Here is a 72,089-nt window from a genome sequence, read left to right on the forward strand (position 1 = left end):
TATTGGCTCAGAACAAAGTGTTGACTCAGCAAGTCAACATGATCTCTCAAAGTCTGAATGGATGGCAAAATGCATCCAACAGTACTAAAGAGGCAGCTTCTGAAGAAGCTTATGATCCTGAAAACCCTGCAATAGCAGAGGTAAATTACATGGGTGAACCTTATGGAAACACCTATAATTCATCTTGGAGAAATCATCCAAATTTCTCATGGAAGGATCAACAAAAGCCTCAACAAGGCTTTAACAATGGTGGACGCAATAGGCTGAGCAATAGCAAGCCTTTTCCATCATCTTCTCAGTAACAGACAGAGAATTCTGAACAAAACACTTCTAATTTAGCCAATCTAGTCTCTTATCTGTCAAAGGCCACTTTCAGTTTCATGAGTGAAACAAGATCCTCCATCAGAGATCTGGAGGCACAAGTGGGCCAGCTGAGTAAGAAAGTCATTGAAACTCCTCCCAGTATTCTCCCAAGCAATACAGAAGAGAATCCAAAAGGAGAGTGCAAGGCCATTGATGTAATCAATATGGCCGAACGCACAAGGGAGGAGGAGGACGAAAATCCTAGTGAGGAAGACTTCCTGGGACGTCCCTCAAGCAAGAGGGAGTTTCCTATTAAGGATCCAAAGGAATCTGAGGCTCATATAGAGACCATAGAGATTCCATTAAATCTCCTTCTGCCATTCATGAGCTCTGAAGACTATTCTTCCTCTGAGGAGGATGAAGATGTGACTGGAGAGCAAGTTGCTCAATATTTAGGAGCTATTATGAAGCTGAATGCCAAGTTATTTGGTAATGAGACTTGAGAAAATGAACCTCCCTTGCTCATTAATGAACTAGATACCTGGATTCAGCAAATTTTACCTCAAAAGAGACAAGAACCTGGCAAGTTCTTAATACCTTGTACCATAGGCACCATGACATTTGAAAAAGCTCTATGTGATCTGGGGTCAGGGATAAATCTTATGCCACTCTCTGTAATGGAGAAGCTGGGGATCATTGAGGTACAACCTGCCTTGTTCTCATTACAATTGGCAGACAACTCATTAAGACAAGCTTATGAAATAGTAGAGGACGTGTTAGTAAAGGTTGAAGGCCTTTACATCCCTGTTGATTTCATAATCTTAGACACTAGGAAGGAAGAGGATGAATGCATCATCCTTGGAAGACCTTTCCTAGCTACAGCAGAAGCTGTGATAGATGTCAACAGAGGTGAATTAGTCCTTCAATTGAATGGGGACTACCTTGTGTTTAAGGCACATGGCCATCCCTCTATGACAAAAGAGAGTAAGCATGAAGAGCTTCTCTCAATTCAGAGTCAAGAAGAGCCCCCACAGTCAAACACTAAGTTTGGTGTTAAGACCCCATATCCAAACTCTAAGTTTGGTGTTGGGACTATACAACATTGACCTGATCACCTGTGAGGCTCCATGAGAGCCCACTGTCAAGCTAATGACATTAAAAGAGCGCTTGTTGGGAGGCAACCCAATTTTATTTATCTAATTTTTATTTTATTTTATTTTATTGTTATTTTATGTTTTATTAGGTACATGATCATATGGAGTCATGAAAAAAAATATAAAAATTAAAAACAGAATCAAAAACAGCAGAAGAAAAATCACACCCTGGAGGAAGGACAGACTAGCGTTCAACGCCAGTAAGGAGCATCTGGCTGGCGTTCAACGTCAGAACAGAGCATGAATCTGGTGCTGAACGCTAGAAACAAGCAACATTCTGGCATTTGAACGCCAGGAATGTGCCTTGAGGAAAGCTGGCACTGAACGCCAGTAACAAGCATGGAACTGGCGTTCAACGCCAGAAACATGCTACACATGGGCGTTGAACGCCCAGAGTGTGCATCATCTCGGCGTTTAAACACCAGAATGGTGTGCAAAGGCATTCTACATGCTTAATTGGTGCAGAGATGTAAATCCTTGACACCTCAGGATCTGTGGACCCCACAGGATCATCTCAGGATCTGTGGACCCCACAGGATCCCCACCTACCTCCACTCATCTTCTTAACATTCTTTCCAATAAACACTCTTCCCTATTAACCCCCTTCACCACTCATATCCCTCTATCTCTTCCCCTCCCAATCCCACCCATATGGCCGACTTCTCCACATCTCTCCCTCTCCTCCATATCTTCTTCCTTTCTTTCTTCTTTTGCTCGAGGGCGAGCAACATTTTAAGTTTGGTGTGGTAAAAGCATAGCTTTTTTCTTTTCCATAACCATTGATGGCACCTAAGGCCAGAGAAACCTCAAAAAAAAAAAGAGAGAAAGAGAAGAGAAAAGGGAAGACAAAAGCTTCCACCTTTGAGTCATGGGAGATGGAAAGACTCATCTAAAGGATTTATAGCTCAGTGGTAGAACATTTGACTGCAAATCAAGAGATTCCTAAGATACCTCAGGGGATACATGTTCCTCCACATAATCATTGGAAGCAACTAAGGATAGGAACACCAAAATTACTAGGGATCATCCAACAGAAGCAAGGAAGAGACATAAAGGAGCTCAAAGAGCACCATTGGTTCTTCAAGAAGGCGCCACCCTCACTAAGGTGGACTCATTCCTTGTTCTTATTTCTCTATTTTTCGATTTTTATGCTTCATGTTTATCTATGTTTTGTGTTTCTACTTCATGATCATTATTGTTTAGTAACTATGTCTTAAAGTTATGAATAATTCCATGAATCCTTTACCTCTCTTAAATGAAAAATGTTTTTAAATCAAAAGAACAAGAAGTACATGAATTTCGAATTTATCCTTGAATTTAGTTTAATTATATTGATGTGGTGACAATACTTTTTGTTTTCTGAATGAATGCTTGAACAGTGCATATTTTTGATCTTGTTGTTTATGAATGTTAAAACTGTTGGCTCTTGAAAGAATGATGAACAAAGAGAAATGTTATTGACAATCTGAAAAATCATGAAAATTGATTCTTGAAGCAAGAAAAAGCAGCGAAAAAGCAAAAGCTTGTGAAAAAAAAGCCAATAACCCTTAAAACCAAAAGGCAAGGGTAAAAAGGATCCAAGGCTTTGAGCATCAATGGATAGGAGTGCCCAATGAAATAAAATCCAGGCCTAAGCGGCTAAACTAAGCTGTCCCTAACCATGTGCTTGTGTCATGCAGGTCCAAGTGAAAAGCTTGAGACTGAGTGGTTAAAGTCGTGATCCAAAGCAAAAGAGTGTGCTTAAGAGCTCTGGACACCTCTAACTGGGGACTCTAGCAAAGCTGAGTCACAATCTGAAAAGGTTCACCCAGTTATATGTCTGTGGCATTTATGTATCCGGTGGTAATACTGGAAAACAAAGTGCTTAGGGCCACGGCCAAGACTCATAAGTAACTGTGTTCAAGAATCAACATACTTAACTAGAAAAGTCAATAACACTATCCGAAATTCTAAGTTCCTAGAGAAGCCAATCGTTCTAAACTTAAAAGGAAAAAGTGAGATGCCAAAACTGTTCAGAAGCAAAAAGCTACAAGTCCCGCTCATCTAATTATAACTAATATTCTTTGATATTCTGGAATTTATAGTATATTCTCTTCTTTTTATCCTAATTTATTTCCAGTTGCTTGGGGACAAGCAACAATTTAAGTTTGGTATTGTGATGAGCGGATAATTTATACGCTTTTTGGCATTGTTTTTAGGTAGTTTTTAGTATGATCTAGTTACTTTTAGGAATATTTTCATTAGTTTTTATGTTAAATTCACATTTCTGGACTTTGCTATGAGTTTGTGTGTTTTTCTGTAATTTCAGGTAATTTCTGGCTGAAATTGAGGGACTTGAGCAAAACTCTGAAAAAGGCTGACAAAAGGACTGCTGATGTTGTTGGAATCTGACCTCGCTGCACTCAAAATGGATTTTCTGGAGCTACAGAACTCCAAATGGCGCGCTCTCAACGGCGTTGGAAAGTAGACATCCAGAGCTTTCCATCATATATAATAGTCCATACTTTATTCGGGAATTGACAATGTAAAGTGGCGCTCAACGCCAAGTACATGCTGCTGTCTGGAGTTGAACGCCAGAAACACGTCACGACCCGGAGTTGAACGCCAGAAACACGCTATAACTCGGCGTTCAACTCCAAAAAAAGCCTCAGCTCGTGGATAGATCAAGCTCAGCCCAAACACACACCAAGTGGGCCCCGGAAGTGAATTTATGCATCAATTACTTACCTCTGTAAATCCTAGTAGCTAGTTTAGTATAAATAAGACTTTTTACTAGTGTATTAGTCGTCTTTTGACCACGTTTCATCTTTGGTCTCAGTTTTGTTTTATTCTTCATCTTAAGAGGCCATTTATCATGTTTTGGGGGCTGACTATTCAGCCATGCCTGAACCTTTCACTTATGTATTTTCAACGGTGGAGTTTCTACACACTATAGATTAAGGGTGTGGAGCTCTGCTGTACCTCAAGTTTCAATACAATTACTATTGTTTCCTATTCAATTCTTTTTTATTCTTATTCCAAGATATACGTTGCACATCAACTTGATGAATGTGATGATCCGTGATACTCATCATCATTCTCACCTATGAACGCGCGTGACTGACAACCACTTCCGTTCTACCTAAGACCGGGCGCGTATCTCTTAGATTCCCCAACAGAATCTTCGTGGTATAAGCTAGATAGATGGCGGCATTCATGGGAATCCGAAAAGTCTAACCTTGTCTGTGGTATTCCAAGTAGGATTCCGGGAATCCGGAAAGTCTAACCTTGTTCGTGGTATTCTGAGTAGGATTCCGGTATTGAATGACTGTGACGAGCTTCAAACTCCTGAAGGCTGGGCGTTAGTGACAGACGCAAAAGAATCAATGGATTCTATTCCAACCTGATTGAGAACCGACAGATGATTAGCCGTGCTGTGACAGAGCATAGGACCATTTTCACTGAGAGGATGGGATGTAGCCATTGACAACGGTGATGCCCTACATACAGCTTGCCATGGAAAGGAGTAAGAAGAATTGGATGAATGTAATATGAAAGTAGAGATTCAAGAGGAGCACAGCTTCTCCATACGCCCATCTGAAATTCCCACTATTGATCTACATAAGTATTTCTATCCTATTTTATTTTTTGTTTGTTATTAATTTTCGAACTTATCCATAATCAATTATTATCCGCCTGACTGAGATTTACAAGGTGACCATAGCTTGCTTCATACCATCAATCTCTGTGGGATCGACCCTTACTCACGTAAGGTATTACTTGGATGACCCAGTACACTTGCTGGTTAAGTTGAACGGAGTTGAGACCACACATAGTTGTGAACCATGGTATTGGCATCATATTTTTGGCGCCATTGCCAGGGAAAGAAAAAGCAATGAATTTTACAAAATGCAATAACATATGAATCACAATTTCGTCCACCAACATTCCATGATCAAAATATTAGGAGGAAGAACTTCAAGATAGGTGATGAAGTACTTGTGTACAATTCAAGGTTGCGTTTGATGCCCGGTAAATTGAGAAGTAGGTGGGATGGGCTGTTTAGAGTGGTGGATGTCAAACCTTATGGAGTGGTGGAAGTGATTCACCCTACCCATGGAGTCAAGTTCAAGGTTAATGATCATAGAGTGAAGCTTTATCATGCTCAACCAAAACAAGCCAAGGAGTTAGAAATTTTCCTCTTTGGGGAAGTTTCTAAGTGACCAATGAAGCCATGCAATTCCAATTTAGGACTCTAAACCAAAGTGCTTGGTGGGAGACACCCCACCATGGTGACATTTTTCTAATTCTATCTCTTGTTTATAGCTTTTTGAACTATTTGTTTTCTTGTGACATAATGCTTAGCTTAGGTTTGTTTGATAATTTTGAGTTGTATAAGTTGAATTACTTGTGGACTATGATTTTGTGCTTGTTTGAATGATTTGAGATAGGTAGGTTGTTGTGCTAAGGTTGGGAACCTTAGTTTTGAAGAGAAAAGAAAATTCTGAAACAAGGCATCTGTGCGTACGCACCAAGCTGTGCGTGCGCACAACTCTATGTATTTAGCCATTTGTGCGACCACACGAGCCTGTGCGACCGCACACGCCTTAACATGCCCTCTGGTCACAGCGCCAGCACAGCCTATGCGTGCGCGCTTCCCCCTTTTCTCTAATCTGTGCGTCCGCACATCTGTGTGCGTCCGCACAAGTCCCGTTTTGCGCTTCATCTGTGCAGCTGCACAAACGTGTGCGTCTGCACAGACGTGTGTGTCCGCACACCTTTTGCAAGCCCCTCTAGTGGGGGTGAGGGAACAGCCTGTGCGTGTGAACAAGCTCCCCCATTCTCATCCTCTGTGTGTGCGCACGGACCTGTGTGCGCATGCACACCTGCTTTCGTCCACAAGTTAAAAAAAGAAGAGAGTCCCTATGTGCGCTCGCACACTTTTGTGCGCCCGCACGTCTTTTTGCAACCTCTCTAGTCGCAGCATTCGCACACTGTGTGCGTTCGCACCCTTCCAAGTTTTTGTCTCTGTGCATCCGTACAGCCCCCTGTGCATCCACACAAGTCGTGTTCTAGGCAATAACAGGATAGGTTGCCCTGTTGAGAGGCAGTCACCTCTTTTCTTCTCTTCTCCGTGGCTGCTCTCTCCCTCTCTTCTGTGACCAGCTCCGCCTGCCACCGCTGCCGTCAGCCCACCGCCGGCGATCACCATCTCTCTCTCTCTCTCTCTTGCTTCTCTTCTCTTTTCTTTCTTTCTTTCCCTCTCTTCTCTTTTCTCTTTTCACCACCGGTGAGTTCTCTCCTCCGATGTTCTTTCCGACAAACCGAACCGCCGTGATTTCGCAGTGGCTATAAGAAGTGCCATTGTTTCTCCCTAGTTCTTGTTCTCTTCAACCTCTATACCTAAGGTTTTTATCTTTTCTTTCTTTTCATGTTTATATTTTTGCAATTATTTTCTTTTCCTTTATGTTTGCTTAGATTAAATTTGTTGCTTTCTTAGTTGTTTCTTTGTATTGCAAAGTGTTGTTGCTTGATTATTGGGTTGATTGTAATTAATTTTGAGCTTAATTGTGATGCACTTCACATTGCATACCACATGTTCGATAAAATGCCTCGATGAACATCTTGTTTAATTCATATGACTTGGCCATTATATGCTTTCAATATATCTTTGGTTAGGCATATTGTATGAATTGTGCAACTTCATTTATGGGTTTTGATGTTAATCACAATGTTTTTCTAATGCATTTAATTATTGGTAAACTTTGATTTCAACCACCCATGTTTTCCAAGATTGTGTACCTTGTTAATGGGTGACTTTAATTGTAAATGCATTGTGTTGGTAGAATATGAGTTTCATTGTTCATCTTGAAAATTATAATGAGTAATCACTTGACAAATGTTCAACTTTTGATGATGTCTTGATCAAACATCTTTTGGCTTCCGATTAAGAGCATTGTATATGTGATTATGATGAGCGGATAATTTATACACTTTTTGGCACTATTTTTAGTATATTTTTATTACATTTTAGTTAGTTTTTATTATATTTTTGTTAGTTTTTATTTAAAATTCACTTTTCTTGACTTTACTATGAGTTTGTGTATTTTTCTGTGATTTCAGGTATTTTTTGGCTGAAATTGAGGGACCTGAGCAAAAATCTGATTCAGAGGCTGAAAAGGGCTGCAGATGCTGTTGGATTCTGACCTCCCTGCACTCGAAGTGGATTTTTTGGAGTACAGAAACCCAATTGGCGCGCTCTCAATTGAGTTGGAAAGTAGACATCCAGGGCTTTCCAGCAATATATAATAGTCCATACTTTGCCCAAGAATTGATGGCCCAAACCGGCGTTTCGAATCAGATTCAGAATTCCCAGCGTTTAACGCCGGAACTGGCACAAAAGTTGGAGTTAAACGCCCAAACTGGCACAAAAGCCGGCGTTTAACTCCAGGAAAATTCTCTACACATGAAAGCTTCAATGCTCAGCCCAAGCACACACCAAGTGGACCCTGAAAGTGGATTTTTACGTCATTTACTCATTCTTGTGAACCCTAGGTCACTAGTTCACTATAAATAAGACTTTTTGCTATTGTATCTGTACCTAATGACACAATAAACTTTTCATATTGTATCTTCTACGGCATGAGTCTCTAAACCCTATGGTTGGGGGTGCGGAGCTCTGCTGTGTTCTGATGGATTAATACAATTACTACTGTTTCTCATTCAATCACACTTGTTTCTATTCTAAGATATCACTTGTTCCTCAACTTGATGAATGTGATGATCCGTGACACTCATCATCATTCTCACCTATGAACGTGTGCCTAACAACCACCTCCGTTCTACCTTAGATTGAGTAGATATCTCTTGGATTCCTTGATCAGAATCTTCGTGGTATAAGCTAGAACAGATTGGCGGTCATTCTTGAGAATCCGGAAGGTCTAAACCTTGTCTGTGGTATTCTGAGTAGGATTCAGGGATTGAATGACTGTGACGAGCTTCAAACTCGCGATTGTGGGGCGTTAGTGACAGACGCAAAAGAATCACTGGATTCTATTCCGACATGATCGAGAACCGACAGATGAATAGCCGTGCTGTGACAGAGCGCGTTGAACATTTTCACTGAGAGGATCGGAGGTAGCCATTAACAACGGTGAAACCCAACATACAGCTTGCCATGGAAGGAACCTTGCGTGCATGAAGAAGAAGACAGTAGGAAAGTAGAGATTCAGATGATGTAGCATCTCCAAAACCTCAACATGTTCTCCATACAAGTACTTATTTCATGTTCTTTTACTTTTTACAACTAAATCTGAGAATTACTGATATCCTGACTAAGAGTTACAAGATAACCATAGCTTGCTTCAAGCCGACAATCTCTGTGGGATCGACCCTTACTCACGTAAGGTATTACTTGGACGACCCAGTGCACTTGCTGGTTAGTTGTGCGAAATTGCAAAAGTGTGATCGTGATTTCGTGCACAAAGTTTTTGGCGCCGTTGCCGGGGATTGTTCGAGTTTGGACAACTGACGGTTTATCTTGTTGCTTAGATTAGGAATATTTTATTTTTGTTGGTCTAGAGTCTTTTATTTGAGTCTAGTTTCATATTTTAAGTTTGGTGTCAATTGCATGCTTTTACTTTCTCTTAATTTTTCGAATTTGCATAGTCTTAGTTGTTTCTTTACCTTTAAAAATTCTAAGTTTGGTGTCTTCTTTGTGTTTTCCTTTAAAATTTTCAAAAATTTGTGTTTGATTTTCTAAAAATTTTAAGTTTGGTATCATTTTGTTGTTTTTCTCTTTCCTCATTTCAAAAAAATCAAATCTTTTTCAAAATAATTTTCAATCGTATCTTTTTAATTGCTAATTCTAAAATCTTTTTAATTAATTAATTAATTTAGTTTTCAATTTGCTTTGATTTTATTCTCTTTTGGTTTTCGAATTTTTATTTTATTTTCCATTTATTTTATTTTATTATTTTCGGTTACTTTTAAAAAAATAATAATAATAAAATAAAAATAATATCCACATCATTTCTCGTTCTCCGTCATGGACCTAAGGGGAATTGAGCAGTCCAGAAGGACTCTGGGGTCATATGCTAACCCCATTACAGCTGCATATGGGAGTAGCATCTGTATACCCCCCAAAAGCAAGCAGCTTTGAGCTAAATCCTCAACTCATTATCATGGTGCAGCAAAATTGCCAGTATTTCGGTCTTCCACAAGAAGAACCTACTGAGTTTCTGGCACAATTCTTACAAATTGCTGACACAGTATGTGATAAAGAAGTGGATCAGAATGTTTACAGATTGTTACTGTTTTCATTTGCTGTAAAAGATCAAGCTAAGAGGTGGTTGAATAACCAACCCACAGCAAGCATAAAAACATGGAGACAGTTATCAGACAAATTTCTGAATCAATTTTACCCTCCAAAAAGAATGACACAGCTAAGGCTGGACATCCAAGGCTTTAAACAAGAGGATAATGAATCCCTTTATAGTGCCTGGGAGAGGTATAGAGGAATGCTAAGGAAATGCCCCTCTGAAATGTTTTCAGAGTGGGTACAGTTAGACATCTTCTACTATGGGCTTACAGAAAAAGCTCAGATGTCTTTAGACCACTCAGCTGGTGGATCTATACACATAAGGAAGACGATTGAAGAGGCTCAAGAGCTCATAGATACGGTTGCTAGAAATCAACATCTATACTCAAGCAGTGAGTCCTCTATAAAAGAAGAAGCTATGGCAGTAACTACTGATCCTAATCCTCAAGAACATATTGTTGAACTTAATCAACAATTACTCCTGATGACAAAACAATTAGCAGAGTTTAAAGAGATGCTCCAAGAAACTAAAAATGCTAACCATAATATGGAAGCACAATTGAATCAGACAAGACAGCAGCTATCTAAACAGATAATAGAAGAGTGCCAAGCTGTTAAATTGAGGAGTGGGAAGACATTGAATGTATCAATTCAAAGCAGTAGAAAGCCAAGAAAGGAACAACTGCACAGGATAACCAAACCACTACCCAAAATCCCTCTGAGGACAGTAAGAGCCCAGAGAGGAGTCCTTCTAGCGTTCAAACGCCAGAAGAGGAGGAAAAGCTGGCGTTAAACACCTATTCCTTGCCCAGTTCTGGCGTTCAAACGCCAGAAAAGGGTGGAAAGATGGCCTTAAACGCCCATCCTACACCCAGTCCTGGCGTTCAAACGCCAATGAGGAATCAGACACCTGAGAGTGCTAATAGTAAGCCCTCTAAGAAGGCTTCTCCAACCACCTCTGTAGGGAATAAACCTGCAGCAACTAAGGTTGAAGAATATAAAGCCAAGATGCCTTATCCTCAGAAACTCCGCCAAGCGAAACAGGATAAACAATTTGCCCGCTTTGCAGACTATCTAAGGACTCTTGAAATAAAGATTCCGTTTGCAGAGGCACTTGAGCAAATACCCTCTTATGCTAAGTTCATGAAAAAGATCTTAAGTCATAAGAAGGATTGGAGAGAAACTGAAAAGGTGTTTCTCACTGAAGAATGCAGTGCAGTCATCCTGAAAAGCTTACCAGAGAAGCTTCAAGATCCAGGAAGCTTTATGATACCATGCACATTAGAAGGTGCTTGCACCAAGACAGCCCTATGTGACCTTGGAGCAAGTATCAACCTAATACCTGCATCCACTATCAGAAAGCTTGGTTTGACTGAAGAAGTCAAACCAACCCGGATATGTCTCCAACTTGCTGATGGCTCCATTAAATATCCATCAGGCATAATTGAGGACATGATTGTCAAGGTTGGGCCATTTGCCTTTCCCACTGACTTTGTAGTGCTGGAAATAGAGGAGCACAAGAGTGCAACTCTCATCCTAGGAAGACCTTTCCTAGCAACTAGACGAACTCTTATTGATGTATAAAAAGGGGAAGTGACCCTGAGAGTCAATGAGGATGAGTTCAAGTTGAATGCTGTCAAAGCTATGCAGCATCCAGACACATCAATTGACTGCATGAGCGCTGATATTATTGACTCTTTGGTGGAAGAGATCAATATGACTGAGAGTCTCGAATCAGAGCTAGAGGACATCTTCAAGGATGTTCAGCCTGATCAGGAGGAACCAGAGGAAATAAAAGAATTTTTGAAAATTCCTTAGGAAGAGGATAAGCCTCCCAAACCTGAGCTCAAACCACTACCACCATCCCTGAAGTATGCATTTCTGGGAGAGGGTGACACTTTTTCAGTGATCATAAGCTCTACTTTAAATTCACAGGAAGAGGAAGCACTAATTCAAGTGCTAAGAACACACAAGACAGCTCTTGGATGGTCCATAAGTGATCTTAAGGGCATTAGCCCAGCAAGACGCATGCACAAGATCCTATTGGAGGATAATGCCAAACCAGTGGTTCAACCACAAAGGTGGCTAAATCCAGCCATGAAGGAGGTGGTGCAGAAAGAGGTCACTAAGTTACTAGAGGCTGGGATTATTTATCCTATTTCTGATAGTCCCTGGGTGAGCCTTGTTCAAGTTGTCCCCAAGAAGGGAGGCATGACAGTGGTTCATAATGAAAAGAATGAAGTAGCTCCTACAAGAACAGTTACAGGGTGGCGTATGTGTATTGACTACAGAAGGCTCAATACAGCCACCAGAAAGGATCATTTTCCTTTACCATTTATAGACCAGATGCTAGAAAGACTAGCGGGTCATGATTATTACTGTTTTTTGGATGGCTATTCAGGCTACAATCAAATTGCAGTGGATCCTCAAGATCAAGAGAAAATAGCATTCACCTGTCCTTCTGGAGTATTTGCTTACAGAAGAATGCCTTTTGGTCTATGCAATGCACCTGCAACTTTTCAGAGGTGCATGTTATCCATCTTCTCTGATATGGTAGAGAAGTTCCTGGAAGTCTTCATGGATGACTTCTCAGTATTTGGAGACTCATTCAGCTCCTGTCTTGATCATCTAGCACTTGTCCTGAGAAATGCCAAGAGACTAACCTGGTCTTAAACTGGGAGAAATGTCACTTTATGGTGACTGAAGGAATTGTCCTTGGGCACAAAATTTCAAGCAAGGGAATAGAGGTGGATCAAGCAAAGGTAGAAGTAATTGAAAAATTACCACCACCTACCAATGTTAAGGCAATCAGAAGCTTTTTGGGGCATGCAGGATTCTACAGAAGGTTTATAAAGGATTTTCAAAAATTGCAAAACCTCTAAGCAACCTGCTAGCTGCTGACACACCATTTGTGTTTGACACAGAGTGTCTGCAGGCGTTTGAGACCCTGAAAGCCAAGCTGGTCACAGCACCAGTCATCTCTACACCAGACTGGACATTACCATTCGAACTAATGTGTGATGCCAGTGACCATGCTATTGGTGCAGTGCTGGGACAGAGGCACAACAAGCTTCTACACGTCATTTATTATGCTAGCCGTGTTCTAAATGACGCACAGAAGAATTACACAACCACAGAGAAAGAGTTACTTGCAGTGGTTTATGCCATTGACAAGTTTAGATCCTATTTAGTAGGGTCAAAAGTGATTGTGTACACTGACCATGCTGCTCTTAAGTACTTACTCACAAAGCAGGATTCAAAACCCAGGCTCATAAGATGGGTGTTGCTTCTGCAAGAGTTTGATATAGAAATAAGAGACAGAAAAGGGACAGAGAACCAGGTAGCTGATCACTTGTCCCGGATAGAACCAGTAGTTGGGGCGTCTCTCCCCTCTACTGAGATCTCTAAGACCTTTCCAGATGAGCAACTCTTTGCCATCCAGGAAGCACCATGGTTTGCAGACATTGCAAACTATAAGGCTATGAGGTTCATACCCCAGGAGTACAGCAGGGTGCAAAGAAAAAAATTAATTTCAGATGCCAAGTACTACCTATGGGATTAGCCATATCTCTTTAAGAGATGTGCAGACGGAATGATCCGCAGATGTGTACCTAGAGAGGAAGCACAAAGGATCCTATGGCATTGTCATGGATCACAGTATGGGGGACATTTCGGAAGTGAGCGAACAGCCACTAAGGTCCTCCAATGTGGCTTCTACTGGCCTACTCTCTATAGGGATGCCCGAGAGTTTGTGCGTAACTGTGACAGTTGCCAAAGAGCTGGTAACTTGCCTCATGGTTACGCCATGCCTCAACAAGGGATCTTAGAGATTGAATTGTTTGATGTATGGGGTATTGACTTCATGGGTCCCTTCCCACCATCATACTCAAACACTTATATTCTGGTGGCAGTAGACTATGTATATAAATGGGTAGAAGCAATTGCCACACCCAATAATGATACTAAGACCGTGCTGAAATTCCTCCAGAAACACATCTTCAGCAGGTTTGGTGTTCCCAGAGTACTAATCAGTGATGGGGGCACTCATTTCTGCAATAAACAGCTATACTCTGCTATGGTCCGATATGGAATTAGCCATAAGGTGGCAACTCCGTATCATCCACAGACAAATGGACAAGCTGAAGTCTCTAATAGAGAGCTAAAAAGAATCCTGGAACGGACTATGATTGCCCGTAGAAAGGATTGGGCAAAGAGCTTGGATGATGCTCTGTGGGCGTACAGAACAGCATTCTAGACTCCTATAGGAACCTCTCCATACCAACTTATGTATGGCAAGCCCTGTTATCTGCCCGTGGAACTGGAACATAAAGTCTACTGGGCAACCAGATTCCTAAACCTGGATGCTAAATTAGCTGGTGAAAAAAGATTGCTCCAGCTAAATGAGCTAGAGGAATTCAGACTCAGTGCCTTTGAAAATGCAAAAATTTATAAGAAAAAAGCAAAAAAAAAGGCATGACAAGAAGTTGTCATCTAGAGTCTTTGAGCCAGGACAGAAAGTCCTGCTCTTCAACTCTAGGCTCAGACTATTCCCAAGAAAACTGAAATCCCGATGGAGGGGCCCGTATGTGATTACAGGAGTGTCACCATATGGATATGTTGAGCTTCAAGATATAGATTCTGACAAAAAGTTCATTGTTAATGGACAGAGGATCAAACATTATCTTGAAAGCAATTTTGAGCAGGAATGCTCAAAACTGAGGCTTGAATGAGTCTCAGTATAGGTCCAGCTAAAGACAATAAAGAAGCGCTTGCTAGGAGGCAACCCAGTCACTAACAACTTATTTGTTTTACTTAATAAAAGTTTGATATATATTCTTCAAGGTTGATCATCAAAATTGAAGGAATTTACAGAGTTACAGAAGGATTCAGTAAAAAAGGGAGAGAAAAGGAGCTTGCTGGCAAGAAAACGCCAGTAAAGGGCACTCTGGGTGTTAAACGTCAGAATGGATACCATTCTGGGCGTTTAACGCCAGTAAAGGCACCATTTTGGGCGTTAAACGCCAGAATGGGCACCATTCTGGGCGTTTAACGCCAGAATTGCAGCATCCTGGGCGTTCAGCAAAACGCCCAGTGATAAAGGGGTTTCTGGCGTTTAACGCCAGCCAGGGTGCCTGGCTGGGCGTTAAACACCCATAATGGCCACCAATTGGGCGTTAAACGCCAGAATGGATACCATTCTGGGCGTTTAACGCCAGAAAGGCAGGGGAAGGAGATTTTGCTTTCCACTTCAATTTTCTTCACACTTTCATGTTTTGACCCATAATTTTCTACATAAACATGTTACAAATTTTCATTATTCACCATCAAATTTCGAAAATCCAATAATTTTCTAAATTATTTCTCAAATCTCTTTCAAATCCCTTCTAAATCTTTTTCAAAAACTCAAGTATTTTCTCAAATTCTTTCCATATCTTCTCAAATCTCTTTCAAAACGTTCGAAATCCCTCCCCCTCCCTTAAAAATACACATTCGGCCATCCCCCTCTCTTCACCATTCGAATTTGCTTCTCCTCCTCTCTCTCCCCTTTCCTTTCTTTTGCTTGAAGGCAAGCAAACCTCTAAGTTTGGTGTGCTTTTCCGTGATCACTAAGCTAAGGCTCATCAAGACCATGGCTCCCAAGGGAAAACAAACCAATTCAAGAGGCAAGAAAGAGAATACTCCAAAGAATCTTTGGAGTCAAGAGAGGTTCTTAACCAAAGAACATGCAGACCATTACTACAAAATACTGGGTCTAAGGTCAGTGATCCCGGAAGTTAAATTCGATCTGAAAGAAGACGAATATCCGGAGATCCAAGAGCAAATTCGAAATAGAGGATGGGAAATTCTAACCAATCCTGAGACAAAGGTTGGAAGAAACATGGTTCAGGAATTCTACTCAAATCTGTGGCTAACAGATAAACAGAGAATGACTAGAACTGCTTTTCATACCTACAGAACCATGGTCAGAGGGAGAATTATTTACTTCCATCTGGACAAAATAAGAGAGGTCTTCAATTTGCCTCAACTACAAGATGATCCTGAATCCTTTAATAGGAGAATGGTGAGAGTAGATAAGGGGTTGGATCAAGTTCTAGAGGACATATGCCTCCCTGAAACTAAGTGGATGACCAATTCAAAAGGTGTCCCAAACCAACTCAAGAGGAGAGATCTCAAACCAGTTGCAAGAGGTTGGTTAGACTTCATTGGGCGTTCTATTTTGCCCACTAGAAACTGTTCTGAGGTCACTATCAAGAGAGCAGTGACAATTCATTGCATTATGCTGGAAAAAGGAGTGAAGATTCATCATCTGATTGCTTGTGAGATTTACACAATTGCAAACAAGAACTCCACTGAAGCCAAACTGGCTTACCCAAGCTTAATCTCTTTGCTATGTAAAGATGCTGGGGTGAGGATGGGAGTAGATGAATTCATCCCAATTGAACATCCAATCACCAAGAAGTCAATGGAAGGACAAATACAAGATAACTCTATCAAAAGGAGGGCGCAAGAATTCCCCCATGAACTTCTTGAATTTGACTACTGGGCCCGCCTAGAAGCATCTGTTGCCAAGCTGCAAGAAGCTATGGAACAAATTAAGGAAGAACAGCAGAATCAAAACTGCATGCTCTGCAAACTGCTGAAGAAACAAGAGAAGCAGGGGCGTAAGCTACAGGAGCTGAAGCGCCAGAAGCTCTCCCTTGAAGGGTCAAACACCCCACAAGTTGAGGGAGCATTCACTTCTCAAAATTAAGGTTGTTGAGTCCTAACTCTGTGATAACCTCTATCATTAGGAATCAATTTTAGAATCATTTAAATTTCTGTTTTTAATTTTTTGTTTTCTATTATTATTAGTCTTCTCTTATAATTATCTTTGAGTGTTGTCCTTATTCCATGATTAATAAAATTTACAGTTCATGTCTTAAAACTATAAATGTCCTATGAATCCATCACCTCTCTTAAATGAAAAATGCTTCAATCACAAAAGAACAAGAAGTACAGGATTTCAAATTCATCTTTGAAACTAGTTGAATCAGTTTGAAGTGGTGACAATACTTTCTGTTTTCTGAATGAATGCTTGAACAGTGCATATGTCTTTTGAATTTGTTGTTTTAAGAATGTTAAAATTCTTGGCTCTTGAAAGAATGATGGAAAAGGAGAACTGTTATTGAGAATCTGAAAAATCATCAAATTGATTCTTGAAGTAAGAAAAAGCAGTGAATACAAAAAAAAAGAAAGAAAAAGAAAAAGCAAGCAGAAAAAGCCAATAGCCCTTTAAACCAAAAGGCAAGGGTAAAAAAATAAAAAGGAACCAAGGCTTTGAGCATAAGTGGATAGGAGTGCCTACAGGAATAACATCCTGGCCTTAGCGGCTAAACCAAGCTGTCCCTAACCATGTGCTTGTGGCGTAAAGGTGTCAAGTGAAAACTTGAGACTGAGCGGTTAAAGTTGTGATCCAAGGCAAAAAGAGTGTGCTTAAGAACCCTGGACACCTCTAATTGGGGACTCTAGCAAATCTGAGTCACAATCTGAAAAGGTTCACCCAGCTATGTGTTTGTGGCATGTATGTATCCGGTGGTAATACTGGAAAACAGAGTGCTTTGGGCCACCACCAAGACTCATAAAGTAGCTGAGTTCAAGAATCAACATACTATACTAGGAGAATCAATAACACTATCTGAATTCTGAGTTCTTATAGATGCCAATCATTCTAAACTTCAAAGGATAAAGTGAGATGCCAAAACTGTTCAGAGGCAAAAAGCTACTAGTCCCGCTCATCAAATTGGAGCTAAGTTTCATTGATATTTTGGAATCTATAGTATGTTCTCTTCTTTTTATCCTATTTGATCTTCAGTTGCTTGGGGACAAGCAACAATTTAAGTTTGGTGTTGTGATGAGCGGATAATTTATACACTTTTTGGCACTATTTTTAGTATGTTTTTAGTACATTTTAGTTAGTTTTTATTATATTTTTGTTAGTTTTTATTTAAAATTCACTTTTCTGGACTTTACTATGAGTTTGTGTGTTTTTCTGTGATTTCAGGTATTTTCTGGCTGAAATTGAGGGACCTAAGCAAAAATCTGATTCAGAGGCTAAAGGGCGGCAGATGCTATTGGATTCTGACCTCCCTGCACTCGAAGTGGATTTTTTGGAGTCACAGAAGCCCAATTGGCGCGCTCTCAATTACGTTGGAAAGTAGACATCTAGGACTTTCCAGCAATATATAATAGTCCATACTTTGCCCAAGAATTGATGGCCCAAACCGGCGTTTCAAATCAGCTTCAGAATTTCCAGCGTTTAACGCCGGAACTGGCACAAAAGTTGGAGTTAAACGCCCAAACTGGCATAAAAGCCGGCGTTTAACTCCAGAAAAAGTCTCTACACATGAAAGCTTCAATGCTCAGCCCAAGCACACACCAAGTGGACCCTGAAAATGGATTTTTACGTCATTTACTCATTCTTGTAAACCCTAGGTCACTAGTTCACTATAAATAAGACTTTTTGCTATTGTATCTATACCTAATGACACAATACACTTTTCATATTGTATCTTCTACGGCATAAGTCTCTAAACCCCATGGTTGGGGGTGCGGAGCTTTGCTGTGTTCTGATGGATTAATACAATTACTACTGTTTCTCATTCAATCACACTTGTTTCTATTCTAAGATATCACTTGTTCCTCAACTTGATGAATGTGATGATCCGTGACACTCATCATCATTCTCACTTATGAACGTGTGCCTGACAACCACCTCCATTCTACCTTAGATTGAGTAGATATCTCTTGGATTCCTTGATCAGAATCTTCGTGGTATAAGCTAGAACAGATTAGCGGTCATTCTTGAGAATCTGGAAGGTCTAAACCTTGTCTGTGGTATTCTGAGTAGGATTCAGGGATTGAATGACTGTGACGAGCTTCAAACTCGCAATTGTGGGGCGTTAGTGACAGACGCAAAAGAATCACTGGATTCTATTCCGACATGATCGAGAACCGACAGATGAATAGACGTGCTGTGACAGAGCACGTTGAACATTTTCACTGAGAGGATGGGAGGTAGCCATTGACAACGGTGAAACCCAACATACAGCTTGCCATGGAAGGAACCTTGCGTGCATGAAGAAGAAGACAGTAGGAAAGTAGAGATTCAGAAGATGTAGCATCTCCAAAACCTCGACCTGTTCTCCATTACTGCAAAACAAATACTTATTTCATGTTCTTTAACTTTTTACAACTAAATCTGAGAATTACTGATATCCTGACTAAGAGTTACAAGATAACCATAGCTTGCTTCAAGCCGACAATCTCTGTGGGATCGACCCTTACTCACGTAAGGTATTACTTGGACGACCCAGTGCACTTGCTGGTTAGTTGTGCGGAATTGCAAAAGTGTGATTGTGAAAAGCATTATTGGACTTCTTGCTGTCCTAAAACAAAGGCCTAAAAATTCAAAAATTAATAATAAATTATGACTCCCAATAAATTTGAAAAGCATTATTGGACTTCTTGCTGTCCTAAATTAACCCAATGGGACTTGTCCTTTCTCCCTTGGTTAGAACTTGATGTAACTCCTCATGTATAAGTGTTTCCAAGTTTCCAAAGCTCTCCTTAGCCTTCTTTGCACGTGCTCTAGGATGGGGCCCTCTGGAAGTGTAAAATTTTCATTCTGCCCTTTTGCCTTAAAATGTCTCAATTATCCTCCCGAGCATATATCATATACTGCATACTACTTCTATAAAAGTACCCTAAGTATGGCTACACATGTATGCTTTAACATAAACATAAACAAAAAACACTAACCTCAAAGTCGACTGCTCCAACAATGTACTATCTCACGCTCAGTTGGTTGATGTCCGCATCGTGTGCATCGAAGCGCACCATAATCTCAATAACTCAAAAATTTGATTAGAAATGGGTAAAAGTGGGGAAAAAAGTTGTAGAAATGGATGTGATAAGGACTAGAAAAGCGTTGCAAAAAAAATACATATATATAGGCATTTACCACTCTTATCTCGTTTACAATGTAAACGAAATAAAAGTACACGTATCTTGTTTTTACTGTAAACGAGATAGAACCATTACAAACCACGTATACAAACATGATACGGCCTCGTCGTTTTGTACGATATCTCATTTACAGTGTAAATGAAACGCGTATACTCTTATTTCGTTTATACTATAAACAGAATAAAAGGTACCATGCATTTTGCTTAAAAAATTGCAAATGGTATACTTTGACAAATAAAATTATTTTATTTATTTAAAAAAAATCCTATCTATTACTAAGTGATTGTAATCATTTGTGCTAGTTTTGTGTATTTTTGTTGTCTTCCAAAAAAGAAACACACTGTAGTTGTGACGTGGAGGAAGACCATTATGCCTCATCTGATTTCACTATTGGCATTGTCACTCGGCTTCTTTTCTAGAGATACATTAATGTGAGCCTCTAAAGGATGCGAGTAAGGAGAATTGCTATATAATACTTGGACTAAAAAACAAAAATGAAATACTATACATACTGTAAAACAATAATATATATATATATATATATATATATATATATTATTGTTTTACAGTATGTAGGTGCTCTATGTTATATGGTAATCTAATGATTTTAGCCATTGTTTTTAATCACGTATATATTTTATGATAATTTTATAATTAAAATCAATGGCTAAAATCACTAGATAACTATACACCATGAAGTACCTAAGATGCATCCATATATATTATTATAGTAGTAAAAGTTTACGCCAAAAATCGATTTTTGTTTTGCATTATGAACTCTTGATATATGAGCTAGAGTGGTGTATGTGACTGCTATATTCCACTATCAAGCCAATACAATTTACAGAACTTGGGCAGGTGGTTAATTAAAAGCGAATATTGCAATGAGCAAAGCATGAATCCTAAAAAGTGCCATTACATGAACTATATAATGTCCACATAGCATTATATTTATACTCTCCGTCTTGTTCTACGGACCTGAAAATGAACAACCAAACTTCAATAAGTCTAACAATAACCGTATGAGCAAAGAGTAAAGAACATACAGTGCAAGTTGATTTTTATTGTAACACAAGGTCAAAACTTACAGCACATACATTGGTAGTCACATTTTGCGATGCTAATTTTTCCTTACATTTTCCACTTCTAATCAGGCTGCCTGCAGAAAAAATTTCTGCATCATTAACTGAACATTCTGATGTATCAATGACTAGCAGAAAACACTATTAGAGAGCTAACTTTGCAGCATGATTGGTTTGCAGTCTGAGTTTTTCTTTTCAGGTAAATTGGGTCATTTTGATGGGGAAATTACACTAACCTCACTAAAATATGTCAAACACTTGTTCCCTTCTACTTTTTGACATTCCTAGAAAACTTTATTTAAAAAAAAGTTTATATATAAAATTCAAGCACCTTCCTACATTCTCTATGATATTTCCCTGCCAGTCCTTCATACAAAAAAAGTCCCAACAAAAAACTCATACTTAAACAACTTAACAGGGCCTGAGGAGTAAAATGGCATACACAAATAAACCCAAACAGGAAATATAAGGGGAAAAGAAAGTGTGAACAAATGACGGATCGGCTAAAATGAGCCACCCATAAACTCAATATTAACCATGAGTCCATGACTGCCGTAGCAGTTACCTATAGGAACAGAAAAGAAAATTTTATGTATTTTGTTTATCTATTTCAATTATAAAGGAAACTCAATAAATTTTCAAACAAGGGAAACAAGTATAATTATCAATGACACAAGGGGGAAGTCTTATGAAGTTATCTTGAAGACTACTAGATTTATGAAGGTCACATCAAATTTTTGTAGATATATAGCATGTGAGACCTTAATATGCTTTAGCATCATTACCCAATGGCCAATACAGAATGTTTATTATATGAAGTATTTCTTCTACTCTTGGAACTTTCTGTGGGTGCGACCCTTCTCCGGACTTCGGTAATACAGAATGCTTTGCACCAGGCTCTCCCCTTCTCTTTCTTTCTCTCTATTTATTCTTATTTCCAACTCAATATTAATCTTTTACAAAAATACCAGGAAAAGGACTTACCGGAAGAAATAAGAAACCCTTCAAACCATCAAAGTATTTAGAGATAACTTAGCTGCAAACAGTATTGAAAATCTCTCGTTCATCATGAGTGAACTAAGCATGTGAATAATTCCATTTTGTCTTGTCAAGTGGATGCACTGATTAACACCATTGCTGATCTCAAAAGTGGCAAAAATTTGATTTCTCCATTTGAAGGGGAGTTTGAATATTTGATTTGTTAATATTTATTTAAACATCCTTTCAAAGGTTTTATTTCCTTGTTTCTCAGGTCAAGCTTATAGTGTTATCAGGGATGCTATGTCCTAATATATCTCTTTCTGTTGACAACTTTTACTGGGATTAAGGAGATTTAACAGCTTACCTGGTACCATGTTGTCTTCTATTTATTCCTGTTTTAATGTATCATTTGAATATAAAAAATCAGACAATTTCTCTCTAAAAATTAAGCAATATTCCTTCACACAGGACTCGTATTAGTTGTCAGTTGAAAGGGGCAAAGAGAGCTGGGTTGGCTTTTGGTTGTCGGTTACCACGTGATTGCTCCTTTTCAAGCCCCTTATAAAAAAAAAAAGAATAAGCCACTAAGTTGGCCTGCCTGTGCTTTCTAGCAAATAAACCTTCCAAATAGAGTTTACCACAAAGAACTGAAAGCAGATGGGAACACTTAGGCAAACAAAATTATCAACCAAGAAAACAGTAATTGAAATATCTTTTTTGGGCTCCTGCACTACCACATAACAATGTATACCAATTGCTGGTTTCTGGATAACTCACCATTCTCCTGATTTAGTAACCTTTTTCATTGGCAGTTAGACCTCCTGTTGTAACAACGGTTTCCTTTAGACTACTGAGAGAAGAATGTTCGATAGGATCACTGTAATAATAAAAATGACATGTTAAACATGATTCAAAAGTGCAAATAATGTGATGTATGATGAGGAGTTACAAATGTAGATGCTAGAAACCAGGATAGAATCATATTATATATGAGTGCCAAATATCATCATCATCATCATCATCATCATCATCATTAACTCCACCTATGTTACACCTGCAGTACACAGCCAGTCCCAAACCCGAATAAAGGAGGAAGATTGACAGCCAACATAAAAAACTCGGTCAAATCTTCATGATATGAATCAAAGATGTTATTGCGCTAAAACTAGGTTGTTGCTCGGAAGTAACGCGCTGTATGCCTCGCGTATAGTGTCAAATGAGCAAGAGCTGCTGCATTAGTGCCCAGGTGTAGTGTTAAATGGGCAAGGGTTTCCGCGTTTTCGTGAACGGACGAAGGTAAATAAACTAGTTTACAAAGAAAAAGATAAAGGTCGGAGCAACAAAATGTTAAAATTTGGAACATGAAACATAGGTACTCTATCAGGAAAATCCAAAGACATGGTGGATACCATGACAAGAAGAATGATTAACATCATGTACCTATAAGAAACAAAATAAGTCGATATGAAGGCTAGGAAGTTGGATACTTCCAGGTTCAAACTTTGGTATACAAAAAAGATGAAGACTAGAAATGGAATAGGTATTATCGCAGATAAGCAGTGGAAGAAGGTCGTAGTAGATGACAAGAGAGCGGAAAATCGGTTATCTTTTATCAAACTTGTGGTGCAAGAAAATATTTTCATGTGATTAGCGTCTATACACTACAAGTGGGTTCGGACGAACAACACAAAATAAAGTTTTGGGAGGATCTAGAGAATTTAATCCAAGACATACCTTCAAGAGATAAGATTTTTTTAGGAGATTTAAATGACCATGTTAGAAAAGAAGTGACTGGTATGAAAGTATTCACGAAGGCTATGGTTTCGGGGTGGTTCATACCAGGGTAAAACTATTTTGAATTTTTCCTCAATCTTTGACCTTCTCATCGCAAATACATGTTTTAAAAAGAGAGATGAACATCTTATAATCTATAGGAGTGGCATGACAAGCTCTCAAATCGACTTCTTATTGAGGAGAGTCGACTAAAAATTTTGCATTAATTGTAAAATTATTCTGAGAGAGAGTTTAACAAACAACATAAGATGCTCGTCATGAATTTTCGCGTCGAGTACAAGTTGAGAAAAATACATTATACGAAAAACCAAGGACAAAGTAGTGGCAGATAAAAGGTGAGAAACAAAGAAGCTTCCTAAAACAAGTAGGAGAAGAAGCAAAGTAGGATGGGGATAGAAGCGCAGAGGAGATGTGGATGGAGATAGCAGAAGTTATTAGAAGAACAGCAATAAAAAAAGTTCTAGTGATTCTAAAGAGATAGGACCAAGAGACAATGAGTCTTATTTATGGAAAGCGAGTGTATAAGAAAAAATAAAAGCAAAAAAGGAGTATTTAAAGAAGTGGTATTTATGCCGCAATGCAGATAATTGAAAAAAATATAAGGCGACTACGAAAGAGACAAAAGTGAAGTAAAGCAATTACATATTAGGGTCTCTACCAGTCTTTAGACACAAAGAAAGGAGAAAAATGTATATATAAAATCGCAAAGAGCGGTGAAAAAAGAATGAGAGACTTGGATCAGGTGTATAAAGGATAAAGACAGAGAAGCTTTGACTCGAGAAAAAGATCAATGAAAGGTAGAAGAGCTACTTCTACGAGTTGTTTAATGAAGGACAGAAGACCCTTCCGAACCTTGGTCAATTATGCACGAGGGAAGAAGATACAAACTTCGAATACTATCGAAGGATTCGAGACGTGGAGATAAAAGAGGCTTTTAAAGCAGATTAAAAATGGTAGGACAGTAGGACCCAATAATATTCCGATTGAAGTTTGGAAGAGCTTTGGAAAGAGGCATCAATTGATTAACCAAACTTTTTAATGAGTTTTTAAAGTAAAAAAAGATGACAGGAGTAGAGAAAGAGCATCTTGGTACCTATCTACAAAAATAACAGGATATACAAAATTGCAAAACCTATAGAAGGATCAAACTCATGAGTCATACCATGAGGTTATGAACAAGGATGATAGAATGGAGGCTAAGACGAGACACAAGTAACAGAACCAATTTGGTTTTATGCTAAGCAGATCCACCACTAAAGCGATATACCTGTTAAGAAGGATGATGGAGGTATCGTAATAATAAAAGGGATCTACATATGATTTTTATTGATGTAGAAAAAACATATGATAAGGTGCCAAAGGAGGTCATATGAAAGGTTTTGGAAAGGAAGAAAATAAAAATCGCATATATTCGTACAATTAAAGACATGTATGATGTGATTACAACTAGTGTGAAAATTCAAGGTGGTGTGACAGAAATTTTTCATTGGTATAGAATTACACCAAGGATCATCCTTAAATTTATACCTTTTCACATTAGTTTTAAAAGTATTCACAGAGCATAGCCAAGAGCCTGTGCCATGATATATGCTTTTTGTTGATGATATCGTCCTTATGTATGGAGAGAAGCTCTATAAGTGTATGGTCTGCACATAAACCGTAGCAAGACGGAATATATAGAATGTAAGTTCGGCCACCGAAGGAGAAACTCTAATACAAATGTAAAGATTAGAGAAAACATACTACGAAAATTTAAAAATTTTATATATCTTGTGTGCATCATACAATATGATGGAGAGATTAAACAGGATGTAAATCATAAGATAAACAGATTAGTCAAAATGGCAGAACACGTCTAGTTGTATATGTGACAAAAAGGTGCCTTTAAAACTTAATAATAAATTCTATCGCACTGCTATCCACAGAATGTTAAGCATCCGCAGAAGAGCACGAACATAAATTAAGTGTGGCAAAGATGATATTGGGATAGATGAATAGTCATACACCATTGGATAGAATAAAGAACGAAAATATAAAAAAATTGGAATAGCACTTATTGTGGAAAAGATGGTAGAATCGCATCTTAGGTGGTTTGAACATGTGAGAAGAAAACTAACAAAACACCTATTCAAAAGAGTAGATGAGATGGAAAATGGACAAAGTATAAAAGACAAAGAAAGACCTCAGAAAACTATCCATGAAGTGGTCAAACGAGATCTACCTGTAAACAGTCTCTTTGCAGACATGATACATAATAGAACCCAATAATATCATTTGATCCATGTAGTCGACCACACCTAGTGGGACAAGACTTTTTTTTTTTTTATAAATAGAAGCTATTCCTCTCATGTTACATATCACATAAGAATAATATATTCTCCCTCATTTGATGAGTTATTCTTTATTATTTTCCTAGTTAATCATGGATATTAGCATCGTATCAAAACCATGATATCCTCCTTAAACTCACTGAGATCCTTCCGCTGTCACCAGTTCTCAACGTTCTCAGTTGAGTGCTAAAACAGAGCTAAAAACCTTCGTCCTCTTTGTTGTGCATCTCTTCTGGCAGCATGCCAGCATATCACCAGTATCCATGGATATTTTCTTCCACTGCCATGCCCGTCCATACTATTCCCGAACTGTCGCCATCACCAATCAGTGAACACACCATTGGACTTCTCTTCTTCAGTGCCACCCAACCCAGTCCACTAGCCTTGGCTTTCCGCCACTAATCAGTGATCACACCATCATATTTGAGCCTGTCCTCTTTGCAGATCTGGTATTGTTCTCTTCATCACATCACTTGTCATCTTCTGCATTATCAGCATTTCCATTCTTATCCCTGGCTTTGTGCGGCCTACTGCTGCTGCTTCCTCAGTGCTCATCTCACCATGCTCTCTCTAAATCTGTCCTTTTCTCTTTGATCCAACCACCACTGCAATGCTGCTTTTAATCATTTTGTTCAAGTCAATCACTTACAACATTGTTCAAGAGGCGATTAGTATGTCAATGCTTGAGAAGAAACCTTCTCAGCTTTTGGGTTTTATAAACACTGAAGTATCATTCATCATAATTACAATGTATAATAAAGAAGTTAATTATTCCTAATTGATCCTAAATGATACATTAAGAAACTTTACTTTAATATCAACATTCCCCCTCATGTTGGCGCACATACATCATATGCACCAAGCTTGTTACAAATGTAGTTATCACGACGACCTCTAAGAGACTTTGGAAGAATATAGGCCCACGGATAATTGGAATTAACAAACTCTAACAATTTCTTTAGATAAAACATTCTACCTTATGAAATGAGATCAACCTCCAGGTGTTTAATTCTCTCATGGAATACTAGATCAAAGGCAATGAGGCAATGTGAAGTTCAGGAATGCTGCTTAATTATCGTAATATAACTTCATTTATATAATTGTTCCAAACATCAATTTTGAAAGTAATTGTTTAACCCAAATTACTCACAAGCCACTAATGGAATGATGCAATACTCAGTCTCTGTGCTTTGATCGAGCAACGCAACTTTGTTTCTGACTTTTCCAAGATATAAGATTGCCACCAAGAAGAACACAATACCTCTAGGGAGACCATTTATCAATAGGAGAATCTTGCCAATCTGGATCACAATACCGACCTTTATATATGTATAATAGTCCTTGTCCAGGGGCTTTTTCAATATACTTCATAATATGCATTACAGCATCCCAATGATCAATGCAAAGAGAACTACATAAACTGACTCACTACACTAATAGGGTACGAGATATCTAGTCTAGTATTGGTGAGATAGTTCTGCTTCCCTACAAGTCTCTGATATCTCCCCGGATCAGGAAAATATTCTCGTTGATCAGGCAACAATTTGCCACTAGGATCAATTGGCTATCGACAGATTCTCAATTCATCATATCTGTTTCTTCCAATATAAGGGCATATTTTCTTTGTGATAAAGCAATACCACTTTTAGATTGATCCACCTCAATACCAAGGAAGTCTTTTAGTTTTCCCAAATCCTAAGTGAAACTGTTGATATAGATGTTTCTTTAACTAAGTTATCCCTTCATTACTATTATTTGTAATGACTACATCTACATAAAATACCAAATAAATGCATTGCACGTTTGGGAAGAACAATAAGCAATAAACCCAGGTGGGCTGCTGCATGTACACTTCTAGTCAAGGAATCCATGAAGGAAGGCATTCTTGACATCTAATTGATATTGTTGCCAATGACAGATGGATGCAACACCAAGAAAAGTGCAGACAAAAGCAACTTTTGCTTCCAGAGAAAAGTTTCTTGGTAATCATATCAAATAATATCTCCTATAAGTTATTAAGGTTTCAAGATTGGTGCATATTATATTATCTATATGGTCAAGCTCTAGGGAGAGTGTTAGCAATTACGATAGAGTCATATCATATAGAAGAATATGGCTTCTTAAGATTAACATTGTTATTTATCATTATTCTCTAGATTTATTTCCTTGCTAATATTAGGGCTTTACTATTATTATAAATAGATGCTAGTATTTCTGTCATGTAAACATCATATAAGAGTAATATTCTTTCTCTCATTTGTTGAGTTACTCTTTTATTATTTTCTTCGTTAATCTCAAAGATCTTAATAGTATACATAACCAGTAAATGGAAGGTAACTGATTGCTTAGTTAGTTGCTAACTGTTTGCTTAGTTAGCACCTAGCTGTCACTAGAGCTTGTATGCTATACATGAGAGACTATGCCGTCAATATATTAGTTCAGTCTATTACCAAATGGAAGGAATCCTTGTTAAAAAATGTCGAATTTATAAGCGTAGCTTTCCAATCTCTCTACATGTCGGAGAGTGAAAACCCTCTACAATGATCATGAGCTTTACACCAAATAGATGCTAGGCATCTAGTTATATCCCATAAGACATGTTTGTCAGAAAATCTGTCTATTGAAGGTGTGTGCATTAACCAAAAAGAAATATGGACAGATAGTGCCACTGTATATAAGCAATTAACCAATGACAGACATGCAAGACATATTAAATGTGCATATGTTTATCCAAATGCACTTTTGAGAATAAGAAAACATACATGCTACATGTTTAGAGAGGAACATCAATTATCCAGTGTGATAATTAAGCAAAGGAATACTCATCCAGAAAAATTAAGGTGAGAACAAGCAAGTAAGCAACACAATTGAATTCATCATTCAAGATACACCAAATGATTAACTTAGGCAAGAATTTTTGGGAGAGTAACCGAGAGTTAAATCATTTTAGGAATTAGTCATTTATCCTGAGAAGAAAAAGATGATATCAGTGTCTTTTAGCCATTTTAGACTCTCTTCATTCATACTTTTTTAACTTTTCATGTTTTAAACAATGACATAGATAGATATCCCCCAAAGAAATATAGTGTTAAAAAGGAGCATTAGTTATTTTTTTGGGCACTATCTAATAAAATTTGAACTCAATTACATTTGGAAACAATGAGCGAAAAGACTAGACAGTAAGAAACTGTTGACTGAAACTCACCACTGGGAGAAACTCTTTTTATTTGAAACATCTGCCAGTATATCTTGCTTCTACACAAAAAAAAAAAAAGTCAAATGACATTCGTTAGACTTGTTTCCACAAGAAATGTGCTTAGAAACATACAATACAAAAAGTCTAAATTACAGAAATAAAGATCAAGTTGAATCTCAAAACAAGGGATACAAAAACCTTGGCTGTCTTCTAAACCAAAAAGAGGATTGGGTATAAGGTATTCACTAATGATCTAATAAGAAACCGTACTAGAAACAAATACAGCTTGCTATTTTCATTGAATAGGAGTTCGCGAGGGATATGCCTAATGTCAGTTAGTTCAGTCCCAATTTTTAGTCAGGCTCAAGTATATGGTTCACATTTTGAACATGACCCCATTGGATCCTGTCATAAATGATGCCTATAGACAAGCTGTCACAATTTATGATATTTTAAATATGTCAACTGTTTTTATTGGTCTTCCTCTACCCATATCTACTTACAAGTTTTACAGAAGAAGTGTTTTAAATATGCCTAGATGAACACTTTCCTATCAAGAACAACACTTGAAGCACTCCTCTATCATATAAGCCCAACTTGATTGAATCTTATGGTATGCATATCCTATTTCCCATCATCTGGATGATGGAACAAAGAACTAAAAGGTATGACTTGAGGGACAAACATGATATAATTCAATAACTTGTACCATTATAGCTCATGTATAAGAATAAATTCCAACAATTACATGATGAGTACAACGTCAAATAGCTGCTTTATGAAAGGAAGATACTTGAGAAAGGATTGGAAAGGGGACATTTCCAACCTAAGTATCATCCTAAAATAAGATCCAAAGAAAAAGAGATTGAAAAATTTGACATTAAAAACCAATCAGTTTTAGCTCCAAAGAAGATAGCTGAGAAAAGTGTCAGAAGGAGAGCTAGTCAGAATCTACTAACAACTTATAGTTACAGAAGTAGAAACAGATTCTATGTGCAGCAGACAGCTATCACATTTAACACTTAACAAACTGTTTAAGAGCCTGACAGTTAGACTGGATTGATCCGAGTTGAACCAGCAGAGTAGAGTTCTCATAAACCAACTTCAATTATTAAATATCTACACGTTCCCTCACGTAAAACCCTCTTTTGGGCTTGAATTGTGAAGTAACATTTTTCTATCTTTATTTAGAAAAATGGGGATACAAGAATCAAACTCTAGACCTTTTGCTCATAGAAGCTTTTATATTATGTCATGAAATCATCTCTTCTAAAAGTTTTAATTAGGCAGAAGCAATAAATGATTATATATCTAACTAGAGTTGCTACACATAGATACATGCCCAGAGACAATCAGCCCCAGCTACAGAAATGGCATTGCCTTGATCTGACTTCTTGACATACACTAATACAACTTATAGATGGACATAAAATAGAGCCAGATATTAAGATTCAATGAATTTCCCACCAACCTTTACGCCACAGGAATCTTTGAGGTGGGTTTCAGGGCATTTGAAATGTTGAACAGTATGTTTGCAACTTGCAGGAACAATTTCTAATGTACAAGCAGCAGCTCTTTTAGATCTTCGGGATACCAAATGTAATTCTGGCTGACAACCCTTCCCGCTCATAGAATCACAAGGCAAGAGCATGTTTGTCCCTGAAGTCTTTTCACAGTTTTTGGTTGCAATTTTGTTTTGCTTCTCCATTGATTCATGCAAACCAGTTGATCCACAATTAGAAGAAAGCACATGTTTACTCCTTTTCCGTGGGGGTGAATCTTGCCTCACAGATTTAGCATTTGTTATTGCTCTCACTGATAAATTGTCCATTTTGCTAGCTGTCAAATCTAGAACCCTGGAAATTTTGGTATTAGACTTGGGGAAAGCCTCTTGCCCCTTGCGACCAAGCTTAGTAAGTGGCTGGTAATAGAGAGATCAAGCAACAATATGAAAAATAAATGCCATCAGCAAAAAAAGAAATACAAAATATTTGTGGTGTAATGAATAAGCACGAACCTTCTGAGCAAATGCCTGAGGGGTACAACGTTTAAGTGTGGCAAAGAGACTACATAGAAAACCTTCCTCGCAAAATGACTCTGAACATTTTGAATTGCCCTGTAACTAACATATCACATCGAAAAACAAAGATTGTCCGAATAAAACTAGAAATTAGATGGCATAAACAAAAGGTAAAATAAATACAGATTAAACCAGCCACCTAAAAACCTGCGCTATTCTTAGAAAAACTCACTTTATAAAATGAGGAAGGAAGCAAAATCTGCCCAGGAGCTTGTGATACTGATATTGCACCACGATTAATTGCATTTAAAGCAAACATCCCAAATTCAGCTAGAATGTGCAGCTTCTGCATTTCACAGAACTCAATTAAACCCTATATACAAGATACAACAAAGATGAAAAATTAAGTACGCTAATAACGGAAATCTTAAGAACATTTTACAGTAGTGGTCTGGGGATCAATGGCATCTTCAGCTTTTCTGATTGCCCGAAAAATACTAAATAGATGCAAGACAGCATCATTTACAATATCCAGGTCACCATCAACTATACTGGCATTGGTAAATGCCTGCAGGACAAAGAAGAGCGGACTACACAATAATCCACATGTATTGCAGGTTTTAGAAGTCATTCATATCCCATAAACTGTAAAGCTTTAAACATGATATTGAACAAGAACAACAATATTACCTACAAAAGTCAGCATATAATTTTTCATTCCGACAACCTTCCAGTGGAAAGTCACTATTCTGAGCAAGGACATGAATCAAATAGACGACCATGTATGCAGGATGTGCAACTGCTCCATGCGCAGCAGAACTTTGTTGTTTACGAGTGACAAGACCATAATCCTTAATAAATTCTGCAATATATTTATAGCTCTACAAAAAAGAAGTATCAGTAATCATCATGTAGCAGAAAGATACAACCCATAATCAAACTGACATTAATAACTAACATTATGAACAAAAGTATTAATTAGAAATACAATAAAAAAGATGTAACCTCATGAAGAACAAAGATGAAATAAACAAGGAGTGAAAAGCATCACCCCCATATCAAACACCAAACCGCTAAATCACAGTGGAAATTTTACTACACAAAGAACAAAGATTGTTTATAAAGAAAATATTTCAGATGGAGGTCAGCAAATCACTGAGGTGAGGTCAAAGGTTAGCATCTTTTACATAAGCAAGGTTGCTTCATGTATACTTCATCAAGATCACCATGGACAGGCATGGGGGCCTACCTATACAATCTAGAATGCACATCTTATGAAGTACAAATGGGAAGGTAAGGCTCAAGAGGACAGGCAACTGTCATCGAAGGAGTGGATGCCAGATCCAATAATAGCCAGAGAAAACAGCAACTCAGGTAGAGGGTCTAGGACAAGTTTGTACCCAGGCTTCAAGTAGTGGTTGAGCATCTACCTCAGATGGCAATAGGCAAGGATGTATATATATATATATATATATATATATATATATATATATATATATATATATATATATATATATATTATATAGGGACTTGGACATTATGGGGTGCCCAAAGTCCCCCATCGAGTAGTATGGATGCTTGATATTGTATTTAAGGAGAGTGTTTTTTTCTCCCTTAATATCAAGCTTTTAGTAGTTTTTCCTTAAATAAGAGAGAGAGAGAGAGAGAGAGAGAGATCTTGCAGTTCAAGTGAAAAATACAAGAGGGTAATTTAGTCAATACATAGTGTGGAACCCATGAGCTGTTAGCAGCAGGTTGTGTGTGTGTGTGTTTCAACTTTCAAGTGAAAAAAACAAGAGGGTAATTTAGTCAATACATAGCGTGGAACCCATGAGCTGTTAGCAGCAGGTTGGTTTAGTCTGTGACTACCTATTACTAACTGTTCTCATTTACTCAGTTACGCCGCCTCAATCACAGCCGTCCCTGCTAAACTACTATTGAGATCTAATCTGCTGCGGATCCAAGCTAGGAAACTAGCCTTAGAGTCATAGGAACTTAACCTTTGAGACAGCCTCAGTGAGAAGATCTGCAGGTTGCTCATCTGTTGGAATATGCACATCAGGGACCTTGCCTGCATAACCTTCTCTTGAGCAAAGAATAGGCTTAGTTTAACTCCTTTAGAGCAAGAGTGTAAGCCTAGTTTTTGGGACAATATCAGAGTACCACACATTACACGACAAATTTGTGAATAGGAACCTTCGACTCTACCAGCAATGACTGCAGTGACAACAGTTCTGCTGTGAGGTCAGTGAATCGCTGAGGCAAGGTCAAAGCTTAAATTGCAAGAGTTGGTTGAGTGTACGTAAGGCAGTAATACGTGGAAGGGCTTTGGAGCGAGTTGTCATAGGGTGAGGAGTTGATAAGGGTGGCTGCACTAACCAAATCCACAGGAACCCAATCCATTCAATCACAACTGGGGTGGGTTCAATCCTGATCCACAGTCGAGCAGGCTGGTTGTTGAGCAGATCATGTTGCATATCTATTCAGGTTTAGGGCGAAGCCACCCTGACCGAACCAGCATGGCATGCATGCATGGCATACATGAGTTGGAATCATATGACACTAGTATCAATTTAGACAAACTTTCACCGCTCGTAACTTTTTATAGAATATATATCTTATCAATCCAACCAATGAATGACAAAGTGAAAATCATCGAAGAACCTTTATTTATGCATGTTTTAAACAAATATATTACGTTGATTTTCAAGTATATAAACAGTATAATAAACAATTTTGGATTCACATGAAATTTTCTCGAGATAATATATAAGCTTTTAATCCAATGGCTAGGTTTTCAAAAAATGAAGAAAAAAGTTATTTAATGGTGTAACATTTACACTAGGAGTATTTTTTTTTCACTGGAGTATTTTTTTTTTCTCTCTATATACATGCATATATCATTATTAATATTTTAATAAAATCTACATGATATATTAATTTATTTTAATTTCTTTACCTTTAATAGCTTAGAATTACATGAAGAATCGTATAATTTTATGTTTGAATGTGTTTTGGGTTATTGTTGATATCAAACTAGAAAGACCGAGCTCTCCACTACAATTGGTCCCATCTCATTCCAAGTTTTGTGGAAGGAGTTATGAGGGTGGGAAGTCAGCTGTGCCCGAAGACCACTCTGCTCTAGGCAACAAAGTTAAACCGAGCATAACTCCACAAACATTGGTTGAGAATCTTTTTGGTGACAATAAACTATACAAACCTAGCTTTCAAACAAAACTAGTTTTCTTCATAATATGCTTCAGAGGTAGCAAGTTGGCGAGTTGATAACTCGAGCAATAGAGCTCGTACCATTATAACTACTTGTTCAGCTTACTTTTCTTTAATTTATGATGGTAATGTTATGGTCCAAATATCTAATGAAAATACTGCATTAAAAACGAATTAAAAAATATATAAAAGCAACAGGCACATGCATAATAGACAGAGAAATTAACATACATGATATCGGACATCCTCAATGCCATCTGTCACTCCAAATGCAAATGCACACGTGAATCTAATAGGTAGTTTACGCTCCTTCAACAACTTGTGGATTTTGGCAAGAAATGTTCTCCTAACAAAAGGCGAGGAGTCCTGGAATATGAAGTAGACACCAGAAAACACAACAAATAAAAAATGTGGTATTGACTAATGAACCAAATGAGAACTAGTAAAATATTGATAATTTAAAGAGCCATATATAAGAAAAACTCAATAGAAATTAGAACTAAATTTGCTTTATTCCTTACATCATATATTCTTTTTAATACTCTAGAGACTAAATATTCTTAACTGCATCTGTGGTATGCCAATTATCCTAGTTCAGAAACAATCTATAGATTAAATGCTGAATGATATAATATTACCTAACTTATAAAGGAGAGTAGATAAGTTAATACTGTTAAGGAAAATAAGAGGGGTAAAAAGCCGTGTGACTCAACAATTCTTTGGCTCAATGGTTGTCTTGAAAAGTCGTAAGGGTACTCATACATGCAGAGTTCTGAATACAGATAACTAATGCTATATTAATCACGTGTGGTCCCATGAAATAAATCAGTCAACACTATTATCTATATCCTATATCCTGCTATTGACTACTTTGATTCAGAACCCTAGAAATTAAATTCTATTCTATACTACCTTCAAAAGATTTCCAAGAAGGTAGGTAACAGCTCTTATGTCGACATATATAAGAGGGAAAGTCTTCCATAAAGATAATGAGCTTTGCATAGATGTTAGGAGTCCAATCCTACCCATAAAACATTGTCAAAGCATTTGTCGTTGAAGGTGTGTGCATCATGCTCTTAATCATTTATGCCCCCCCCCCCCCCCCAAAAAAAAAAAAAAAAACAATTTTCCTATCTCGAATTCTTATAGTGTCTAACAATACATTAACATTCATTCTTTGGACATCCACTCTTTGCAAAATCCAAAAGTGTCCTTAGAATCAGCAATCCTCTTGGTGTTCTTGATTACATCTGTTGATATCATATTCAGATAATTCAGTCAATTAGTTGTTAGGTGCTGTTAGTGTCAATTAGGTTAGATTAGAATCAATTATGAATAATTGTGTTTTATCTTTAGTAGGTATTGTAATGATTAATTAGTGTATATAAATATATGAGCTGAGGAGTTCAAATACCTCAAGCTATTCACATTAAATCATTGTCTAAACATAGTATCTAGAGCATAGGGTTCTTTTCTGTTTTCCATCCCTTTTCTGGTTTTTCAACCACCACATTTCTTTGCTTGTATTTCAATTGGGAAATAGTATATAAGTGGTTAGTCAATCTACATTTCTTGAGTGAAGAATTATTTTAAATTCAGATGTTACAGAAAAACAAACCTTTCCAATCAAAATAGTACAGCGAAAAATTTCTGGAGTAATATGCAAATCCCACTTCCTAGAAAGCCGAAGAACTGCCTTTGCTGCAGCTAATCTGATACGAGACATGTCATTTTCGCTGTGGGTAACATAGAATAACATTTCCAAATCAAGTTTGACCCGAGAAATTAAATAATTCAATGCAATATATGGTCAGATACAGAAAATGGAAGATAAATTGTTTTAACATATGAGTTCAGTTATTAATATCATAATAACTTAGAAAAGCATAGCTTATAAAGTCTTCTACAAACCATAGTTTGCTATAAATTGTGTTCAACATATAATTTAGAAGTTCTCTAATTACAATATCTTTAGCATGCAACTCTCACTCTAAAGGAAGCAGCTGAGAATCAAACAGATTATGCATAAAGTATTCACCTAAAGCAACAACATTTTACTTAGTACACAAAACTTGGAAAAAAAGAATAAGCAAGTTAGTAAATTACTTTAAAATCCATACCATGAGCCTGTATCAGTCATATCAAAATTGTTGTATAGCATTGTTGACAAAATATCCAACAAAAACTTAATATTGCGTTTGATATGGCCTGCTTGATAAGGTAAATAACTCTTTACCAGGGTTTTAAGTCCATAAATCTGCCCAAAAAGAAAAAATAGTTGTGAAAATTACAGTCATTATGGAAGAAATACAATGCACTCAATTAGGTTGTTCTCCACCTGTCCCGGTATGCTATACATCCATAATCCTATAGGATACCACTGAACCACAAAACCTTCTCTTTTTGTACAATAAATTATACCAGTTACGCCCTTACTCAAACACAAGGTGTTTTACCAAATCAACCATACTCGTCATGTTGGCAGTTCACATTAATCTCCAAGAACATAAAAGGCAGCCTAACAGGTGTGGAGTGCCCGTTAAGCTACTTGTATGGAGTATATCAATTCAGAAAAATGTTAGATAGCAATGAGGATAAACAAACCAAAGTACAAAACAGAAATGACCAAAGGAAAAAAAAGAGGGAGTAAGGATTGTGAAGGAGAATGATGGCGATGTATTGGAGAAGGTTTTGGAAAAGAAGGGAGTAAGGATTGCATATATTGGTGCAATTAAGGACATATACGATAGGGTTAAACAAGCATGAGAACCCAAGGTTGTGTGACAGAGGGAATTCGTGTAAGATTACACCAATTGTCAACTTTAAGCCCATACCTTTTCACACTAGATTTAGAAGTGCTTACTAAGCATATCCAAGAATGGCGCATGCTTTTTAAAGATGATGTCATCCTTATAGGAGAATTGTGGAAAGATTTCAACGAGAAGCTACAATTGTAGAGACAAGATTTTGAAGTACATGATTTGTGCAAAAGTCACGCTAAGACGGAATATATGAAGTGTAAGTTCAACGCCAAAAGGGGAGAATACTAACAAAAGTAAAAATTAGAAAAAGTATCATATCAAAAGTAAAGCTTTTTAAGTATTTTCTAGGATTCAAATGAGTTGGTCAAAATGATGGAGCGCTTCAGGTTTTGTAAGCAACAAAAAATACTTTTAAAACATGAAGGTAATATTTTATGGCTCTACCATGCGGTGAAGCGTGAACATGAACACAAGCTTAGCGTGGATGAAACGAGGATATTTATACAAATGAACAATAATATATGTTTATAGATAGAATAAGGAACGACGATATGAAAGAGAAAGTTGGAACAGCACCCACTATTGCAAATATGGTGGAATATTGTCTTAGGAGGTTTTAACACACAGAAAAGACTAGTAGAGCATCTAATAAGGAAAGCAGATTAGATGGAAGATAGACCAGTCGTCAAAGGCAGAAGAAAACCTATAAATACTCTTATGAGATGGCCAAACGAGAACTATGTGTGAATGATCTCATTGCTGACATAATACAAGATAAGCCGAAATAAGTCATTTGATCCACTTAGTTGGATACAAGGTGCTGGTGATGGAGGTGGTACTTGCTAGTACAAAACTACAGAAGAGGAATGGTGGAGAAGAGGAGGATGATATAAGAGAAACATAGTATTGGAATTATAAAATTTTAATACGGACATTGTTGGAATTAAAAAAAAAATTCATGTCTTAGACAACGTTTGGTTTCAAAGACACAGAGACATAGACGCGCTAGTACATGTCAATTGTTTGTTTGTTGAGACAAATTTTTAACAGATGTACACAAATGCATACAGAATACATGTATTTAGTGTTCCTCTAAAATATTAAGACACAGATACAATCAATTGGACACAATTTTTTACACTTTTATCCCGTATTAATTTTTAAAATAACAAGTTTATCCCTAACCCTAATTCCTTTTTTCTCTTTCTCCTTCTCCATCCAATGAGATGCTCACCATCCTCCTTCCTCCCTCCTCCATCTTTCCTCCGCCACTATCCTCTCTCTCAAGCATTGCTCTTTCCGCCACCGCCGCCACTGCTGCAGCATCTCCTCCTTCATCCAGATCTGCGGCTGTCGCCTCTCCCCCTCTTCGCGGCACCCACGGCCACCTCTCCGTCTTCCTCTTCGAGTCTGCTATTGCCGCCTCTCCCTCTACCTCGGTTCTTCCCCTTTCACAGATCTGCTCCTCCGTTGCCTTCTCCTCCCCTTTCGTTTTTCTTTTTTCTTTGGAAAAATAAATATTCTTGTTGATTCTTGTGAAATTTTTGCTGACTGATTTGTGGTTAATTGTGTGTGATGATGAATCTGTGGTGGTGGAGATGGTGAATGGTAGTGGCAGCAATGGTGGCTGATGCTTTTTTTGTTTTAAAAGAAAATTTATTATAGGGATAATATGGACTTTTTCTAATTTTATTGTGTCTTGTTCAATGTTTTTTACCAAACACAATATAAGAAAATGTTTGGTTGTTGTCCATGTCCCTAGAGAATGGCACAAGCCCACCATTTGATTTGGCGAATAATGAACACGAGACATGGAAGCACACTAAGACATGAACACAACATTTTAAGCAATAATTTGCCACTATGCCCTTATTCTAAATTTATAATTCCACAATTACGCTGATTATAATTTCGTATCTCTCATCTTCTCCTTCTCCCTTCCTTCTAGCCAAACCACCACTGCCTCTCCTCCTCGTTCCCAACCACCCAGACCACCGTTGCCTCTCCTCTTCCACACCTCCCTATCTTCACTGCCTCTATGCCTCTGCCACTTGCACCACCACCCCAATCTTAGTATTTGCTTTGGTTCCCAGATCTGCCGCAGCGTTGCCTTCTGAGTCTGTCATCTCACCTCTGGCTCACCTTTGACATCTGACTTTGTGTTGCCACCTCCACCTCTGTGTGCCTTTGGCCAGCCACCACATTGCCACCTTAGCCACCTTCTGTATCTTCGTCTTCCTTTCTTGAATTTGTTTTGCTTTTTATTTTTGAGAAAGATTATTAAAAGGGGAAATTTTAGTGAAATGTTTTTTATGGTAGAATGGTGGTTGTGGTGATTAGTAGTGGTGGAAAGGTAGTTGTGATGTAGGGATAAAAATGACATTTTGATAGAAGATTATCTTGTGTCTTCCGTCTTATTCTTCATTACCAAACTAAAGATTGAAAAAATCATGTATTTTGTGTCTCTGTCTCCAGTCTTTATGTCTTATGTCTGTGTCTCTGGACAGACACTTATCAAACAGAGCCTTACAAACACTACCACACGGACAGGCCCAGTCGATATATGGACAATCCCTGCTAGTCCCAACAGTTCCTACTGGCCGTGGCATGGCATGTCTCTGGCAATCCCAGCTGGTCCTCTTTTCTCTTCAACAGTCTTAGTCTTCATCATACTTTTTTTTCAAGGGTCTTATTGTAACAAGCTTAAAGCTTAGTAACCTTTAGCTATAGGGATAGTGTCATATCAAGTAATATCTCTTGTAAGTTATTTATGTAACAAGCTTGATGAATATGGTATAAAGACTCAGAGCTTGAGGGGGAGTGTTGAGAAAATCGGTAGAGTCGTCAGTAGTTGAATTTATTGAAAGTAGTTGAGTAGGTGCTTATATTTATTATTCTCTTCTATGTATATGTAGGTGTCATCTATTGTCAAGAAAATGAGAGTCATTCTATTATTTATTGAGTTACCTATTATTTCCTTGACTTCGTGATAAAACATCATTGCACCATCACATCCATGTAGTCAATCCAAACTAACGGGACATGTTCTGGTTATTTTATATATACATACTCAATTCCTTAATAGTGGTCAAACTACAAGGAGACTGCAGCTTATAAAAATTACAACTGTTAGACCTCTTCCTATTTGTCTAATATAATAAAGACATCAACTATCAATTACTGGGATCTGAACTTTATTTCATTTTTTCCCCCTCTTTTGTTGTCTGCATCTACACCAAAATAGAAACTACTGAATTCAAATAGACCATCCGATTTGTCATACTAACCTTTAATTGACAAGATTCGCAACATCGAGCAGTATTAGCTAAGCATGTCACACTATCACCATCATCCAAGTGCTCCATCTAATAAAAAATCAAGAAGGTGTAATAAATTTGCAGATTATTAGCCTTATTCCGGCAAGATGAATAAACAAGATAAGTTATGTTTAATTTAAATTACTTGAATAATCTTTTGGCTTATATATGATGTGATCTCTTCGCCTCTAGTTTCAAAAGTCAAAACAGAGTGTTGTGCAATACAACCCAGGGACTGCAAAACTGTCGGGACATTCCACTGGCTATACAAAGGATCAATCAACGCCTGTGCAAGAAATAAAAAATAAAAATAAAAAGAAAACAGTTTGAATCAACAGTCATCAACAAGAATTAAATTACCTATAATCAAACAGCTAAAAATCTACACTTGTACCAGTAGTTAGAATAACAAATTAATCTTCTGAAAAAATAATGTTTAGAATAAAAAAATAAGTTTTTGGTCTTTATATGACACCCTTAACAGTTAACACTTATTTTAGTTGTCTAAATACAGGCTTTAGTATCTTTCCTTTCTTTATTTCTTGAGTTATTGACTTTTCGATGTAGTTTACACAAGATATCAGAGGCTCTTCATGTAACTTGGCCTTATTGTGTACTTCCTTGGCCACAAAGTCCACTGGTCTAATAATTAGTGATCACTCTCGAGCAAAGTTGCAGGTTTGCTTCTGTAGTGCATGATGCCCAAGAAAAGTAAGCTCCAGTTACTTGTCGAGGACCAAAATACACCCTTAACCCATATTCTAGTTGTCCAAATATATGCTTTAGTATCTTCTTTTCCCTTTTCTATTCCTTGAGTTTTGGCTTTTCATTGTAGTCACATTATTCAATTGATGATAGATATAAAATCTGAAAATTATTCGGTTTCTTTTCTTGTGATATCCAAGCAATACAGGAAAATTCTTGGCAAAACATGGATGATGGAAAATATGAACACAGTGTTTTACTCCATCAAAATTATAATCACATTGGCATCCTTATAAGATTACCTCGTATAAATTTAAGAAAACTGATTGCTCAGTAGTTATGGCAGCTATTGCAGAGACTGAAAATTTGGCCTGTGTGCGAGTTCCATCCAAGCACATTTTCTTAAGAAATGGATAAATATCACTGCAAAGTGAAAACACACAGAAAATTAGAATGGCAACCAAAAATCAGTTCACTGATAACTAAATATTAGTTTGCTTATACTGAAAATGGATAATTAAATATTAGTTTGATACAGCACACTTTTGGAATGTTTAATTGTATTAAAACATGCATTTTTTAACAATTTTTACATACATTACACACAACACACAAACAAGATAAAGACATGAAAGCAAACTACCTAATATTAAATGAAACATGAGCTCCTGCCTTTGCTATAATCTCAATCAGCTTGTCATTAACAGTACTTTTCTGTTCCAATAACATTTGAAACTGCATTTCCAAGCCTTTCAGCATTGTAGGGAAAATTCTGACAATAACCTGGTTCAAGAACAACGTCAATAACTCTAGAAGCATTCAACTAAGATACTATTGCCTGACTAATAGAAGCAGAGAGGCTTTCTTCAATTTGGCCACTATAGTATATATAGAAAAATTTGGTAGATGTAAAATCATTCATGTTCATAACTCTAACTTTTGTCCTAACTACATTGACATAAAGACTAAGACCGTTTTAGAGGGATATCTCAACACCCTTCCTAGGTCCTGATGGCTTAACCAATAAGGCAGACCAAAAAAACCAAACCCATTAACCAAATTTTTTCACCAGTTTGATCCTCAACCTCCACCAATACCCACATAACTTGAAATATAAAACCTGAACATAAGAAAATATTAAAATTGATGGTGTGAATCCATGACAGACTTGCGAGATCAGTTGTAAGGAGATCTCTGCGCATTGTAACAACATACTGTTAATTATGAATAAGAGAGTTTAGATTTATCATTTACCCTTCCTTGATAAGGCAAATAACTCTTCAAAGTTGCTTTAAAATGCAGTGTGTAAAACAAAATTTACACGTATACCCAGTCATAAAAAATGTTTGATTCATCTTCAAGTATCTTGAGAATTTTATAAACACTACCATCTCATTAGATGATATAGTATAAAACACTATGAGTTGTATTTAAAAGCTACTGATGGGTAAGCATTACACATTAAGAGATAGTCACTACAGCACTGAAGTACTTTTGCTGATACAAAAATATCGACCTATCTGGCAACGTACTCAGCATCCAAAAATATCTGGTAGTGGCCCAAGATGCTTGAGAGCAAATCAACAGTATATAGGATGTTGAATGAAATCAAATCAAATCAAATGAGAGTAAGAACTAGTTAATAGCAATGATAGTAGACAAAAAAACATAGCTAGTACTCACTGTTGAAAGGGGATAAAATGGTTGTAATCTCCCCCGAGAGAGAGAGAGAGAGAGAGAGAGAGAGAGAGAGAGAGAGAGAGAGAGAGAGAGAGAGAGTAATTAAATAAAAGAAAGTAGCGACTTCAGTTACCAGAAGAAGATCCACAGAAGAATCCTCCAAGTGATTATTTCCACTTTGGTTATTCAACAGAAAATCTAAGATATACTGGACATGCTCTGAGCTGAAAATGTTATTTGAACATCTGGAGAAGATTGATTGCAGAAATTCGTGATACGGATGGTTGTCTCCAATCATTCCCAGCAGAACATCCTGTAAAAGAAATAAAACAAGATAGAAAAATTGAATATCAAAAGATGAAGTAATAACCACAAAGGGAACAATAATTATGAAAAATATTATGGGTTTATATCACATACATAAGAAATCTACCCCCGAGTAACTTCCTATACAAGCTATTGCTACAGAATATTCATAATCTCTCCGTGTTTCCCTCCCCCCCCCCCCTCCCCCTCCTTCTCTCTTTTCCCCCTCTCTCACACACACACACTAAGATCTAATATGGTATCATAAGCTCCCAAAAGTGCCAACGCATCAAGCCACAATAAAGAATCCCCCATCATCAGTGACTCCACCACCGATTCCCACTCTCACAAACTCGATAAAAAGAACTTTCTTCTATGGCACCGCAAAGTTCTGGCTGCCATCAAGAGCGACTATATATACAGCCTGATCGATCGTGCACCATTCACCTTGACCAGTATGACTAACCAAAGGCGGTACTTGGGAGGAGAAATACGGCAAATGGTCATTACTTGGCCCACAATGTCAATATGGCTGAGGTTAATTCTCACTCTCATCATCGACCATGACTTTACTTGCCAAGGCTAGGCGAAGCTCAAGCTCTACTCCTCAAAGGCTTGAGCTCATGTTTATCAACTCAAGATAGAGCTCAGCAACGTTGCGAAGACCTCACAACTATTAAACAAGTACATCCTTAGATCTGTGCACTCACCAATGCTCTCACATCCGCTGGAAGTCTGATTTCCAAACAAGAGCATGTTTCCGCTATCATAGCTGGCCTTTCTAGCAAATACGATGTTTTGTTACTACTATCAACACCAGATCAAAATCCCACTCCATTCCTAAAATCGAAAAGCGAATCATGACTCATGCAACAGGAGTAGAGAACACTAGAAGCTATGGTTAACTACAAGCTATGGCTATAGCTCTAGGCTCACGTTGCTTCAAGAGATTCAAATTTTGCTGGTCAACTACAAGCTATGGTTAGTTTCAGAGGTGGTCATATTAGCAGTTTTTAAACAAGGATTATTCTGTGAATTTTTGAGGAAAAACCTCCTCAGCTCATGGTTTTACATATACATTGAACTACATACCCAGCATAATTACTATCTCAAATAAAGGGAAACGACAACAAAAACAAAGCCTTATCCTAATAGATATGGTCAGCTACAGGGATCAAGCGACGCTATTATGCCCGATCGGGTATAATGTCTGCAGTGAGATTGTTTACACATAGATCTCTTTTGACTACTTCGTGTATGGTTTTCTTAGGTCTTCCTCTTCCTTTCACTACCTGCCTATCCGCGGCCGATCCAGCCTCTGAGCCGGATGCTCTGCCGATCTTCTCCCCACATATCCAAACCACCTGAGACAAAATTCTATCATCTTTTCAACAGAAGATACTACTCCGAATTTTCCTCTTATATGCCCATTTCTTATTCTGTCTATAAATGTGTTTCAGTGATTGTACGCTTATCCATCTAAACATTCTCATCTCTGTCACACTAAACTTATGTTCATGTTCACCTTTTTGTCACCCAACACTTCATTCCATATAACATAACTAGTCTATTGGCAGTGCGACAAAATTTACCAAGTTTTAAAGGTACTTTTTGTTATATAAAACAAGACACCACTTTAACCAACCTGCTTGAATCTTATGTTTTACATCCTCAATTTTTCCATTGTCCTGTGTAATACACCCAAGATACTTAAATCTCTTTATTTGTGGTAGGGTGCTTTTTCAAAGTTTCACTTTTGTGTTGGTGTTTTCCCTCATCATGCCGAACTTACATTCCTTATATTCCATATATTCCCCTATGACTTATGTGCAAACCATACACCTCTAAAGCTTCTCTGAACAAATATAGCTTCTGACTTAAATTTTCCTTTGAATAGAATAATGTCATCGACAAAAAGTATACACCATAGTACAAGCTCTTGGATGTGCTCGGTAAGCACTTCCAAAACCTATATTAAAAGATATGAATTAAGACATAACCCTTGATGTAGTTCTACACCAATGGAAAATTCTTTTATTACACCACCTTGAACTTGGACAAAACTAATCCTCAAGAACTTGTGTCTCCTGTTTCAATCTTCGTTCTATAACTATCTCCCATAACTTCATGGTATGACTTATGTGCTTAATCCCTCTGTAGTTTCCATAATGTTGTTTATCATCCTTATCCTTGTAGATAGGAACTAAATACTCTTCCTCCAGTCATTTGGCATCTTCTTAGACTTTAAATCCCATTGAAATGTTTGATTAAACCAACCGACGACTTTCCCACCTAAACCTTTCCAAACTTCAATCAAATATTTCCTAGGCCTACTATCCTACCTTTCTTCATCCGTCTTAGCACCTCTTTTCTTCAAATCTCCTAATAATTAAAGTTTTGGTCTTCTTCCCTCATATGTTAACGACCAAAACACGGAAAAATCTCATGTCCTTCATTAAGTAAATTGTGAAAGTAGCTCTTCCACTTTTTGTTAAAGCATATGTGACCAAAATCTCACCATTCTTGTCCTTAATGCACTTAACTTAATCCAACTCTCTCGTCCTTTTTTCTCAACGCCTTGCTATCTTGTATATACCTCTTTCCCCTTCTTTTGCACCCAAAGACTAATAAACACCCTCCTATGATAGGTAATCTACACACTTCTAATGAAAGGTTCTTAGGAAAGTAGTAGTTTGGGATAAAATTAGGTGTTTAGCATCTATATGGCATAAAGCATATGGTTTTGCAAAAGGACTTTCCCTCTCAGATATCATGAGAGATTATAAAGCTGCAGTTCATTAAAGTTTGTCTGTGTGTGTTTTCTTTTAATTTGTATTTCCTTTGGTTTGGGAGGAACTCCTTTCCTCCGCTCCTTTGTATTGTTCACTCAATACCTTAATGAAATTCCTTATTTTGTTATAAAAAAACTAAATAATGTTAACCAAGAACTGTAATAGGATAAACTAGAAAACATACTTGGTTGGCTTGTCTAACTATGAAAGTCTGTTTCTCCAATAGTTGTTCAATTGATTTAAACAACTTATTATCTTTACTCAAGTTTAAACTGCGAAGGCCCTCTTTAGCCTTGTGACAATCCGGGAAGGATTCAGCCATTTCTGCAAGAATATCTTCAATCTTCTTATGTAGGTCTTCAGAACCAACTCCCTGAAAATATGTTAAAAAGAATAAAAGATCTATTATTTCTCGAATAACAATTATGATCTGAAAGCACAGGAGCTGTCTCAAGCATTATGACATCAATCATTTAAGTCCTAAATTATTAACTATCAACAACAAAGCATTCGGCTACTAGGCAGGATCAACTGCATAGATCAAATGTTGTCACAATACCCTATCATAGAGCATATCTTTGTTCAATCCATTTGTACTTTAACCTCTTCTAATGTGGATTTACTTAATATAACTACACCCGAAAAAGAGAAATATGCAATAAAATATTATTTAAGAAAATGTATGAGCAAAACAACATTTCTTAACAAAATTTGAAAACAACGTATACTATAAAATGTAAACATATCTACTAAAAGATTAAAATAAAGGATCCCAAGAAAACCAAAAATAATCCAGCAATAGTATTTGGCTTTGGGTGCAGCCCTTCCCCGGACCCTACAACGCGAGATGCTTTTTTTATTATTATTATTACACTACATTCAGGGAAAAATTTGGACATGCACCAAAATAGACACCCATAAATTTTGTTCGATAATTAATCTGCTTAATGCATTACCCAAATCCCCAAACAAATAATACATTAAGATTCTTGTTGGGGGTTCTTTGGGTACAAGAGTTGGGAACTTGGCTTCGGAGACTTGTTGTAGGCCACAAAAGGAGGCTTGAATATTGACAATCTAGTGTCTAGGAACACTATATTGACAGTGGAATGTCTACGGCAATTTCCTTGAGAGCCTCACATATATCGCATCATGTTTTATGGAGTAGGTATGACTTGGAAAAGAATGGTAAGGGATGCTAATTCTACTATCCATACAATTTCTACCCTCTAAAAGCTCATTACTCAAGGTTATGCTACCTTCAAACCTTTGCTTACCATGGGTAATGGTTCCCATTTTAACATTTTGGAAGACCATTGAATAGAAGACTCCTTTCATTCTAAGCTTTTCTCATTGTTGTTAAACTCCTTATCACCTATCTTCCTTCTGAAACTCCCAATCCAAAACTTCTATACTAAATAGGATTCTACATATTGTTAGGACATCTACCCATATTGTTAGGACATCTACCCTTTTCACAGAATACATGATAGAGTCCACTAAATTATTCATTCTTTTCTCCATGATAATGTTCCTTTGTCCTCCATGATAAGCGGTGTCTTCTATTGATTCACCTGGCGTGTATAGTTGTAAATCGTCTTTGAAGTTCCTTAGTATTTAAATCTAAGCCTCTTTCAACCTTGATAAATCCATCTAGAAGTTCATAACTCCCTCTAAATCAACTCCTTCATCTGGAAAATTGTGCTCAACAAAATTAATAGCAATGACAATTTGAACACATAGCTTCTCCCCTAATGTAGAGTGGGAAATTTAAAATCAAAATTTTATCTGTTTTTCGTGTTGTCTTATGCCTAACTTTTTATGGGATACTTTGGTTGGTAGCTTTGGTGGGAGTTGGCAAAATCTGTGGCAATGCATAGTATACACCACGGAATGGAGCATTTCGTTAGAGCCAAATTCACACCTTCAATTATAAATTTTTGGACAAGCGAATTTCATTGGATGAGATTCAATGTTTAGCCTTATTTTGATGTAAAGCTGATTATGATTTCAAAGGACAAACCCCAACAAACATGTTGAGAGATAGAAAAGCTACACTTCATTGATAGCTTCCTTTTTCTCTCTTGTAAGAAGGATATCTTATCCTTCCATCTTCTTGTATCATTCCTCTCTACGTTAATGATATTCTTTTATCAAAAAGGAAAAACTGCAATAGGTCTTCATTAACTGGAATGTATGATAGACATCACATCAGTGGATAGGAGGTAATTCAATCTAAAGCATGTAAACAGCATATCGGCCAAATAATGATCAAGACATTGCTATTGGCTAGGTAACCTTCATTCTTGCTCCATTGTCATACAAAAGTACACAACGAATTCAAGCTTCGTAACTATCCTCATCATTATCTTAGATACATTTGTCTTAGAAGCTACTTATTTTCCACACCCAGATGTGTCACTCAGCAATTACAAACCGGAAGCATCTATTCCACAACTTTTACTTATTAACTTGCTTTCAATACTTGTATATTACTTTCCACCACTGGTATGTTCACAACTTTGTATTCTACCTATTTCTAAACACCAAAAGTAAAAGGAAACAAGACTAAAGGCATGCCTCACATTCAATCATTGTAAATGTAATTCAATATTTGTACCTTCAATTTCTTCCTCATAGCCAGATAATTTTTCATTTCATTTTGTAGCCTGAAAACAAGAACAACTTGTAAGTAACACTGCATCTTCATCCTGTTCACCATAGTGCATTGGTCAGTACCTTCTCTTTTGAGTCAAAATAGTAAGCAGAGCTTTTTCATGTTGAGAACTAAAAAGTGAAAACATGTGCATCCAGTGCTTTGTCCTCTCCTCTACAGGAAGGTTCTCAGGAAACAAATCATCAGCAAAAACAAATTCCATGTTCTGTGACCTGAATATATAAAATAAACATTTATATTTGACAAACTCTATTTTTTCTTATTTAATTAGCAAGCTAGTGTACTTAAGCTCACCCAAATTCCTTGCAATCTTTATCATAGCAAAGCAACATAATTTTACATGGAATCTTCTCAAAGTGGTCGCTAATTGTCATGCTGCCTTTCCAACATTCCGTGCAGTAATCTTGATACACTTCAATCATCTTCTTCAAGGCCCTCTTTCTGACGGATATCTGGAAAAGCATTTGTACCAGTCAGGATTCCTATATTTGTTCCTCAGCAAGAAAAAATATTCAATAGCACATGCCTTTTTATCCCGAAGTCTCTCAGTGGCTTGAGATATTAGTGTGGATGGAACAAGTTTCAGGTTTGACCTGGAAATATCACAGGCAACAAGAACTGCCTGCATTCTCACTCGGTCATCAAAGTCCAGCAACCGGTCTTCAACAGCTGCTGCTTGGTTGAAGAGTTATCATAAGTTAATTTTATGTACATCGAACAAAACTGCTTTACCGCAATGAAAAGTAAAAAATATCAAGAACAAACATATGTTATGCAGCTTACAGATAATTTCATCTGATTCTGTCCCATAAGGTTTGGCCACATAAATAGCTTTCGAACACTGTAGAGCACTAATCCTTACATCCACAGATTTATCAGAAAATCTTTCCAAAAACTCCACAAAAAGATCGTGATACTTCTGTGCAACAAGCTGCTCAGAGAGTGCAAAAAGCTTGCCAACCAAATTAACAGATTTTATCCGAACATCAACCTGATCAGCCTATGAAGTGGGTCGAAGAATTGTTTTTTTTTTGGGGGGGGGGGGGGGGGGGGGGGCATCAATTCATCAATCCATATGAAGAAAATAAATAGTGTCAAAATGGTTGAAGTGTACATACCAACAATTCCTCAATTAAGCTTGGGATGACAGCAACTAGCATTTGAGGTGCACATTGAAAAACCTTGAATATGATTTCATGATATGATTCTTTAAGCTCACTGACCATAGCATCTCGGGCATGTATACAGGATATAAGATACCTACAAACTAGGGAGTTCAGTGCATCCTCTTCTGCACAACTTTTGATGACTGATGCAGCTAGTTGATAAGCAGCAGAAGTTGCATCCTGTTGTTGGGTAAGTAACAGCCAAGTGAGATTATGAAACAAGCTATCTTTCATTTAATTCAAGAGAAATGTCTTTTTGGATGAAAAAAAAAAGAAAGAAATGTCTTATGCACTTGTACTCTATAATTAAGAGCCATTATACCCAGCAATTAAGGTGGACATCCGGCATAAAGTATTCAATTACTATTACTGATATTATAGTAGTATAGTACACTGATGCTTTGTCCAACTACTCAATGATGAATTTTGCCCAACTTTACAACCCATGTATTCAATGAAGCCTTAATAGAAGCTACTTCAACTGATGTTAACGCTTGAATTCATCTATGTGAAACTGTGAAAGCATCACTAGCAACAAAACAATTGAGTGGAAATTCAAGCACACTGCTAGTACAGTACTCCTTAAAAATTTGCTCAAGTATGTAACCAAATAAAGCATCAAAGCTAGGCATGAACATAAAAAAATATCTTACCTTTTTCCCCTTTATAAGATTTCGCAAAATCACTTCCAACAGTTGCTGAGAAGCCTCCTCACTCTCATTCAACAAGTTTAGCATTATAGAAGACATGGAATAAATCAAACTATCATGGCTATCATCGCTGCAAAAAGGGATGAAGTAGATTAAGTGTCATTAACTCTTCAATTATAATTAATAATATAGATACACATAAAGTTTCTGTTAATTACTAAAGTAGTGGATGCTGCACAGGAAAAGCATCAAAGGTCAAGAACAATAAATCTCCCAACCACTGCATTCTATCACTATATGATAATGTTAACGTGGATAATACATGACAATATAACAAGACCTAAGTTATAACAAAATTGAATCGCGCGCAATGTAATCCAATAAAACAGCCAAGTAAAAAGAGGATGAAAGGAAAGGTAGATCTCAACCTCACAACAGAGAAGAAAATATTGAACATCTCAAGAACCAAATCTACGCAGTCAATCTCCAGCATTATCACACAACACCTTAATTGAGCCACAGTGTCCAATAGTTTAACCCTCTTTGAGAAGTATGGGCTTGCAATATCAGCAAGATCCGCAAACGAATTAACAATGAGTTTAAAAACCTCCTGAAATTGAATGAGAAATACATTTCCAATCAGCACAAAAGATCGAATACAACTCAAGCCCGAAATAATAATAATAATAATAATAATAATAATAATACAAATTGGGGATAAGGGATCCCCTATGCAAACACAAAAACAAACAACCCAAGCCTTAACAATAATAATAATATGCGTATTTAATTATTTTATGCATAATGAGTACCCTTAAATACTTGTCTTCAAAAGGTGGTTCTGGTGCTTTGACTCTAAAAATTTCCGTGACACAAATAGCAACCAAAAGCCGAACATCTTTATCAGGATGTCGAAGCAGACCACGACAAAGAGCATCCACCAGCGGCTTCAAAGCAGATTCTCGTTTCTGAGCAGCCTGCGCTTCTTTAGCGTTTTGCGGCTGAGGAGACTGCTCTAAGTTACACAAAGCATTTACAGCTTCCTGTTCAAGTGCAAAAAGTTAAAATAAGATAAAATAAACAAACCAAATAACAAAGACTCCTCATCTTAACTTGGATTACTACTGTACTATCAACAACTCGTTTCTTAAAGTAGGGTAGCAAGGTAAGAGACTTTCTTAAAAAACAATTGATGGTAATAGCATCGATTTCCACTTCCGAAAAACAAGGAATATCAACCAAGCAAGAATTTTAAAAGAAAAAATGGACGGAAAAGAAACAAAAAAGAATAGAAAATTGAAGCACGCATGTCACGTACAGAATGCGGGTAGGGAGGGAGGATGATGCTTACTCGAAGCGATTTGACAATGAAATCCTTGTTCGGACGAGTTCGGTGGGCAAGTTGAATGCCGAGTTCGGACAGGCGTTGCAGCAAGGGTTCGTCCATAAGGATGCTAATTAACGAAAGGAATGTTACGAGAACTTCTCAGAGAAAACTAATCAAACACCTGATGCATTCTCAGACATCCTGCTCATAACAATTAAAAGTTCTATTTCTTGACGCATTCTCAGAAGTCCTGAAAAAAGTCCAAAACTCAAACCAACTCAGAATCATTCAGTAGCCACGATCTACAACCATCAACCGAGTAACATCAATAACAGAGTATCAATTATCAAATTATTAAAACTGATAGAATAACAGACTAAGTGACAAACAGGTAACTAACAGCCATAATAAATGCTAATTTTAATTTTGAACGAGATGCGACGGAGATGGAGGGCGAAGATGTACGAGAAGGACAGAGAGGAAGCGGAAGAAATGGCAGAGCAAAAGGAGGGGCGAATGGCGGATTAGGACGACCGAGCAGAAGCGCAGGCAACGATGGAGCACCACCGACCACTAACGTAGCAAATACGAAGCGAACGTGAGGGGAAGGAGCAGAAGCAGCGGCGGAGGCGGCCAGTACAGGAGGAGCGGAGGCCGGAGAGCGTCTCCGAGGGTTTAGGATTCAAGAATGTCTCTGGTGAATTCCGATTTTTTTTTTTTCGGTTTCTGGTGAAATCGGATTTGAATTTGATACTTTGATTTACTGATTTAAAAATAGAGAGTATCATGAAAATTGGTTCTGGCGGTTTTTATCATTTTTATAATTATTATATTATTAATTTAAAATGTTATATTGTTTAGAATTTGTTTGATTAATACTAAGTGGTCAGAAAAGTTTTTTAATAAAAATAAATTCTTTATTTTTTAGTATATTTAATAAATTTTTAAAAAAAACAATAATAATATTAAAAATTAAAAAAAATTGAAAAATTACATTTTGTTTAGAATTTATTTCAGTATTATTAAATTGTTAAAAAAAATATCTTTTTACTTTTAATATATTTAATACATTTTTTGTAGTAAAAACAAAAAAGATTTTTTGTTTAAATAAATTAAATAAATGTATTAATTATTAAAATACATCATTTTAAAAGTTATTACCAAAATCCGTCTCCAAATCTTATTTCGTTTACATTTTAAACGAAATATTATCTCGTACAAAGTTATCTCATTTACACTGTAAATGAGATACATGTTAAATCATTGCATTTATAATGTAAACGAAATACAATAAGACAAATTTTAAGCAGCTATCAAAGGATGTGCAATCCTTAGATATTCTCCATATACATTTCATATATTTTTTCTTTCTGTTTTTCTCACAAAAAGAAGGCAAAAATGGCTATATATAGTTGTGTGTGTTTACCCCAATTGTCGTATGAGAAATGGCAACCATAGGGTGATATTTGAGTGTGAGAATTTGACATTCTTGCCCATTCGGCATGTAAGTTCGTTGTCCAAGTTGAAGAGTTTGATATTGAGCAACTTTGGTGGCACAGGGACGAGGGAGGTTGGAAGGGTGGGGTATAGGTTGCTAGCACCGCTAGTAATGGAGTTTTCTGGTTTCGACTATTTCGCCTTCTGGGGGACGAGCATGTGCGACTCATGTTTGACATCCATGAAGAATCATGACAGAACAAGTGATGGAGCTGTCTGTCGAGGTTGGAGATGTTGGTGGTGGTGGTTCTGTACACTCAACCTATGTGTTCAGGACGACCGACTTCTCGCACCACCACCCATTCATGTCGCCATTCCAGTGGAAGACATGAAGGTGGGTGAGGAAGACTCCGACGAAGAGTACGTTGCCGATAGTGATTCCTCTAAAGGGGGCGATGAGGAGGAGTTTGTACCGAAGACGCCCGCCAAGACAGCGGTGCACCATGTTTTACCTTTTCCCACCCAATTCTGGCACTATCAAATGTACCAAGTCACTATCATACATTGGATCTGGATGCCATGCATGAGAGAACTTCGTTTTTCAACATGGAGGAAGAGGATTACAACCTAGACGGTCGTATAGAGTTTTGGGTCGATCACAGATTCAAATGCCGAGATGCAGTGATGCAAGGTGTGCAAAACTACAGTATTCGCAGGAGTGCTGAGTACCGGGTGATCGAATCAGACTGATTAAAGTACCTTGTGCATTATCGTCAAGCTGCAAATGGGTGTCCATGGAGTCTCCGCATTGTCCTTCAACAGAACCTCGGATACTAGTGAGTTCAAGTTTAATTGAGGCGTACTTACTCATTTATGGTTGCTATATATTAAGCAGTTTCCAACCATGGCTGTTTTATTTCATTAGGGAGGTCTGTAAGGTTGATGGAGTCCACACTTGTTTAACAACCACCATGTCCCAAGACCATTGACAGTTGGATAGCAGTCTGATCTGCAAAGTCATTCTACCATTGGTACAGTCTAACCCATCCGTCAGCATCCTTGTCCTGCAAGGTGCGGTCTGACAAAGCTATCACTTCAAACCCTCCTACAAAAAGGTGTGGATGGTGAAGCAAAAGGCAATTGTTCAGATCTATGGGGATTGGGAGGAGTCATATAACAAGGTGCCGAAACTGCTTCAGGTGCTGCATAGTTGTTTCCTGAGAACTACTTGTGAACTACGGGCCGTACGTACTACGACAGGCATCTCTGGTCTGCGACTGTAGCATGTTCGACAAAGTATTTTGGGCTTTCCCATCCTATTTTGAGGCTTTCAAGCATTGCAAGCCGTTTGTTTCCGTCAATGGCACGCATCTGTATGGCAGATACGGTAGGGTGTTGCTTATTGCAGTGGCACAAGACAGCAACAGCAATATCCTGCCTATTGGTTTTGCCATTGTGGAGTCTGAGAGTACGGAGTCTTGGTTGTTCTTCCTTACTAATCTGAGATGCCATGTTACCCCACAAGAAGGCCTGTTGGTTATATCCGATAGATCGCAAGCCATCAAGGCTGCACTCAATGCCGAAGATAGTGGTTGGCATCCTCTTAGGCAGTTCCACGCTTACTGTATTAGACACATGGCCGCGAACTTCATGACTTGTTTTAAGTCAGCCGAGGGCAAGCGATACCTTGCTGGGTACGAGTGGTACATGGATGCCTTAAGAGGGTTATCGCCTGGGATGGCGGATTGGGCTGGCCGTTTCAACCCAGAGATATGGCTACAAAGGGCAGGGAGTTGCCGATTTCTGCCATCGTGCGCATCACGTACAAAGTGTTACAGAAGTTGTTCGTCACAAAGGGAAGGGAGGCGTAATCACAGCTGGCTGCTGGAGACTGGTTCTTCCAGAGGCTGATGGCAGCCATTGAGAAGAACAGAGAAGGCATCCCGAAAATGTGTGTTACACATTTTGATCGGCGGGATTCTGTGTTTGTCGTGGAAGAGTTAGAGCCGTTCGAGGGTTGGTGGCAAGGTTCCTTCCAAGTTCAGCTATCAGCGGGTTCGTGTGACTGTGAACTCTTTCAGGCTCTCCACTACCCATGCCGTCATGCGCTTGTCGGGTGTGCCGCCGCTAGCATCGGTGGGCTCCGAATATTCATCCAGTTTATAGGCAGGAGGCTGTGTTCAAGGTGTACGAAATAGAGTTTCCACCGATACCAGACGAGTCCCTATGGCTGGAGTGGTATGGGACACTACTCTGTCCTAACCCACTCATGCGTAGGAAGGCTACCGAGAGTGTAACACGCTAATTAGCCTAAGCCTTACCTCGCTCGTAAAGCAAAGGTTAATCAAAGGTTCCGACAGTTCTAAGCTTATACATATATATTATAGAAGGAATTAATATTATCTAGAAGCCCGATGAAGAATATAGCTCAAAAACAGGATTTTGAAAAGCGCAAAACGTACTAGCGATGATTCTAACTTAAAGTACAAGAAACAGGTGTCGAGTAACACAACATCAAAGTATAATAGTATAATATCATAGGAAACTAGCCACGACTTGCAGAGTTTAAGCCGGCTAGCAAGATACATACCATATATGAAACTAGACAGTAAAAATAGCTTATACAAGTTTTGTTCTCTCAATACAAGCCTCTAGGCCAAAGTTAAATACAAAAGTGAGAGACAGATATATAAAATGAAGCAAAAGACTCCAAAAGATAGTCCAGATCCTCCACTCCTGTCACCAATCAGACAACTCACCGAGGTGGGTTGCGACTTGCATCTGAAAATACAACAAAGATATGGTATGAGAACCGGAGGTTCTCAATATGGTAACAGTGCCCAGTGATGTAGGATATAAGACCCCAAGACGCCAAAGGCAATCCTAGACTCCATATCCGTCACAAGAATTCAACTTAAAACATACTAAACCAAAACAGCATAATATGTAATTTCTTAATACAACTTAAGCCGTAGTACCATAACAGGGTCATCTATCTAAGGGAATTTCTACTATAATCAAACACCGCTGTCCCACAGCCGTCACCAACCGATCCGCCATGCGATCCCATCGCCACCACCTCCCAAACCTCCTCATCTCCACCAAAGCACAAGTATATACAACACAAGTAAACCACAAGTAGAAGCATATATAGCAATTAATACAATTAGCAATTAGACATGTTATACAGATAGGAAATCCAATATCCAGTCGGAAAAGCATACAAATAAGTAGAAAATGCATATGATGAATGCCTGTCCTACTGGCTGTGATATCACATTGTCGGTTCAACTGCCAACCCGACACATCTCCATGGAGATGTTGCCCTTAGGAATCATGGTATGGGAACCCCCGAGATATAGTGCTCGGATCACTATCCAGGGTTTTGCGCATGTACACTTTGATGATCCGAAAGGATGTGAGCGGGATCTCTTGCCTCTGACCTCACATCTAAGCGCAAGCAGGATTAACCACCGTCCTCACGTCGCCGCCGCTACCTCGATAGGCGGGATTAACCACCGTCCCTGCCGGGCACATAACGTCTCGTAACCTCAGTATAAAGCAGTAGTATAGTGGTTTTCAAAAACACTTTTAGTACAAGAATGAATTTATCACTTCATCCAGAGTCCTCGACTCTTCTCAACCATTATTCCTTTACTTTTCAGTTCCTTGATCTCACATCTCATTCATCAACCATTCAACATACATCATCAAACCTTCCCCAGTACAACAGAAACCTAGCACTCCATTTGCTAACTGTTCCCAAATAATAATATCTATACCCTTAAACCATTTCCCATATTTGAACACCCAAAAATATGCCCAAAAGTCTTAAAAAGGTGTTATAGAAGCTCACAACCTCGCGGGAAGGTGAAATAGTTGAAAACAAAACAAAACAAAACAGGGGCGTGTGTGCGCACGCCCAGGAAATTTTAAAAGTGTGCGTACGCATAGGGGTGTGCGTACGCATAGATGTCAAAAACATAAAAGGGTCTGTTCCCTCGCACAACCTGTGCGAGCGCCCCCAACAGACTGGCCTCTCCAACGTGTACGTGCGCACAGGTTGCGATTTTTCCTTTGGTGTGCGCGCGCACAGACGGTGCCAGCGCTGCAAGTAGGATGCCTGTCTCTGCGTGTGCGGACGCACAAGTCCATGCGTGCGCACAGGCCTCAATTTTTCGCAGAGTGTACGTGCGCACATACCAGAAAACTCAGAATTCTGTAACTTTACAAATTTTCCAGTTTTCAACACAAATCTTTGATTGATCATAACTTCCTCTACAAAATTTCAAATTTTACAAACTTTATATCGATTTAAAGGGTTTTCAAAGATCTTTAATTTCAAACCACTTTTAACCAATTTTGAAAACCGAGGCAAAAGTTATGATCAAGCAAAGTTCATCAAAATTCCACTTTTACCCAAAATCACAACTTTCACAATTGCTTTGCAAAACACACCCAAACTTTGTTGAGTGATCTCAGGTTCATAAAGCAAGTATTGGATGGAAGAAGTGAGGAGAAAAGCATGCAAAGTGGGAGCACTCATGAAGAAATGAAGGAACCGTAAAGCTGTCAAGCCTGACCTCTTCAAACTCGATCGACCATAACTTGAGCTACAGAGGACCAAATGAGGCAGTTCCAGTTGTGTTGGAAAGCTAACATCCCGGGCTTCAAAATGATATAAAATTTGCCATAGTTGCCTGATGTCTAGGGACGCACACGTGCACTGTACGCGTGCATGCCGATGGAGCAGCGTGGGTCCATTTTGGGTAACTCATTAGGGGCAATTTCTAGCTCATTTGGGCTCAATCCAACTCATTTTCTGATGCTATTGAACCCAAGGATTGAAGGGGAAAAGAACCAAGTTTTTTTTCATCATGTTTTAGGGTAGAATTCTAGAGAGAGAGACTCTCTCCTCTCTCTAGATTTAGGATAGAAATTAGGGTAAAATTAGGTTAATCGCTCTCAAATTTCTCTTTCAATTCTTGTTTTGATTTTAATTCTCATTATATTTTAGTGTTCTATTGTCTAAATCTTCTTAGTTTCTCTTGTTAATTTCTTGTTTTGTTCTCTTTTATGTTTATGAACAATTGTTGGATCTTATTTTTCTTTAATGCAATTTTATGTTTCCATGCTCTTCTATGTTAATCTTGATTTCTATTGTTGATTTCTTGTTTATGTTAGTCATGGGTTTAACTAATTCTTGCATTTGATGATGTTTACTTTTCTTACACTCTAGGTGTTTGTTAAAATGCTTTCACTAGTTTTTGAGTAGTTTCCTTTACTCTTGACCTAGGCTAAGGGAATTGAGTGACCTTGAGTCATTGGGTCTCAATGAATTGGTGATTTGAGAACCCTTGGTGATCAACTTGATAGCCATTGATACTAGCCTACTACTAGGTTAATTAGTAGTGAGGTTAGACCTTATGGGTTGATGTTGATCAAGCCATTTGACGTACCTCAAGCTTAGGAGTAGATTATACGTACTTAAAGCTTTTGGAGGTAGACTTAATGAGTTTGGTTCCTCATAATTATTAATATTTGGTTTGTAGACAAGGATGGTGATCTCAATTACCTATGTCTAGCCAAGAGTACTTTTCTAATTCTTTTATTAGTTAATTATTCATTTACTTTCTTGTCATTTATTTTCTTGTCCATTGAAAATCAAACCCCTTGTTCCTCATAGCCAATAATTGAACATTTCATTGCAATTCCTTGTGAGACGACCCAGAGATCAAATACTTTGGTTAATTCTTATTTGGGGTTTGCACTTGTGACAACTCAAATTTTTGATGTTGGAATTGTTTGTTGATTTAGAACTATGCTTACAACGAAGTCCTTATTTCTATGAGAGGAATTCTAGACCACCGAGCAAATCTCATTTATCAATGTGCAGGTGGATGGGCTGTTCTAACTGGCGCTTTTCTCTGAAGATTTTACAGATGGACTTGTCTATCTCCCCTTGTAAACGTCCTCCGGTTCCCTTCTAGGTGGCCTTCCTGAAAGAAAAAGGGAAGAAAAGTAACCCAGAAATAAAGATAAGAAAATAAATAAAGTATGGGTGGGTTAATACCAAATGATAAGGGTCTCAATTACATGGAAGCTTCAACATGTACGTGAGAAAACAATAGAAGCACATGGCATACCAGTGGTGCAAAATTTGCAACAATGGGAAGAGTGTGGATAATGCAAGATAGTGTATGTTCATGTCAATGCAAGAGGGATACAAGTATCATATAAGATTAGCATTGACCTATAAATAATATTACCCAACAATGGAAACAAGTCACGAAGCACCAAAATAATATAAAAAAAGTTACAACAGTTGAATAAGAAAATTTAACACCAATGGAAAAATAATAAATTTAAAAAAAAGAAAAATATGCACAAAATAAAAATGCAATGAATGAAAGTATGCAAATAAATTAAATAGAATGAAAGTGAAGAAGGATGAGAAGTTAAAGAGATGAAGAAGAAGTAAGTAAGAAAGAAAGAAGAAAGAAATAAGCAAGGAAAGAAAAGATTTAGATTTGGGGAACAAAAGATAAGATAGTTGGCGCTGATCTGGATAAACTGTGCGTTGCATGTGACGCGGACGTGTGTGCCACGCGTTCGCGCAATTGGCGCGATTTTTAAGTGACGCAGACGTGTGGCTCACGCGGTCGCGTGATATGAATTGTGCTATTGGCGCGAGAGCAGCCTCGCATTCGTGCAACTTTCTGTTTCAAACTCATGTTGCCAAAATTTAGGGTGACGCGATCGCGTGAAAGGCCATTTTTTTGAAAAATGACGCGGACGCGTGGGGCACGCATTCGCGTGGTAGGGCTTGTGCTTCTAGCATGGTTCCAGCCCCATTCCAGCCTAACATTCTGCCATACACCCTTTTTTACGTCGATTTTTGGGGCACGCATTCGCGTGGGTGACGCGGACACGTGGGAGGCTATTTGTCCACAGCTGACGCGTCCGCGTGGGCGTATTTGTGCCAAAGACATGCCTCCAGCCACGCTCTCGCGTGAGTCTCTGCTTCTTTTCTTCCTTATTTCTAATGCACTAATGATGCGGACGCGTCAGCGACACTAGCGCGTCGCGTGCATTTTTTTATGCAAATTACAGAATGCAGAATGCAGATGCTGATGCAGACGTTATGAATAATTCCAAGTTCAATAAAATAAAATAAAACTCAAAAACAAACAAAACTAAATAAAATTATAATTGAAAAAGGAACGATCATACCATGGTGGGTTGTCTCCCACCTAGCACTTTTAGTTAATGTCCTTAAGTTGGACATTTAGTGAGCTCCTTGTCATGGTGGCTTTTGCTTGAACTCATCCTGAAACTGCCACGAATGCTTGGACTTCCAATAAGCTCTGTCTATTACATGTAAATTTTCCAAGCCTTGATGGAGTTCTTCACAAGTTTTGAGCTTCCAAAGTTGATCTTCTTGTAATCTAGGATCCCAAATCGTGATTTTACACCCGTCTTCAAGTTGATCATCATGGTTCCATCAGGGTGGCAAGCACTTTGAATTCTCTACGGAGTACCAAACTCTTCTTTTATATCTAACTAAATTATCACCAGTTGAGCCCTTACATCTATCTCTTGAAGTATCAACCTTGATGAGCCTTGATTTGCAAATCCAACCACTAAACAGTCTCCTCTTACTCTTTATGTCACAAAGCTTCCTGAGTTGGCCGTCCATTTTAAGAATACCGTAGGAAGACAAACAGAGATAAGTTTTACCCATTCGAGTGAAGGAGTAGACGGCAACCTAGGTGGAGAAGTTTCCAACGTTCTTGACAAAGCGTACTCAACTTCTGTCTGCCCTTTTCTAAGGATTTCTGCTTCCACATCATTCTCAGACTCAATCAGAGAAGAGTCTTCATATTCAAGAAGTTCAATTGTGGATGTAGTTTTATTACTGGGAGGACTTGATGCATGATCCTCATTACCAAGGGAACTTACTTCTTGATCTATCCCATCCAAGTCTTCATAAAGAATATGCCATGGAGGGTGTGCACTGGCCTTCTTGACATCAATTTCAATCTTATTGGAGGGGTGCTCTATAATTCTAGATTCCCATGGAGGTTCAGCATCTCCTAAATCTTCAACCACTTCTTCCTCTGCAACCATTATGGCTTCCTCCACTTGTTCTAATACAAAGCCATGTTCTTCATTGTCCACCGGAGTTTCTAGTGTCTCCTTCATGCTACGCTCTTCTTTTGATTCTCCACATGTAGCCATGGGAGTACTTTGAGTGTTCAAATATTGGGAAGCTAATCGGTTTACTACCTCGGTCAAGGCAGTCGCGAATTCTATTACTCCCCATTTAATCTCTCTTTGCCTTTGAAAAAAAACAACAATAGTGTCATGCATCGAAGGTTGAGGTGGATGTGACGGCTCATTATTTGGGAAGAAAGGTTCAGGATAAGAGGGTGGTTCATCATAAGAATGTGGTGGTTCATCACTCTCCATCTTTTCCACTTGTTGCACCACACACTTCAATTCCTTGTTCTCAAGTTGAGATTCTTTAGCCATGAAAGCTTCGGGCGCTATTCGATTTATCGCTCGGTCCAACTGACGCAGGGTTGCTTGAAATTGATCCATTATTTCCTTGAGACGGTCCCTTGACTCTTGTTCTGCTTGGATATCATAAGTAGGATCATAAGGCTCTTTGATTGATAGATATGGATGTGGTGTATATAGAGGTGGTGGTCCTTGGGAGTAACTGGGTTGGAATTGGAGTGGGTCTATGTATGTCTCATATGGCTCATAGGGTGATTGATATGGTGGATAAGGGTTAGGATTATATGAGGTTGTTTGGTAGTAGGGGCTTGTGAGTTTGGTGGTTCAAACCTATGTTGAGGAGGGGGGTTGTGGACATATGATGGGGCTTGTTGGTAACCACAAGGGGGTCCACCATATCTATCATCTTGGCATGCATTGTAGAATGGTCGTCGTCCATGGTATTTTGGAAGGTGTTGTTGCCTAAAGGGTTGATCAGATCCTCGTGGCTTTGTCCATCTTTGATTGTTTTGACCTTGATGCATGTTCCTGTTATAGCTTCCATTCCTTTCAACAATATTAGAACTAAACTCAAAGCAATGGGGGTGAGAACTCATAGTAACTAATAAAAATTAAAAACAAAAGCAAAAATAAACAAACAAGAAAAAGAAAATATTTAGAATAACCAATAATAAGGCACACGTTTGTAATTCCCCGGTGACGATCGGATTTCCTATCAGTAAAGAAATATAAAAATATGATCGCGTCGTAAGTATAGCTTCTAAACCAACAGAAAATCCTTTCGTACAAACGTTTGGTTGTCACAAGTAACAAACCCAATAAAATTTATAAACCAAAGTATTCAAACCTCGTGTCGTCTTCTCAAGGAATTGCAGGGAAGTATGATTTATTATTGGTTATGGAAAATAGTATTTTTGGGTTTTAAAAAGGGTTTGAACAAGAGAAATAAATTGCAGGAATTAGTAAATTAATAACTAATAAAACTCTTGGCAAGGTATGAAAATTAGAAGTCCTATCCTAATTATCCTTATCAATGGTGATGAGAATTATATTTTTGCTCTCACTCAGTCAACCTCTAACTATGAAAGTAAGTCATGTGGATAAATCAATTTAACACCTAAAGTCCTAGTCAACTCCTAAGGAAAGACTAGAGTTATAAGAATCTAAATCAATAAGCAAAGATAACAATTATCAATCACGATGAGTTTGATAACTCAAGAATCACCAATTAATCAACTAGAACCAAGAATATAGAAAACTAAATCAAAATCATATGTCTGAAATACCTCAAATTGCATTAATAAAAGAAATCAAATCCAACATGGAAAAGTATACGAGAATTGAGTATAGGAACATTGAACCTGAAAATTGAGAAGAAGAAAGAAATCCTAAATCCTTTAAGAGGAATCCTAATCCTAAATCCTAAGAGAGAGGAGAGAACCTCTCTCTCTAAAAACTACATCTAAACCTAAAATTGTGTGTGTGATCTGATCTATTGAATCTCTGCATATTCCCTGACTTTAATCTGTGTTTCTGGGCCGAAATCTGGGTCAAAACGCTGTCCAAAATCTTCTTCAGCGTATTCTGTAATTTCTACAGATCGCGCATGTCACGCGTACGCGTCAGTCATGCGTACGCGTCGTTTGACGATTTTCCTCTCCACGCGTGCGCGTCAAGCACGCGTATGCGTCGCTGTGATTTTGTCCAAATCGCGTGCACGCGTCAGCCATGCGTGCGCGTCGCTGTTCGCTGGTTGTCTCTTTTATTTCTTGTGCTCCTTCCCTTTTTGCAAGCTTCCTCTCCATTCTCTTAGCCATTCCTGCCCTATGAAGCCTAAAACACTTAATCACATGGATTATGACATTGAATGGTATAAAAGGGGAATTAAAATACGTAATTAAAAGATCTCTAGGAAGCAAGTTTTCAACCATAGAACTAAACTAGGAAGGAATTGTAAAATCATGCAAATCATATGAATAAGTGGGCAAGAATTTGGCAAAAACCACTCAATTAAACACAATATAAACCATAAAATAGTGGTTTATCAACCTCCCCACACTTAAACATTAGCATGTCCTCATGCTTAGCTTAAGGAGATAAAACAAATGAGTAGGAAAAAGCAAGACACATGCAATGCAGCCTATGAATGTGAATGCAACTTACATGCTAAAATGATTCTACCTACTTGGTAAAAAAGTAAATAATACAAGATGAGACACCAAAGCTAAGATAATATAAATGATAGAGACGTTCAACTTGACAAGAAGACGACCAAAGTATGTGACAAAGGAAGGAAAACAATTAGTGATACTAAGATGATAGAAACTAAAAAAATTAAATCCTAATTAGAACCCAAAGAAAAATTGAAAAGCTAAAACAAAGCTGAGAACAAATTGAAATTTCATTTTTTTTACGTTTTTTCTTTGCAGATGTTGATGTTAATATATAAAAATTGCAGTAATAATATTTAAATAATAAATTTATTCTTTTTGAAATTAGAAGTAAATTTGTGATTCTAGAACGTGCAGATAAATAAGAATTTAACTACGACCTGTAACTGATACAAGATGAGAAGAAGATTATTGGGGGATTAGAGAGTTTAATAAAGATGAAGCATTAAAGTCCCACCGGAAGGGTTAGAAGGGAATAAGAAAAGAATGACACAAAAAAGGAAGGATTATTGGTATAAAGAAACACACCCCTAAAGACATAGCGAAAACATAAAAGATAGACAAGAATTTTCCTACTAGATCTATAAGATACCTGTTCTTAGCAGCCTAGGTCACCAGAAGGGATTCCTTACTAGACCTTCAAAGAACTTGTCCATAACAATCTATATCAGAGGCCGGAAGTTGAAGAAACCACCATGCAGGTTCACCTTAGGTTGGATCCTTCAATCTTCTTCATGCAACAAATGAAGCAAATCACTCACCTCACTTAATAACACAATAAAAACGTGCATAAAGCAACTACAAATTTTATTCATCAAAAGTTATCTAAATCGTCTCACTAAAGGTGTTTAAATAGGCCCATAACAAACTAATTAAAAGATAAGATAACTTAATTTAAATGTCCTAAAGATAAGATAACTAATTTAAATCAAAATTAATATTATTAGATTATATCAAATTTGATTTAAATTTAAAATTTCTAAAAATACAACTAAGCAAATCAGAAATAATCAAATCTTCTAACAAACTCCAACTACAAAACAAACTAAAAAAAGGCCTAAAAATTCGAAAATTAATAATAAATTATGCCTCCCAATAAATTTGAAAAGCATTATTGGACTTCTTGCTGTCCTGAATTAACCCAATGGGACTTGTCCTTTCTCCCTTGGTTAGAACTTGATGTAACTCCTCATGTATAAGTGTTGCCAAGTTTCCAAAGCTCTCCTTAGCCTTCTTTGCACGTGCTCTAGGATGGGGCCCACTGGAAGTATAAAATTTTCATTCTGCCCTTTTGCCTTAAAATGTCTCAATTGTCCTCCCGAGCATATATCATATACTGCATACTACTTCTATAAAAGTACCCTAAGTATGGCTACACATGTATGCTTTAACATAAACATAAACAAAAAATACTAACCTCAAAGTCGACTGCTCCAACAATGTACTATCTCACGTTCAGTTGGTTGATGTCCGCATCGTGTGTATCGACGCGCACCATAATCTCAATAACTAAAAAATTTGATTAGAAATGGATAATAGTGGGAAAAAAAGTTGAAGAAATGGATGTGATAAGGACTAGAAAAGCGTTGCAAAAAAAATACACACATATATATATATAGGCATTTACCACTCTTATCTCGTTTACAATGTAAACGAAATAAAAGTACACGTATCTTGTTTTTACTGTAAGCGAGATAGAACTATTACAAACCACGTATACAAACATGATACAGCCACGTCGTTTTGTACCATATCTCATTTACAGTGTAAACAAAATGCGTATACTCTTATTTCGTTTATACTATAAACAGAATAAGAGGTACCGTGCATTTTGCTTAAAAAATTGCAAATGGTATACTTTCATAAATAAAATTATTTTATTTATTTAAAAAAAATCCTGTCTATTACTAAGTGATTGTAATCATTTGTGCTAGTTTTGTGTATTTTTGTTTTCTTCCAAAAAAACACCCTGTAGTCGTGACGTGGAGGAGGACCATTGTGCCTCATCTGATTCACTATTGGCATTGTCACTCGGCTTCTTTTCTAGAGATACATTAATGTGAGCCTCTAAAGGATGAGTAAGGAGAATTGCTATATAATACTTGGACTAGAAAACAAAAATGAAATACTATACATACTGTAAAACAATAATATATATATATATATATATATATATATATATATATATAGGTGTTCTATGTTATATGGTAATCTAGTGATTTTAGCCATTGTTTTTAATCACGTATATATTTTATGATAATTTTATAATTAAAATCAATGGCTAAAATCACTAGATAAATATACACCATGAAGTACATAAGATGCATCCATATATATTATTATAGCAGTAAAAGTTTACACCAAAAATCGATTTTTGTTTTGCATTATGAACTCTTGATATATGAGCTAGAGTGGTGTATGTGAATGCTATATTCCACTGTCAAGCCAATACAATTTACAGAACTTGGGCAGGTGGTTAATTAAAAGCGAATATTGCAATGAGCAAAGCATGAATCCTAAAAAGTGCCATTACATGAACTATATAATGTCCACATAGCATTATATTTATACTCTCTGTCTTGTTCTACGGACCTGAAAATGAACAACCAAACTTCAATAAGTCTAACAATAACCGCATGAGCAAAGAGTAAAGAACATACAGTGCAAGTTGATTTTCATTGTAACACAAGGTCAAAACTTACAGCACATACATTGGTAGTCACATTTTGCGATGCTAATTTTTCCTTACATTTTCCACTTCTAATCAGGCTGCCTGCAGAAAAAATTTCTGCATCATTAACTGAACATTCTGATATATCAATGACTAGCAGAAAACACTATTAGAAAGCTAACTTTACAGCATGATTGGTTTGCAGTCTGAGTTTTTCTTTTCAGGTAAATTGGGTCATTTTGATGGGGAAATTACACTGACCTCACTAAAATATGTCAAACACTTGCTCCTTTCTACTTTTTGACATTCCCAGAAAACTTTATTTAAAAAAAAGTTTATATATAAAATTCAAGCACTTTCCTACATTCTCTATGATATTTCCCTGCTAGTCCTTTATACGAAAAAAGTCCCAACAAAAAACTCATACTTAAACAACTTAACAGGGCCTGAGGAGTAAAATGGCATACACAAATAAACCCAAACAGGAAATATAAGGGGAAAAGAAAGTGTGAACAAATAACGGATCGGCTAAACTGAGCCACCCATAAACTCAATATTAACCATGAGTCCATGACTGCCGTAGCAGTTACCTATAGGAACAGAGAAGAAAATTTTATGTATTTTGTTTATCTATTTCAATTATAAAGGAAACTCAGTAAATTTTCAAACAAGGGAAACAAGTATAATTATCAATGACACAAGGGGGAAGTCTTATGAAGTTATCTTGAAGACTACTAGATTTATGGAGGTCACATAAAATTTTTGTAGATATATAGCATGTGAGAGCTTAATATGCTTCAGCATCATTACCCAATGGCCAATACAGAATGTTTATTATATGAAGTATTTTTTCTACCCTTGGAACTTTCTGTGGGTACGACCCTTCTCCGGACTTCGGTAATACAGAATGCTTTGCACCAGGCTCCCCCCTTCTCTTTCTTTCTCTCTATTTATTCTTATCTCCAACTCAATATTAATCTTTTACAAAAATACCAGGAAAAGGGCTTACCAGAAGAAATAAGAAACCCTTCAAACCATCAAAGTATTTAGAGATAACTTGGCTGCAAACAGTATTGCAAATCTCTCGTTCATCATGAGTGAACTAAGCATGTGAATAATTCCATTTTGTCTTGTCAAGTGGATGCACTGATTAACACCACTGCTGATCTCAAAAGTGGCAGAAATTTGATTTCCCATTTGAGGGGGAGTTTGAATATTTGATTTGTTAATATATATTTAAACATCCTTTCAAAGGTTTTATTTCCTTGTTTCTTAGGTCAAGCTTATAGAGTTATCAGGGATGCTATGTCCTAATATATCTCTTTCTGTTGACAACTTTTATTGGGATTAAGGAGATTTAATGGCTTACCTGGTACCATGTTGTCTTCTATTTATTCCTGTTTTAATGTATCATTTGAATATAAAAAATCAGACAATTCCTCTCTAAAAATTAAGCAATATTCCTTCACATGGGACTCGTATTAGTTGTCAGTTGAAAGGGGCAAAGAGAGCTGGGTTGGCTTTTGGTTGTCGGTTACCACGTGATTGCTCCTTTTCAAGCCCTTTATAGAAAAAAAGAATAAGCCACTAAGTTGGCCTGCCTGTGCTTTCTAGCAAATAAACCTCCCAATTAGAGTTTACCACAAAGAACTGAAAGCAGATGGGAACACTTAGGCAAACAAAATTATCAACCAAGAAAACAGTAAATGAAATATCTTTTTTAGGCTCCTGCACTACCACATAACAATGTATACCAATTGCTGGTTTCTGGATAACTCACCATTCTCCTGATTCAGTAACCTTTCTTCATTGGCAGTTAGACCTCCTATTGTAACAACAGTTTCCTTTAAACTATTGAGAGAAGAATGTTCCATAGGATCACTGCAACAATAAAAATGACATGTTAAACATGATTCAAAAGTGCAAATAATGTGATGTATGATGAGGAGTTACAAATGTATATGCTAGAAACCAGGATAGAATCATATTATATCTGAGTGCCAAATATCATCATCATCATCATCATCATCATCATCATCATCATCATTAACTCTACCTATGTTACACCTGCGGTACACAGCCGGTCCCAAACCCGAATAAAGGAGGAATATTGATAGCCAACATAAAAAACTCGGTCAAATCTTCATGATATGAATCAAAGATGTTATTGCGCTAAAACTAGGTTGTTGCTCGGAAGTAACGCGCTGTATGCCACGCGTATAATGTCAAATGAGCAAGAGCCGCTGCATCAGTAAATCATAAGATCTAAACAGATTGGTCAAAATGGCAGAGCACGTCTAGTTGTATATGTGACAAAAAAGGTGCCTTTAAAACTTAACAATAAATTCTATCGCACTGCTATTAGATCGACTATGTTTTACGATACAGAATGTTGAGTAGCCGAAGAAGAGCACGAACATAAATTAAGTGTGGCAAAGATGATATTGGGATAGATGAATAGTCATACACCATTGGATAGAATAAAGAACAAAAATATAAAAGAGTTGGAATAGCACTTATTGTGAAAAAGATGATAGAATCGCATCTTAGGTGGTTTGGACATGTGAGAAGAAGACTAACAAAACACCTATTCAGAAGAGTAGATGAGATGGAAAATAGACAAAGTATAAAAGACAAAGAAAGACCTAAGAAAACTATCCATGAAGTGGTCAAACGAGATCTACCTGTAAACAGTCTCTTTGCAGACATAATACATAATAGAACCCAATAATATCATTTGATCCATGTAGTCGACCACACCTAGTGGGACAAGACATTGTTTTTTTATTATAAATAGAAGCTATTCCTCTCATGTTACATATCACATAAGAATAATATATTCTCCCTCATTTGATGAGTTATTCTTTATTATTTTCCTAGTTAATCATGGATATTAGCATCGTATCAAAACCATGATATCCTCCTTAAACTCACTGAGATCCTTCCGCTGTCACCAGTTCTCAACGTTCTCAGTTGAGTGCTAAAACAGAGGTAAAAACCTTCGTCCTCTTTGTTGTGCATCTCTTCTGGCAGCATGCCAGCATCTCACCAGTATCCACGAATATTTTCTTCCACTGTCATGCCCGTCCATACTATGCCCGAACTGTCGCCATCACCAATCAGTGAACACACCATTGGACTTCTCTTCTTCAGTGCCACCCAGCCCAGTCCACTAGCCTTGGCTTTTCGCCGCTGATCAGTGATCACACCATCATATTTGAGCCTGTCTTCTTTGCAGATCTGGTATTGTTCTCTTCATCACATCACTTGTCATCTTCTGCATTATCAGTATTTCCATTCTTATCCCTGGCTTTGTGCAGCCTACTGCTACTGCTTTCTCAGTGCTCATCTCACCATGCTCTCTCTAAATCTGTCCTTTTCTCTTTGATCCAACCACCACTTCAATGCTGCTTTTAATCATTTTGTTCAAGTCAATCACTTACAACATTGTTTAAGAGGCGATTAGTATGTCAACGCTTGAGAAGAAACCTTCTCAGCTTTTGGGTTTTATAAACACTGAAGTATCATTCATCATAATTACAATGTATAATAAAGAAGTTAATTATTCCTAATTGATCCTAAATGATACATTAAGGAACTTTACTTTAATATCAACATTCCCCCTCATGTTGGTGCATATACATCATATGCACCAACCTTGTAACAAATGTAGTTACCACGATGACCTCTAAGAGACTTTAGAAGAATATAGGCCAACGGATAATTGGAATTAACAAACTCTAACAATTTCTTTAGATAAAACATTCTACCTTATGAAATGAGATCAACCTCCATGTGTTTAGTTCTCTCATGGAATACTAGATCAGAGGCAATGAGGCAATGTGAAGTTCAAGAATGCTGCTTGATTATCGCAATATAACTTCATTTCTATAATTGTTCCAAACTTCAATTTTGAAAGTAATTGTTTAACCCAAATTACTCACAAGCCACTAATGGAATGATGCAATACTCAGCCTCTGTGCTTTGATCGAGCAACGCAACTTTGTTTCTGACTTTTCCAAGATATAAGATTGCCACCAAGAAGAACACAATACCCAGAGATAGATAGTCTATCAGTTAGACCACCAAGAAAAACACAATACCTCTAGGGAGACCATTTATCAATAGGAGAATCTTGCCAATCTGGATCACAATACCGACCTTTATATATGTATAATAGTCCTTGTCCAGGGACTTTTTCAATATACTTCATAATATGCATTACAACATCCCAATGATCAATGCAAAGAGAACTACATAAACTGACTCACTACACTAATAGGGTACGAGATATCTAGTCTAGTATTGGTGAGATAGTTCTGCTTCCCTACAAGTCTCTGATATCTCCCCGGATCAGGAAAATATTCTCGTTGATCAGGCAACAATTTGCCACTAGGATCAATTGGCTATCGACAGATTCTCAATTCATCATATCTGTTTCTTCCAATATAAGGGCATATTTTCTTTGTGATAAAGCAATACCACTTTTAGATTGATCCACCTCAATACCAAGGAAGTCTTTTAGTTTTCCCAAATCCTAAGTGAAACTGTTGATGTAGATGTTTCTTTAACTAAGTTATCCCTTCATTACTATTATTTGTAATGACTACATCTACATAAAATACCAAATAAATGCATTGGACGTTTGGGGTTGTGTTGATAGAACAATAAGCAATAAACCCAGGTGGGCTGCTGCATGTACACTTCTAGTCAAGGAATCCATGAAGGAAGGCATTCTTGACATCTAATTGATATTGTTGCCAATGACAGATGGATGCAACACCAAGAAAAGTGCAGACAAAAGCAACTTTTGCTTCTAGAGAAAAGTTTCTTGGTAATCATATCAAATAATATCTCCTATAAGTTATTAAGGTTTCAAGATTGGTGCATATATATTATCTATATGGTCAAGCTCTATGGAGAGTGTTAGCAATTACGATAGAGTCATATCATATAGAAGAATATGGCTTCTTAAGATTAACATTGTTATTTATCATTATTCTCTAGATTTATTTCCTTGCTAATATCAGGGCTTTACTATTATTATAAATAGATGCTAGTATTTCTGTCATGTAAACATCATATAAGAGTAATATTCTTTCTCTCATTTGTTGAGTTACTCTTTTATTACTTTCTTCGTTAATCTCAAAGATCTTAATAGTATACATAACTAGTAAATGGAAGGTGTTCATACCCTGGGTCGAGCTATCCGAGTCGGGATGTTCAATAAATAAAGCTACCGACCTCTTAGGGTCAAGCGGACCGACTTCTTTGTAAAGAAGTCGACCAAAGCAACAGAAAAGCCCAAAGGAGGGCCCAACTCAAGGAATACGACCCAGATCCGAAAGGCAGCCCAAGCCGATATAGACAAGGGTGGTTCCATCGAAGATAAGCTGACCTCAACAAGAGATAAGATAAGATAAGATAACTAACTTATCTTATCCACAGAAGGTCACATCTCACCATTATAAATATACTGGAGCACCCAGGTATAACTCATACCCTGATTCTAC

General features: G+C 37.5%; 1 protein-coding gene across 11 annotated transcripts; it reads right to left on the reverse strand.

The window, feature by feature from the left end:
• Positions 1-20,517: 20,517 nt before the first annotated feature.
• LOC130950732 (sister chromatid cohesion protein PDS5 homolog B) lies at positions 20,518-52,498 on the reverse strand. 11 transcript variants are annotated; one of them, XM_057879294.1, is made up of 29 exons: positions 52,240-52,498; positions 51,799-52,024; positions 51,260-51,490; positions 50,876-51,057; positions 50,451-50,577; positions 49,750-49,977; positions 49,415-49,631; positions 49,158-49,303; positions 48,926-49,083; positions 48,694-48,843; positions 48,575-48,623; positions 46,139-46,327; positions 42,990-43,169; positions 41,820-41,959; positions 41,479-41,599; positions 40,617-40,757; positions 40,442-40,519; positions 36,513-36,649; positions 36,011-36,128; positions 34,624-34,758; positions 31,855-32,045; positions 31,607-31,754; positions 31,397-31,510; positions 31,162-31,266; positions 30,616-31,065; positions 29,154-29,203; positions 22,602-22,701; positions 20,850-20,920; positions 20,518-20,739 (listed from the first exon to the last, which is right to left on the reverse strand). In XM_057879294.1, the coding sequence occupies exons 2-27, from the start codon at positions 51,892-51,894 to the stop codon at positions 22,614-22,616; spliced, it is 3,969 nt and encodes a 1,322-aa protein (XP_057735277.1). In that variant the 5' UTR covers positions 51,895-52,024; positions 52,240-52,498; the 3' UTR covers positions 20,518-20,739; positions 20,850-20,920; positions 22,602-22,613. The 11 variants fall into 11 exon arrangements, with proteins under 11 accessions (XP_057735277.1, XP_057735282.1, XP_057735278.1 ...); XM_057879295.1 differs by having other exon boundaries at positions 20,520-20,739; positions 20,859-20,920; positions 31,162-31,260; XM_057879293.1 differs by having other exon boundaries at positions 20,521-20,739; positions 20,859-20,920.
• Positions 52,499-72,089: the final 19,591 nt, after the last annotated feature.

This window comes from Arachis stenosperma, chromosome 9, assembly GCF_014773155.1.
Source record: "Arachis stenosperma cultivar V10309 chromosome 9, arast.V10309.gnm1.PFL2, whole genome shotgun sequence".
Lineage (NCBI taxonomy): Eukaryota > Viridiplantae > Streptophyta > Magnoliopsida > Fabales > Fabaceae > Arachis > Arachis stenosperma.

Excerpts from the sequence above, each read along its gene's own strand:
- LOC130950732 (XM_057879294.1), bottom strand. The coding sequence starts at position 51,894 with ATGGACGAACCCTTGCTGCAACGCCTGTCCGAACTCGGCATTCAACTT. Across the intron at positions 43,170-46,138 it reads TAGTTAGACAAGCCAACCAA|GATGTTCTGCTGGGAATGAT; the intron begins GTATGTTTTCTA and ends TTTCTTTTACAG. Across the intron at positions 31,066-31,161 it reads CTCAGGCATTTGCTCAGAAG|CCACTTACTAAGCTTGGTCG; the intron begins GTTCGTGCTTAT and ends CTCTATTACCAG.